Raw genomic sequence first — 72089 nt, 5'->3', positions numbered from 1 at the left:
ATTAAAAAAAAAAGAAAGAAAAAAAAAAAACTGACGTAAACAAAGAAAGAAATGGCAATAAATCTTGGTTTCTTCATGCTATTTCTTTCTTTCTCTATATTCATTTTACCTGCCTTATCGTTCAAACCCTCTTCGAATGAAATCAATTCTTGGTGTAACAGAACTCCCTACCCGGAGCAATGCAAGTATTTTATGAGTCATGGTCCTCACCATTTTGCACACAAAAACAAGTCCGATTTCAAAAAGATGGCCATGCAAATAGCCATGGACAGAGCCCTTAAAGCCAAAAAATACACCAAAGGACTTGGTACAAAGTGTAGGAACGAACGAGAGAAGGTCGCTTGGAATGATTGCCTGAAGCTCTATGAGAGCACGATTCTCCAGCTCAACCAAACCCTCGACCCCAACATCAAATGTACTGATTTTGATGCACAAACTTGGCTCAGTACGGCCTTGACAAATCTTGAAACTTGTCGAGCTGGATTTATTGAGCTAGGTGCATCGGACCACATATTACCTCTCTTGTCAAATAATTACAACGCGCCAGAATTAATTCGTAACACTTTGGCACTCAATAATAATGGCTCCACACCAAAGCAAACTTACAAAGATGGTGTTCCAATTTGGGTTTCTCGTGGTGATCGAAAATTGTTGCAATCATCTTCGGATATAAGGCCAAATCTTGTGGTAGCTCAAGATGGTTCAGGAAATTTTAGGACAATTAAGGCTGCACTTGATGCTGCTGCTAAAAGGAGAGGAAATGGAAGGTTTGTAATTCATGTGAAACGTGGAGTTTATAGAGAAAATTTGGAGATTGGAAACCAAATGAAGAATATTATGCTAGTTGGTGATGGGTTAAGGTACACAATTATTACCGGTAGCCAAAGTGTAGGAGGAGGTTTCACCACATTCAGCTCTGCTACTGTTGGTAAGCTACTGCTATGTTTTAATTTGAACATCACTACTTTTTTGGTTCGAATGAGCATCACTACTCCCTTTGATACTTGCAATCGATTGTTTAAGGTTTTGTCACATCCTTTAAGCAAACTATTTGATAAGATGTTACCTTTATTTTAGATCAATTTTTTCAATTAAAGCCACAAAGAAAAAAGATCAGAATGAGAAATTATCTCCCTTAATAAAACGCGACATATATTGTCTTCAAAGTGGTTACTACAGAGCATATTACTATGGCAAATTGTGCTTTTTCAATTTCATATAGTCATGCTCGTTTTGATAGGATTTTTACAACTTTCCATATATTGACTAGGTCATTCATATTCCATCATAACAATACAATCAACAACCGAAGGATCGTACATTTCTAACATTAACTTACATGTAGTCTGCAACTATTTTGCAGAAATTGCTTCATTACCTTCTTTTGCAACATATTAACTTACTGTAAAATAACTTCTATACCATTAAATCACTTAAAATAGTTATATGTTCCATGATAAGTTAGATTAATTTACAAAAAATAAAGCAAGTAACCTGCTAAAATTGTTGCAGTTACACTATTGTATATCAACTAAATCCCTGTCAAACTTACCTTTCTTTTATTACTTGCAGTTGTAACTGGGGAAGGATTTATTGCTCGAGGCATTACATTCCGTAACACTGCAGGTCCACAAAATCACCAAGCAGTAGCACTACGCTCTGGATCCGACCTTTCAGTTTTCTACCGCTGTGGATTTGAAGGGTATCAAGACACTCTTTACGTCCATTCACAACGACAATTCTACAAAGAATGTTACATCTACGGCACAGTAGACTTTATTTTTGGTAACGCCGCGGTGGTTCTCCAGAATTGCATGATATATGCTAGGAGACCTATGAATAAGCAAAAAATTACTATAACAGCACAAGGTCGAATGGATCCCAACCAAAATACCGGAATTTCAATCCACAATTCGCGAGTAATGGCTGCATCAGACCTTAAGCCAGTGTTAGGTTCATTCAAGACATATTTGGGAAGACCATGGAAACAATATTCACGAACTGTATTTATTCAAAATTATATGGACTCGTTGGTGGATCCGGCTGGTTGGCTAGAGTGGGATGGCAATTTTGCTCTAAATACTTTGTACTATGGGGAATATAAAAATACTGGCCCAGGATCATCTACTAATAGAAGAGTAAAGTGGCGTGGTTATCGTGTGATTACAAGATCAAGTGAAGCATCAAAATTTAATGTGGAGAATTTTATAGCTGGTCAATCATGGTTGCCATCCACCAGTATTCCATTCATGGCTGGCCTCTAAGATTAAAAAGAATAATATACTTATTACTTTTGCATTTCTTTTTCTTCATTGCTATTGTTTTGTTCTTTATTCTTGAATGATGCTCAGCAAATTGAGTTCTTCAATAAGTTACTGATTGTGTTATGTATATATGTAAAAGTTAATGCATCAATTTGAAGTTCTTATAAACAAATTCTATTGCCAAAAACAGGGGTTTGAGCAATTAATTCATGTCTTACATCTTGTTTCTTAATTCTATCTATATCGGTCTTTGCACCATTTACTATTACAAAGTTCCAAAAAGTTTTAGTGTTGTACTATCATCTAGCGTGCAGAGTCAAGTGGTTTACAACTGATGGTTGTCTGAATGAAATTTCTAGATGGGGAAAATACTTTAAAGTGCATAAAATGGGACACTTATTGAACCATATTAGACTATTAGTAGGCGTTTGGCCATAAGATTTGGGGTCTCAATTTCTAAGTTTTGATTTGAAATGAACGTTTATTTATGAAATCTGCACAAAACTTCAATTTTAATTTCAAATCATGAGTTCCAATTCTAAATTCTCCAAAAGTAGGATTTCAAATTCCAAGTTGTGACTTCAAATTTTAAATGTAAAACTTGAGACATAAAATTATATTTTGTAAAAAAAGACCCATCACTTTAAAATTTGCAATAAAGACCCATGCTCGATGTGAAGAAATTGTCCATACCATCATGTGGAAGGATTATGTTAAAGAACAGCTATTACTACTATTGTTGATTTTTTGTACCAGTGGATCATTGTAAAAATTATATGTATTTGAAAGTTTGTAATAATATGTAATTGCAAACATTTATTTATAAAAGAAACATGGAGATATGCGATTTATTAATGCGGTGTCTTAGGATATTCCGATACAACGTTTATAAACTATGATTTGTTCATATGGTAAGATTTTACAAGAGTTGGGAAGTTTGTGATAGTTTTCACAAATTATGGGATTTTCATATTTATGAGAATTCCAAATTGCATGTTCAAACAAAATATCGACTTCAAACCAACCTAATTTCAAATCATTAATTTCAAATCATGTCCGAACAGACCCGAAGTTACATTCAAACTCTTGAACTTGTTCTTGGGTCACTAGCTTGTATACTTGGAGAAATTACGCTTCTCTGTTGTTGAGTCTTCACTTTTTGTTTGAACTTTCAGTGTAGATCGAACTGTCAGTGAAGAATTCAATAGGCAAATTTTGATAAACATAAGAGTGTTCAACAGATCAAAACCCAAAATAAAATGTCTAAATAAAAAAACTGCACCAGGTTTAGGGTGGCGGTCGAAGTATTTGGCCTAGAGATGTCAAATTTGGCCCAAAAGGTGATGGCCCGCCAAAATTTTATGGGTCGGTACAAGATAATTTCATATTGGGTTGATTTTAGCCTAACCCAATATAGCCCATTTTAAAGTGATCTCCAACTTAGCCCAATACTAACCCAGCTCTAGCTCGTTTATAAGATTTACTTAAATTTGGGTTTATTGCTTGAGATTTACTTCTTTTTTTTTTTTAAGTATACACTTTTCTTGTATCATGTATCTTAGAAGTTTGTGGTATGATTAATATGAAGGGAAATATTTTTCACGAAAAATGTTTTTCTCGAAAATATTTACCACAGAAAATGTTTTCCTCCAAAATATTTTTCACGAAAAATCCGCAAAAATATTTTTCTAGAAAATAGACCCTTCAAAAAAACTGGATCAAGTTGGGCGGGTCATGACCCAGCCTATTTTTAGCCCTTTTCAGCCCAAGTAACTCTTGGGCCAATGTTATCTCAACCTATTTATTACCTCAGCCCATTTTGATTGGGCCAATTTCAGCCCAACCAGTCCATTTGACACCCCTAATTTGGCCTAATAGAAATAAAGAGAGATACACACATTTAAATACATGCTTATGAGTTACTCCCTCCGTCTCAAATTATATGGCACAGTTCGGATTTCGAGAGTCGAATAATTTAATTTTGATCGTGAATTCGGGCATGGAATCTTCAAGTGTTTTGAAATAAAAAATAAATATTTGGAAAATACGTAAAAGTATTACAAGTCACAATGATTGACAATTTAAAATATTTAAAAAAATTATATGAAAAATTTACAATCAAACAAAGACTTGTTTGAATCTTAAAATCCGAAAGGTGCCACGTAAATTTAAATAGAGGAAGTATGACTCATCATTGTGAATGTGCAACTAAAAAGGAGCATGAAATATTGACGGCCCGAGGCTTAGACAGTCGGACTTGTTAAGGGTACTAGCAATACATGTCTATTCATTTTAATTAGCCAGTCTTTAAGGTTTGTATTTTGAAAATAACTTTTAAAAATCTTATAATTGTTATTATATATAGCAACATATACAAAATGTATTTTATGTACCATCACTTTAGTTATAATTAAAAAATGGGGTTGATGGCATTAAGTCTTTGAGATGGAAAGAGTCGGACTTTTTTCTCATTATCATGACAATAAAAGTTGTTCATCGATGTAAAAGAAAATTAGTAAGAATATGAGGGAAAATTAATATTTTGATTCTAAATTTTTTCTTTTAAATTCTTTAATATTTTATATGTATATGCGACAAGTTGATATCCATTTCAATTAAGTAAGCTGTTCGATCCAAACATAAGAACCATTGTTGTATATATTGAATTTTTTAAAAGCAAAACTAATAAAATATTTTTATTAAATTAATTAAAAAATATATTATAATTTTTTATGTTAACAAGAATAGATAAAACAAATTGTTACAAAGAAATCAAAATTAGAAAGATATATGTTATATCATTAATCACCAAATTTTAATTCGAAATAAAAATATAAAGAAAACAATAACGAGACGAAAGGAGATTAAATAAGTAAAGTATTGACAATAAAGGAAAACGGGGATAAAAGTCACTCCCTCCCTTCACTTTTACTTGTCGACGTTAACATATCAAGAAAAAAAATTCTTCTTTTTATTTTACCCTTCACATTAATTATTCATTTTCAAATCATTTTCTGAGGCTATTGAGACTATACACCAATAAATATGGATATTATGATACAATATAGTATACTTTATTTATTAATTCTCAAAGAACGTGAAAAGTCAAAAGTGAACTAGTTATGTGTAGGAGAATTATAATAACTTTTGGTACAAATTTGCATTGCTATTGTTCGTCATCTCTTCACGTTTAAAGTATTGACAAAGAAGAAAAACGGAGATAAAAAGGAACGTGAAAAGTCAAAAGTGAACAAGTTATGTGTAGGAGAATTATAATAACTTTTGGTACAAATTTGCATTGCTATTGTTCGTCATCTCTTCACGTTTAAAGTATTGACAAAGAAGAAAAACGGAGATAAAAGTCACTCCCTCTGTTTATTTTTACTTGTCCACGTTAACATATCAAGAGAAAGAAACTAATATGGTAATTATTAATTAGTATGAAACTTCAATTATGTTGATTGTGTATAAAGATAACGACTATGCATATATTATAGGCATATATGTTTGTATACGTGTCATCCTTTTTCTTGTATTCCTTTATTTACCATGGCGACTATCAAGCTAGGTAACGCAAGAAGAGTGAGGAGAATCATGCAGAAGGGACTGGCCATTAATTTCCATAGAATTAATGAGTAAATATTTGTGTGTTCTTATTATTAATTTTACCCTTTAATTACTCATTTTCAAATTATTTTCGAAGGCTATTGAGACTTACACCAATAAATATGAATATTATGGTAAAATATATCTCTGTCCCATATTACTTGTCACTTTCCCTTTTGCACGCCCGCTAAAAAATCAGAAGTAAAAGATATATTTTACTATCTTACCCCTATCTCTCTCCAATAAATAAATTCTAATTAAAATTGACTATTTTCAAGAACATTTATTACTAAGGGTAAGATGAGAAATATTTAATTAATTTTATCTTAGTTTTGTAAATGAACAACTAATTTAGACATATATTTTTAGTAATGTGGCCAAGTAATATGGGACGGAGAGGATAAGATGTAAAACATTTAATTAATTTTATTTTTGTTCTGTAAATGAACAAGTAATTTGGACATATATTTTTAGTAATATTGAGTACTTCATTTATGAGCAAGTAAAAGTGCACGGACGAAATAAATATATGTCGGACAATTAAAATTGAAATGCATACTTGTACATGAGCAGAGAATAAATATTCAGTAACAAAAATAGTTTAGTAATGTGGCCAAGTAATATGGAATGGAGGGAGTACTTCATATAGTAATTCTTAAAGAACTTGAAAAGTCAAAAGTCAACAAGTATAAGTGCACGGAGGAAATAAATGTGTCGGAGAATTAAATTTGAAGTGCATACGTGTATACATGAGAAGAGATAAATATTCAGTACTATGACATATGACCACGTGGGATAAAAAAGTAGTTGGTTAAAATGTACAATTTATATAGCTTGTGGTACAAATTTCTATTGTTGTGTTAGTCCTCTCTTCACACTTAGATATATTAGAAATAGAAAAGAAGAAAAATATAGAATAGAAAAATAGACATATATTTTTAGTAATGTGGCCAAGTAATATGGACGAAGGGAGTACTTCATTTTTATTAATTATTAAAGTACGTGAAAAGTCAAGTATAGTAATGTGGCCAAATAATATAGGACGAAGAGAGTACTTCATTTATTAATTCTTAAAGAACGTGAAAAGTCAAGTAATGTGGCCAAGAAATATGGGACGGAAGGAGTACTTCATTTATTAATTCTTAAATAACGTGAAAAGTCAAAAGTGAACAAGTAAAAGTGCACGGAGAAAATAAATATGTATCGGATAATTAAAATTAAAGTGCATACATGTATACATGGGAAGAAAATAAATATTCAGTAAAAATGTGAAAAGAAAAGTGAACAAGTAAAAGTGCACGGAGGAAATAAATATGTGTCGGGGAATTAAATTTGAAGTACACACATGTATACATGAGAAGAGAATAAATATCCAGTACTATGGCATATATCCATGTGGGATTTATTAATTCTTAAAGAATGTGAAAAGTCAAAAGTGAACAAATTAAAGTGCACGGAGGAAATAAATTTGTGTAGGAGAATTAAAATTGAACTGCATATGTCTATACATGAGAAGAGAATAAATATTCAGCTAGAACACGAAAAGTCAAAAGTGAACAAGTAAAAGTGCACGGAGGAAATAAATGTGTCGGAGAATTAAATTTGAAGTATATATGTCTATATATGAGAAGAGAATAAATATTAAGTACTATGACATATGTCTATGTGGGATATAAAAATAGTTAGGTACAGGGCGAATTTATGCATAAATTTTGGATCATGTGAACACATGGTGATCACTCGACTAAACTCGATATATTATGTGTATAATTCTGAAAATATACCTAATATTAACTAAAAGAACACATGGTCAAAATAGGCTGAGTGGAGCACTGGGTAGAGGTTATGTTTACATTCTCAAGGTCACGGGTTCAATCCCCAGCTCCTGCACGTTTTTACTATTATTTTCTAAAGTTGCCTTTTGACCCTCTTTTTTATATTATTAACCAAGTAAAAAACGTGTTTTTATTTTATATTGCATCATATGACTTTTCTTTCATTTATTTCTAATTATACCAAGTCCCAAAAAGCAAAAAAGTTAACAATCCCCGAGATTCCAATTCAGCCAAAACATCAATCACAATGCCAACAACAACAATACCAACAATGTCATATCAAACTAGAATCAAATCCACCTTTAGATCTCTCTCAAAACAGCCCACAATGACAATATCAACTCAATAAACATATCGTAGTTATAACGTCATTTCCACCATTCTAATCCGTCAAAACTCTTGGTAATCAACTTAATAACATAGACAAGGATCATATACATACCTCGTGTCGTCAATAAAAACCAACAACGACCTCGTCTTGACTAGTACGCCAATCCTCTATAAATGGAAGAAAACATAAATTTTCTACTCTTGATTTCTTAAATTTTTGCTGCCGAGAGCTTTCACAAAAGAATAATCAAAAGTAACACGTAGCTGAACATTTTTTTTTACTCTTCTAAATGATTTTTCCCAAGGTAGCAAGTTGCTGAACATTTTTGATCTTCAAATATGAATTATCCCTGTGGGAATGGTTGCTGCCAACGGATGAAGTAGAATATTTTCCGTACTTTTCCCCCCCCAAAAAAAAATGATAAGACCATCTAATAAATTTCATGTGCCTCACTAAAGGCTATAGGCGGTGGGAGTATATAGCTTTTAGGATAAAATTGAACCTTTTTAAAAGAAGAAGTTAGGCCAAAACCCACTGAAATACTAGTAAGTTTAGTCACATAAAAGTACAAAAATATATACGTATAGTCATATGCACCTAATAATTATAGGCGGTGGAACAATATAAAATATTACTTTCTACGCAAAATTTATAAAATTGTATCTGACTACTTATCAATACCTATATAATTTTACCAAATTCTAATTTTTCCAATTCAGTATCAAGAGTAAAATTTTATTACTAAAAATCGTCAAAACGGGAAAAGATAACTTTTCTTATGAGAAAGTGATTTCTATTCCTATATTAAATAAAATATCATTTAAAAACTATTTCATGTCATAGATACAATTTAAAGCTTATCCAAAAAGTAGTAATTATAACAACTATATAAAATCATATTATAAAATCCTTATCAATCTAACTTAATAAGAAAATACATATCATATCGGTTCCGAGGGTTCAAACTTACGGGATCTTACATAACACTTGTTTTAAACCATCACTATCTTACAAATGTCCTCAATCATCTGAGTTCATCTCGGTTTATTTACGACACTTGCTAACGTAAAAAAAAAAAAAATACGGGATGTTACATCCTTCCTCCCTTAGGAACATTCGTCCTCGAATGTTTAAGCATATATCATGCAACATATCAGATGTAGAACTTCATACAAGGGCAAACATAGGTGCTTGTTTAAAACTCGCCTTAGGTGTTAGAAGTTCTATCTTGGGTCAAGTCTTCTTCTTGATCGTCATCCAGCATAATTCATCAGATTAGTATCATTCGATGTATATGGAAAGGTGGAAGTCTCTTTAATACCAGAATCATGTAGAACCTTTCGTCGTAACCGGTTGAACGAGTCCGACTCTCAAGGTAACCTCCATCTAATCCCTCCCTCAAGTAGTGTGGATGAGGGTTTATATCAACTTAACTCTTTATACTCTCACACCCTTTGAACATCATTATGACTCATTATTCGTCTTAAAAAAAAAAAAAAAAAAAAAAAAAAGCGATGAGCCTCATAATAACTCTAGAATTTCCTATATCTTAGACTTTTCTTGCACTATTGTTATAAATCCTTTGTCATGATCATCACCTTGATTAACCCTTGCGGTAGTAATTTCATAACAATATAACTAATTCAACACGAATACACCATGGTCCATTTCTGACTTCAAGTGTCATCATACTCGGATTCCTTTTCAACTCCTTATGGTCGTTCCAATATTCCCCTTTTAACATTCATGGTTTTCCTTGGATTATATCTTCCGTCACTATCTTTATTAATTAAGTCATGTTCTCGTTATGGTGTCTGACCATACCCGTTATGCTAGTACATTTCTGTGGACCTGTTCTTCTTTTCTTTTTTTATTTCTTTTTTATTTCCTCCTTATCAAAATACTCCCATCTTTTCCTCATTAATGAGGCACGTTGTTGACCTAATACCTTATTGTCCCGTCTTCCCCCTTTAGGGCTATAGTTCGTTGTTCACGCTTCTCGTTTTCCTATCCTTTGCAATTTCATGTTCTGGATAGCTTACCGTTGGTCTGAAGCAACTTTCCCTTCTCTGAGGCGATTTACTGGAGTTCCAGTATACGTAAAGGGTCCTGTCTTCTTCTAGTCTACTAGTCCCCAACGAGTTTGACCCTTGCGTACAAGAAATCTTTATAATTTCTTTCGTGACATCCTTCCGCTAACCATCTTGCATTCCCTTTTAGCGCTTGTGCTTGCACAGAAATCTAAAGTCGCAACACATCCGTTGAGTCTAGATAAATTCAATCTTATTTGACATAAATCTCTCCATCGTACTCCTCCTTACCACTCTGTCAGTAAATAGAGCACGTGGTTTACGCTCTAATATTTTATCGTGTTGTTTCCCCTTTGGGAGAATGGCCCCCACCTGAGTTCAAGGGTTTCACTCCATAGAGTCAAACTGTTGCCTCAACGTCATTTCGTAATTCGTTAAAATTCTGATAATGCATAACTCGACTTTCTTTGTACCACAGTTAATACCGCTTTTCTATCATATGCCCATCCTGTAATTCCGTCTCATAATCTACCTTGTCGTTTTACAACTGCCATGTTGGGCTTTCCGCCCCACTCCCATTCAACGGCCCATATCTTGTATTATCTCATCCTTACGTCTCCGCTTGCCACATTGTCTCGGAATGTCGAAGTTAATTCTTTGATTGTCGTCTGATTGCTACAACCATTAAACCATGAGGGACTTGCCTTTATCCTAATGCTTTTTTTTTTCCACGACCTCATTAAGCCCCATAGATTGTCTTACGTGTTAGTCATTTTCATCGATATAGCCCGTAACCAATCTATGTTCCCTGTACTGCATCATCCACAAGGTTGCCATCTCTTGACTTACCTTTTCTCAATAACCTTTCCTTGGAACATTGCCACATAACTCACCGAGGATACGATTCTATTCGTTCTTTGTCTTGACATACATGTAAAGTCAGTCCACCGATCATTTACGGTCAGACCTTTTTTCTTCTTTTGTCTCGCTTCTCATCCTTTTTCTCAAATTATTTCGTTCATAGTACAATAGTCATAAGCATATTCCAGAATACCATTGCCTTCTCTTTAGTAAAACTATAACATAAGTTCACCTTTGTCATAGGATCATTGTCCCCTTCTATCTTAATATTTTAGTAACAGGTAGTATGTGTCCCTTTTGGAATCCTTTTGAGATATGTTGTGCATAAAGTCACTCTTTATGCATAGGATAATTTACTCAATAAATAATCCCATATCCTTCGTCATAATCTAATTAGTCACACATTACTTATAATACGATTTAAAATTCCAATCATTTCATAACATCTATTAACATTCTCGCTTAGTACTGGGTTATCCACAGAGTTTGATTCTCTCTCGTACTCTGTTTATCGGGTCACTGCTCTAATGGACATTACTTTTATTTACCTCACTTCTACCTTTCCTGCTCTGTCTGCAACATGTTTTTCTTTTTATCTTATCACACATATTGGAAATTCGTCACTTATCGTTCTTTTGTTTCGTTGATCAACCTTATCTCATTTTTCATTATCATAGTCTAAATCTCTTCCTTTCTGCATCTCTCACTTTCCTATATCAATAATAACAAACTCCTATCGTGTACCCATTCAGGTAAGTTCCAGGATAAATAACTTGAACTATAACACAGAACGCAACTGCAGTCATAAGATCAACCAACTAACTACTAGGCAAGGAGCTTTAGTAAACATATTCCTTTTGATCTATTACCTTGAGGTATCGCTAAGGTCAATAGGGATGGCTCATAGTGACTTAAAAGTTTCCCTGCTATAATCATTGGGAATGTAACTTAATAATCTGGATTAGTATCACATACGTAAGCCTATCCATATATATCAAGTCCATTTCATAACTTAATCTTCCAAAAACATATAAGGGTTAACCAAATTCTTCTAACTTGTGAAATTCTTCTGGGATATTCATCTCTTGAACTTTATTTGGTACCTAAAACCTCTTTCTACCCGAAGTACATCGTTTTTCCTTCGCATGTTTCTTATTCTAGCTTGATCTAATTGTCGGTCCTTCTAGCTTAACACACCTTACTACTTCTACCCCGCAATTGACTGCTAACTTCATCTCTAATCACTCGCTACTATGCCCTTTCTTCCTTCTCGTCATAATTCTACTTTTAGATTTCCACAATTCCTCTTAAATCCTCGGGAAATTTTGGCAGAGTTTCCTCTATAATTGTAACAATCCCAAACCTGACATTGCCCAAAAGATATATCTCATGCCTTAGAAGGCCACATATAGAAACACATATGATATAAAACTCAACCACACAGGGCTGATTACTATAAACGAATGTAAAACAATAAGACTCGTCTCAAAATTCGTATCTGCGTACTCCCTCTAGAATTTTATCTTTGCTTTCTAAACGTTTCATCAATCAACTCTCTTCATGGAGGTTTATATACCCGTAAATCATATTTTTCCCCTTACCTTCCTTTTCTTTGACACCTTATAAGCAAATCTATATTTACTACTACAATTAGCACTCATATTACATAACTGACCTGTAGCATTCCAAAATGATTGTACAATAAGCTTTACCTCCTTATATAAGCACTAATGTCCCGAAAATTCAATAACGGAAACCCTTACCTTGGCCTTATTCGAGAACTCTGATCCGGTACAAATCGGTCCAGTGGTATCTGGGGAAGTTCTTCTTCTAGTTGCTCTTCCACAGGTTGTTCTGTGGCACCCACACCTTCTACAAAGGTACTAATTAGACTAACTCTCCCAGACTTACTACTGTTCTCATTTGACCCTCGTTTTGCAGAATGCAAATGGGCATCTTCTAATACTTGTCCCTCCTGAATCTGAGATAGATCTATCTCTATGGAGGACATAACATCCGATGGATCTGTCTCAATAGAGGGCACATTCTCCGAGGGGTCTATATCATACGAATGGCTGACTTTAGAAGCCTCTGGACCATCAGTCTTCTTTCCCATAGAAGCCATCTCACCGCTATAACAACAATCAAGGTTAGGACTAGAAATCTCATACCCTACAACTTGGCTTTATCGCATGATCTAGAATAGAAAGAAAGTAACCATCCTAAATGTCCTGCAACCTCCTGTTTATAAGTGTGGCGCGCAACACACCCATAAACAAGACTCTACCAGACACTGCTTGTAGACAACCCTAGGACAGAACTGTTATATCCCGTATTTTGTACATTGGGATGTTCCGAGCTAATTGCGAAAAGTTAAGGACAAGGCTATTTTCTAACTTTGTCTTAAGACACAAGTTGCTCATAATTTTATTGGATGAAAATATTGAGGAAAATTAAGGGCTAAAAGTTGGAATAAATATTTCATGAAATAGCCAAAAATGGCCAAGTGGCCGTGGGGTCATGTGGGTCCTACACATGGTTGGCCAATTGCTTCAAGCCATGAAATGGTACATGTGTTCACCTTATATTTGTAGGGGCCTTATATATATATAGACCAAGGATGACAAAGCAAGACACAATCATTCATCTTTTCAACCTTAGAAAATTCAAGAAACTTGGAGAAAAACCAAGAGAGCCATTCGGCCATGGCAATAACCGAACAAGACCATGGAAAAATTGATCAAAAAAAATATTTTTCTCAAGCATTTCAACTCCTTAGAAGGTGCATAACAACGTGGAGTAGTCGTTGGAGTAGAAAGAACAAGTATTAATTCAAGCACTAACCTTAGCCAAGTTGAAGAACTAAGTGGAAAAGGTAAGGTTCAATCTTCTCTTTCATATGTTATGAATGATTTGTACATGTTATAGTGTGCAAAAAGGGATGAAAATCATGAAATTTATGTATGTGATGTGTGGCCGTATAGGGGCTGTTTTGGTAGGGTAAGATGAACAAATTTTACTTGGTATTTTGGTTGTTGTTGTTATGGATGATGTGATAAAATGAAGGTATTGGATGGTACAAGTTGGAGTTGAAACCGTAGGTGAGCTAATGTAGAAGTTAGTGCATTGGTAATATAGTTTCTTGCATTTACATGAATGATATTGTAACATGTGGATTGTTAGTATAGTTTATGAATTTGGAAGGAAGAGAATGTGTTGTTGTTGTTCTTGTCGGGTTGGAGAGGTTTCGGGTGGAGTGATGTTTAGTTGGATTGTTTTGATTATTGCGCGGATTGTTTGAAATGTTCTTAAATCTTGTTGGAATTGATCCCGGGTGAGTACTTGAACATGTGAGCGTTGACGTTGGCTTGAATGTATGTAGTTGAATTGAATATAATTGGAATGTTGTCGAATTATGTAGAAAAGGGTTACTAATGTTAGAATGCGTTATGAGTTGATTGTTGATGTTGCTAATATGATTGTTGGTATTGTTGTTGATGATTTGGCCGAGTTGAATCTCGGGGTTGTTGAATTTACAGGGAAAATCTTTGCCCAAATTTCTGTAAATAAAGTGCTAGTTTGGAATTGAGTTCCTAAGTGCTTATGGCTAATGTTAGTACTTAATGATGATGTTGTTGTAGATCTTGGGAAGCCCGAGACTTAGGTTTGGATTAGCTTAGGAAGCGGACGAGGTATGTAAAGCCTAACCTTTCCTTCTTTTGGCATGTCTTAGTTGTAAGTAGGCTATGATACGAGCCTCGGGGTAACTCTATTCTTACGATCTGAGCATGTCTACAATTCTTATTTACCTCTTAATGTTCGCATTCTTAATATAGTCGAGCTAGGGTCTTTATGTCTTTCGCATGAATGGATTTCAAAGGTTGCATAAAAAGTTTTGTTTCTAAAGGGTGTTATGTTGAATAATGTCCCTAACTTTCCTAGAAGGGCTCGGATCGCTTCGATATGTTCGTAAAAAAGGTCCTATGATGAAAATGTCCGTAACTTTTATATATGGTCTCGGATTGCCATGATATGTTCGTAGAGAATTCTATAATGAATAACGCCCGTAACTTTCATAGGCGGGCTCGGATTGGCTTGATACATGTTTATGATCCCTGTAACGTTATGTGACATATTTCGTAATGATACTTCAAGAGTCCTAAGTGTGACCATTATTCATGTGCTCGAGCGTTGATTTGTCTACTTATCTATCGAGTCTGAAATGATGATTTGTGTGCATATGGTTTCTCACTACTCTGCTCGTGCGAGCTGTTATTACTTCTTTCACTGCGTCCCGGGCTAGGGCATGTATTCGTGCAACTCCACTGCATTATTCACCGCGTCCCTCACTAGAGGGCCGGGGCACGTTATTCACCGCGTCCCTCACTAGAGGGCCGGGGCATGTTATATGATATGATGATGGCGCCAGCCCACAGGATGGGCCGAGTATGATATACATGATAGAGACAGGATCTCCTTTACCGAGTCCCTCATTAGAGGGCCGGGACACGCTATTCACCGAGTCCCTCACTAGAGGGCCGGGTACGGTATATATATATATATATATATATGATGGCATGATGACATGATGACATGATGATATGATGATTTTACTTACCGCGTCCCTCACTAGAGGGCCGGGGCACGTTATATATACATGATATGATGATTTTATCTACCGAGTCCCTCACGAGAGGGCCGGGACACGTTGTGTATATGCATATGTACTACATGATACTGACATGCATGATTTATGTTTCAGAGGCAAGCCTTATGATTTTCTATACTCCTTATTTCAGTAAGATCTTGTTTACTGTATTCCATGCTTTACATGCTCAGTACATATTCCGTACTGACCCCCTTTCTTCGGGGGCTACGTTTCATGCCACGCAGGTGTTTACAGATGAGTAAGAGGATACTAGCAGAAGATGTTCCAGCTGGATTGGCGAGCTCCATTTCCTTCCGGAGTGCTGCCGAGTCAGAGTATTTATGTTATGATATCTTGTTTTATGTTAGAGACTTTGCAGACAGAGTCACGTATGTAACATGTCAGCTTTGTAAGCGGCTCTATAAGACGATGTGTCATTATGTATTTCGTTACAGATTTCATATGTTTACAGATTTTACCTGATTTGAGAAAGACGAATAGTTTGTTGTTCTTGAAAAACTTTCTTTATGCATTCCTTTCATGACTTAAGGGCCCAGTAAGATTATGTGTATCACGAGGATCAGCGGGTTCGCTCGGCCCTAAGTCAGGGTCGGGTGCCCATCATACCCTATCAAGTTAGGGTGTGACAAGAACTGCTCTGATACCACTTTTGTCACGACCCAAACTGAAAGGCCATGACGGGCACCTGACCGTACTAGTCAAGTACCAACTGACATATATCTGCGATAACAATATAAGCATAGGTGGGCCAATAAGGCCGTCATATGACTTCCAATAAACTCATAGAAATATGCATGTATCAATTGTCCTAAAAGACCCATGTGTGACAATACTGGACATACTGTATGAGCCGGTAAGGCTATCATAATCATCTGTAATGACATATGAAATCTCAAACCTGGACCTCATCTGACTATACATAATTTTCTACAAACCTCTATTGGAAACATAACATACGTGGCTGGGACAGGGCCTCACCATACCCATAAACATATGCATGTACATATCTATATGTACATAAGACCATGCTGACTGCTGGCATCTCCGGAACAAACGGAGTGCATCGACTTCATCCGCTGAGCTGACATCCTAATAGATGGATCACCAACCAATATCTCGGACACGCGGGCATGAAACGTAGCCCCCCGAACAATAGGGGAGTCAGTACGGATAATGTACTGAGTATGTAAAGCATAAGAGTAATATATACATAAGAATCATGAAGAGAATCTGAAACTCATAAGCTCAACCGGGTCGTACGAATGCATATGTATGACTGAATATCTGAACATATCTGTATAACTCTGCTTAGCTGAAGATGCCTCTGAGGGCGTATGATATGCATAGGTCATAATATAACTGTTAGTGCTGTGGAACGTACAGCCCGATCCATATACCATATGTTAGTGCCGAGGAACGTACGGCCCGATCCATATATCATATAATAATGCCGAGAAACGTACGGCCCGATCCACATATCATCATCATCATCACTGCGCACCAGCTGATCAGGTGGTAATGCGTATATAACGCCTATCCCTTTCCCCATACCCCTTATACATATAATATACGTGTATATAACGCCTTCTGGTCAAGGGTCAATATGCATATGTATAATAAATGCAATGCATAAGCATAATGAGTAACTAGAACTCTCGGAGTGACATAAGGTCGTACTACCTCCAATAGACATCTTTTGAGCTAACATCATCAATGTATGAAATCTCAGGACCCAAGAACAGAAGGAACAATCATAAAAAGGGTATAGGATCATCAAAGACTAAAGCACTCCTAATGCTTCTAAGAGTAGAGTAATATGGAAGCTTGCTCATTCATTTGTTCGTTCATATCATAAGGATCATGCCAAAATGAAAGAAGGGACAACCTTAACATATCTTATCCACTCCAAGCTAACCACAAATCCGATCCCGGGCTTCCCAATCTACAACAACATTATTGATATCAAGTATTAACTATAGTACACTCAGAATCCAAAGTTTAAGCTAGCACGCTACTTAACAAAATTTGGGTAGCATTTCCCCTGAAAACTTAACAATCCCTGAGATTCCAATTTAGCCAAAACATCAATCACAATACCAACAACAACAATACCAACAATTTCATATCAAACTAGAATTAAATCCACCTTTATCTCACTCTCAAAACATCCCATAATTACAATATCAACTCAGTAAACATATCGTAGTTATAACGTCATTTCCACCATTCTAATCCGTCAAAACTCTTGGTAATCAATTTAATAGTATAGACAAGGATCATATACATACCTCGTGTCGTCAAAAAAACCAACAACGACCTCGTCTCGACTAGTACGCCAATCCTCTATAAATGGAAGAAAACATAAATTTTCTACTCTTGATTTCTTACATTTTTGCTGCCGAGAGCTTTCACAGAAGAATCATCTAAAGTAACACGTAGCTGAACATATTTTTTACTCTTTAACAATGATTTTTCCCAAAGTAGCAAGTTCTTTGAACATTTTTGATCTTCAAATGTGAATTATCCCTGTGGGAATGGTTGCTGCCAACGGATGAAGTAGAATATTTTCTACACTTTTCCCCAAAAAAAAAAATGATAAGACCATCTAATAAATTTCATGTGCCTCACTAAAGGCTATAGGCGGTGGGAGTATATAGCTTTTAGGATAAAATTGAACTTTTTTTTTTCAAAAGAAGAAGTTAGGCCAAAAAAATCCACTGAAATACTAGTAAGTTCTGTCACATAAAAGTACAAAAATATATACGTATATTCATATGCACCTAATAATTATAGGCGGTGGAACAATATAAAATATTACTTTCTACGCAAAATTTATAAAATTGTATCTGACTACTTATCAATACCTATATAATTTTACCAAATTCTAATTTTTCCAATTTAGTATCAAGAGTAAAATTTTTGTACTAAAAATCGTCAAAACGGGAAAAGATAACTTTTGTTATGAGAAAGTGATTTCTATTCCTATATTAAATAAAATATCATTTAAAAACTGCTTCATGTCATAGATACAATTTAAAGCTTATCCAAAACGTAGTAATTATAACAACTATATAAAATCATATTATAAAATCCTTATCAATCTAACTTAAAAGAAAATACTTATCGTATCAGTTCCGAGGGTTCAAACTTACGGTATCTTACATAACACTTGTTTTAAACCATCACTATCTTACAAATGTCCTCAATCATCTGAGTTCATCTCGGTTTACTTACGACACATGCTAACGTAAAAAAAAAAAAAATACGGGATGTTACAGTTCCAACGTAACTTAAGTAAATAATTCAAAAGAAAGGGAAAATATAAGTCTATAACCTCATTCACAACGAAATTTTACTTTAATAACATTACTCGTTATATGCCAAGTTTGTTAATGACTCATTCTTTCCAATATTAAGAGGTGTAGTTTCAAAAATTAGAATAACAACACGGTTATGCTAAATGAATAAAATAATTATAAAAAAAAAACGAGCAATTACATGGAACCCCAAGAAGTAAATGTTGGGAATGAGAAGAAAGGAAATGAAAAATAAATAATATAAAAAGAAAAACACATTTTATAAAATAAAAATAAAAAAGAAATTAAAATAATAGAAATAAAAAATAAATTAAAAATCAAAATAATAGAAATTAAAAATAAATTAAAATAAACAAACTAAAAAGTAATCCTGTAATTACACCCAATTCTCCACCCCCCCCCCCCGCCTCCCTTCTTGACCTCTCAATTTCACCCAATTCCCACCTAACTGTGTGATTACTTGGTCAAACAAACAGGCCAAACTATGTAATTTCACCCAATTCCAATTACCTAGGTGGCTTTCCAAACAGGCCCTTATGACTTGTTGTAGACCACACGTTTCAAAAGTCTTTCTTTCTTTAATAAACTCCGTGCTTAGTCAAATTATATCACATAAATTGAGACGGAGGGAGTACTGTTGTATCTTTCCAATTTCCTTAATTGTGCACATGCGTGAAAAAAAAAATAGAAGAAGATGAAGCAGAGGAGGAACATCAACAACCACCTCCTTATATATCAAATGGATTGTATCTGTTTATGAGATTTTAAACAAAAACTTCAACTTTAATTTGAAATTTTGATTTTAAATCTTAAATTCACCTAAAAGGTAGAATTTTAATTCAAGATCCATAATTTCAATTTTTTAAAAATTTAAAAACTTGACCCATAATTTTAAAGATTGGGGGGAATAACTTAAATATACAACTCACACATCTAGTTTGCATCCAATGCTTGGCCGTATAACTATGTTTTGTATAGTTATACGGCCAAGCATCTAGTTTGCAGTCGGTGTAGCCCATTATATCATCGGTGATATATAGATAATGTATTGGTTCTGTATAATTATATATAAACGTCACATATACTCTGTATATATAATGTATATGACTTGTATAATCATGTATAAACACACGAAACCAACTCAATTGTAGTGTATAGATAATATATCTTTCTGTATAGCATATATAAGTTGCTCAACTTCTTTTGTAACTTTTTCATTTGCTTGATGCCTTTTCATTCCGGGTTTTGAAATTTTTCGGAAGCAGGGTAGAATCATGATTTCAAGTTCATGTCCAAACACCTAGCGACAGTTAACTGTCAATTCTATTGCTACAAATATAATTCTGAACTACTACAACTAGACGACGCCAAAAGGAGATTAAACAGTGGCTTGTTTTACTTAAAGTCTCAAATTAATCTTCTTAATTGCTCTTTGCCTTTTCGTGCTGCTTGCGTCTGCCTTATGACATTTTACACTTAGTGAATAGAAGCAAATTAACTGAAGGAGATGATTAATTTTAATCATTTGACTGCCCACTATTTTAACCCTCATTTGCCATTGCTTCTTATCATATTATTAGAGTCATAATTTTGAAGGGGACTTGTTAACCAAAATGCAATTATAGTATATCCTGTCGTATAATTATATGTGTTATTAGGTAAAGACTTAGCTTTTTCCTATAAATGACGACAAAAAGTGAATAAAATCACGGTAATAATTAATATTGGTCAGTGTCCCCCAAAAAACTTTTCTTAACCCAACGTGTGCTTGTGAAAAGAGATTAATAATACAATTGTTTGACAAGCCTTCATGGGATATATGTTAATGGTATATTATGAACAATAAATTTAGTGCATCTTTACGCTTTCTTGAACTCATAGCAGATTGTATTTCAAGCCATGATCTTCGATCCAATGTTCGTGAAGTCATAGCATATACTCTGTTCCTCGTGAATTCATTTCTAATTTATTTCCTTTTTAATGTCTTTTTCTTAAGCTCGATGGTATTTCATAAGAAGAACGGTAGTAATTGACCTCTTCCCAAATAAAAAATTTGTGAATAAAATAATTTGAACTTAAAACAATTACGTATTAACTGAAATCTTCTACGGAATACGCGTGACTAGGGGTGTCACCTAGGTGAATTGAGCTAAGTTTAGACGGATCAAAATTGATTGAATTAATAATTCATTAACCCGTCTATACGTGGAAGAATCACATTTTTATGTGGCAAACATTTATATCACCCTTATGTTTGAACTTGATTCTTGATTCTTTCTTGCAGCTTGCTGAAAAAAATCAAAAGTCAAACACTGTCTAAGAAAAGTCAACACGGTTGTAGATTATTTACCATACAGATACTAATTCAGAGAGGCGTGATATTTTCACTGGTTTTTCTCTGTTTTTGGGAATTGAGAACCTTGGTTTCACGGGATCTGACTTCTGAGAATACAATATTTAAGCTCACACCTCTGAAAATTGTAGCAAGAATGTCGGCCACTAAGACAATTAAACATTCCTTTTGCAAAATTTGTGTTTTGCCACTCTTAAAGTACATCAAAATATGCCTAAATTTGGATAGAAATGTTGTCATGATTCTGAGACTATATGGATCCCTAAAACATATGACTATCAACCGGTTAACGAAAATCACTAAATGTTGCTAACATACAAAGGATTTAAATTATATTGTTCGTGCATGTAATATACATTGATGTTTTTATTGATATAATTTGACTCTTTCTTTTTGTTGGTAATTAACTTAGCTTTATTAATTGCCAAAATGTGAACATTACAATGCCACAACTAGACTTAACACAGCCTGCTGTCTCAAAACAACAAAAACACAGAACCAAAACCTGCTAAGGGGAGGACACTAGAACATGTTAAATATTATTCTACTCGGTTTGTACCTATAATTTAAACTCGAAGGGCTCGTTTGGTACAAGGGATAAAAATAAATAATCCCAGGATTATATTTGAGATGAAGTTATCCCATGTTTGATTGGGATAAAATCGCGATATAACTAATTTTAGGATCTTGGAATAACTTGTTTACGACCTAACGACTCCTAAGAGAAAAAGAATGCATACTTCCCAATATTACCAGTAGACAATATTGTATTCATGTACACTTTCCTTAACTTACGTAGTAAGCATGTATTGCTGGTAGCACACACTTGTCCAATGTTTCTAGAGATCATTACATCCCCATCTCATGTCCTCAGCTACTGTATAGTTGTTTTTGTAGTTAAAAAAAAAAAACTGCATGTTTTTCGCTTTTTTGTGCTAAAATGTAATAATGCAAATCCATAATATCTCTTAACTTCTTTGAACATTATCAAAATACAAATCCAATCAGTAGTGTAACGGAGCTTTTTACCTTTTCTGAAAAGAGATTTCTTTCGTTTCTACTTTTTTACTATGAATTTCTAATCGTCCTTTTCTTTTATCTAGAGGCAAATTAAGAATCAAATTCAATGAGTTCAGAACATGTGCGATTTTATACATGCAATATGTATAGTCGAAATCAAAAGTATATGTAGTAGTATGTAGTGTTAATTATTATTTAGGGAAAAGGGTCAAAAATACCCCTCTACTTTGGAAAAAGGGCTAAAAATATCCTCCGAACTTATTTTGGGTCAAAAATACCCCTCCCATCCTTAAAGTTTTCAAATATCCCTGTCTTGACGGAAATTATCCCCCAAAATAACCCGAAATCGGTTTTTAAACCTTGCTCCATCATTTAAACCCGACCCAACTAAATAATAACCCATAAGATCCCCTTATTCCCCCAATATGTAGATTTGAAGTTTGAGGGAATTGGGGGAATAAGGGGATCTTATGGGTTATTATTTAGTTGGGTCGGGTTTAAATGATGGAGCGGGTTTAAAAATAATTTTGGGTTATTTTGGGAGATAATTTCCGTCAAGAAGCAGTACATTTGAAAACTTTAAGGATGAGAGGGGTATTTTTGACCCAAAATAAGTTCGGAGGATATTTTTAACCCTTTTTCTAAAGTAGAGGGATATTTTTGACCCTTTTCCCTATTATTTATTGTAAACATCATCTTCATTTGCTATTTAAATCAAATCAAACAAGTATATAACATTGTCTTAACATTGTCTTTTATCATCTCAAATATGTATACTTAACTACAATAAATTGATGAAATTTCACGTAAATACTCTGTGTGAGTAAGTTCCTTTTTTCCGGCCATTACATTACCAATGCACTTTAATTAGTAATTGCAAGTTGTTATTTTCTTTAGATTACCATATCAGACTTCTAAACTATAGGTCAACATAACTTAATGATATAAAAAATGTGTATATTATCATTGCATAAAACTTAAACCCTTTTCAAAATATTGATTCGTAACCCGTTATCACAAAGTTAACTAAGTTAATAGTGTAAAACAATTTCACATGTTAGTGTATACTTCCTCCGTTTCAATTTGTTTGTCTTAGTTTGACTCGGCATGAAATTTAAGAAAATAAAAAAGATTTTTGAATCTTGTGATTTTAAACTAAAAATATATGCAATGTACCAAAATGCCCTTTTAGTCTTATGGTCGTAAATATGTCATATGGGATGTTGGATGTAAAGAGTTATTACTAAATATAAAAAGTGACATTCTTTTTTAAACAGACACAGAAAAGACACAAAAAAGGAAGTAGTATGAACAAAGCCGAGGCAGTAATAACTACTACCTCCGTCCCGATTTATATGATACACTTTTATTTTTAGTCAGTCTAAAAAGAATGACATCTTTTTATATTTAGTAACAATTCAACTTTAAATTTACATATTTACCATTGATGAAATGATTTATATCAATAGAAATTTCTACGATTTGCTTTAGACCACAAATTTTTAAAATCTTTCTTTATTTCTTAAATTTTGTGTCCGATCAAACACTTTCATATAAAATGTCGGAGTATATCTCTTTTATTTTTATTTTTTCCTTTTAGTTTCTTCCCCTCCGCGTACGTGGGGAAGTAGGCCATAATGATGTGAAGTAGAAGTAGGGCCCAAGTAAGTATTATACCTACCGCAATACCATTGGTTGCCGTTCATTTCAGCCATCTACGACGGGTCCATGTCATCAATAACGGAGTTCTCACCAAACCAAAACGGAGACAATGATTTCACTTCGCGTCATCTGGGCCCTACCAGCCTTCAATCTCAGCCCCACATCTACTTCCTTTGCAGACCCTGTGAAGTACACATCTAATATCATCAAACGTTAAACGAGTCGGAAATAAAATCAAAAGTAAAATGAAATTGATTCACCGAAGGGTTGTTCACGGTTTTGGTTAAAATCAAAATTAAATCGAAAATTTAACCAAGCCAAATAAAAAATCCGATATTTGATTTGGTTTGGTTTGATTTGATTTTAGATTTTAAAAACTGATAATATTTGCTTTGGTTATGGTTCTATTAATAAATAACCGAACCAAACCGATAAATTATATACATAAATTTTATAATTATTTATATGTATAATATTAGTTTTTCATAAATAATTATAAATATTTTATACATTTTAATCATTAATTTGATTTTTAGTCTATTTAATTCACATGATTGTTTAAGGAGAAAAGAACAACTCTGTAGTCGAGACCCTAGCCTTGGGGATAGGGTCTGAAGTTTGGGATCATTACACAAAGTTTTTTTAATAAAATGAGAGAAGAGGGCAAAATGCAAGTACTGCCCAAAGTTTGCGATCATTACACAAAGTTTTTTTATTTCATATCTTTTAATTTTAATTTTAGGTAGTCTTTATGTTTAATTTATAATATGTATGTTTGTAACAAAAACTAAAAGCTCCTACGCTCTACTTTATTTTCAGGTATGTGTATTAAGATGACAAAAATGGTGCAGCCACTACTAAGTTAGTTTTTAGCTCTATATGTAATAGTTTAGCAACTTTGGATAACTTGAGTACTACACTATCACTAATAGTGAAAATATTTCTATGATGTATATTCCACCTTAAACTATAAATAAAATTTATCGTTTGAACCAAAAAAAGACATGTCTTTTTCAACTTTTTAATGTTTTACTGATAAGTCTCATGGCTGCTAGTCATAAACCGAAAAATTGAACTAAACCGACAATAACCAATTCGGTGGTTATTATTTTATTTGGTTTGGTTGTGGTGTTAGACATTTAGAAACCGACTAAATTGGTTTGGTTATGGTTTTAATCAATAACCGACCCAAACCGAACCATGAACACCTCTAGATATACTCCCTCCGTCCCAATTTATATGACATAATTCGAATTTCGAGAATCAAACTTTTTTATTTTGATAGTGAATTCGGACATACACGTTTTAAGTTTTTTGAAAAATTACATATTTAAAAGCTACATAAAAAGTATTACTCCCTCTATTCCAATTTAAGTGTCTTACTTTTCTTTTTGATATGTTTCAAAAATAGTGTCTCGTTTTATATTTAATAAGTTGACAATTCAAACCTCCTAAATGTTAAGTTTAAAACCACAAGATTCAAAATATATTTTAGTACATTACACACATTTTTAATTTAGGACTATAAGATTCAAAAGTCTTTATTCCTTAAACTTTGAGTCTAGTCAAACTAAGACATGACACTTAAATTGGGATGGAGGGAGTATAAGTCATAATAATTAATAATTTAAAATATTGAAAGAACATATGAATAAATCGCGGTATAATTTTTTCATGTTTGACTCTCAAAAAGTGAACTACATCATATAAATTGGGACAAAAGGAGTAAACTAAATTCGGTAGACAATATGTTGAGTCGAATTCAAGTGAAATGTTTACATGTGTGTTTGGTTGAGTCGAATTAATTTTTTGAAAACTTCAGGTCGTACATATTGTGTTTTACAAAAAGAACAATTATTTTCTTGAACACGTGTTCGATATAGGAAACAAAATAATAGTTATTATTTACTAATGGAGGAATTAAAACTTAAAAGGTTCAAATATTTGATATTTGTTTATATTTGGGCTTTATTTATCTTCAATTCATGAAAATCTACATCACTATCTTGTGTCTCAAATTCCCTTTCACTAATTGTTTTGTCATTGTAGGAAAATTAATCTGATTTGACTTATATACAGGGGCGGATCTATGTACAAGGTTGGGGATGCCACGACACCCGGACATCTCAATTGAAACTCTGTATATATATGTATAAATGTATGAAAAATAGTATAAATATAACCCGTACCACCCGTAGTAACAATGCAACTCATGGTGCTAGTGGCCAAGAGTTAAGTTTTGCATTCCTTGTACGCGAGTTCGAATCCCATCTGCTGCATTTCTTATAACTATTTTAGCGTGCTGTGCAGGACATTGTAATCTAGTAGACGGACACCAGCAAGCTAAAATTGCTTCCTGGCTTGCTGGTTAGAAGCTCAATGTGTCTTATAGTGGTCAGTTTTCTTCTTCTTTTTTTTTTTTTTTAAAAAAAACAAATATTCAAGTGAACTTCTATTGTTAAAAATTTGAAATTAAGTAGAATAGAGCTCTCATCCTCTTCGAACTAAAGACTAAAATACACCAACAATCAAGGATCTCCCTGTTTACAAAATTAATGATAAAGTTTACTTATTGCTTTTTAAATGTTGATACCGTCTATGACTCTATGTTACTCGGACTCTTCAAAAATATCGACAAGTGCTTGTTGGACGTCGGAACAACATAGGATACCGTTGTTGTAAGCTACTGCTCAAAGCGGGTGTGGCACCCGGAACTTCCAAATCCTGGATCCACCTCTGCTTATATATAGTGAAAGTCACATAGAAATGGGTGAAAATCATTTTCATCCCCCAGTTTTGCTTAAAAAATTAAATTCCCTTCTCAACATTGAACAATAGTCATTCCTCCCCCCTTTATCCTATGCAATGTCTATTTCGTCCTTGTTATTTTCAACCCTCTATTTATATAATACATTTAATATAAAAAAATTAACTTAGGTATTCATAAATTCTTGTTTAAATTCATTAACATTATACGTGGAATAACACTTTTATGAATTTGTCACAAAATCTAGTGCTATTTTTTATGATTGTTATCTCATTTTTTTTTTTTTTTTTGTAACTGAAAATTTTATTACCCAAGTATAGTAATATTTATAAATTATTTCAACATATGTATTAAGTATGTGTATATGTATGTACAAGCATGTCTATGTATAATTAGATCTTCCGTCTCTCTTATCCTCTATTGTCCATAAAAATAAACAAGTTTTGGTTGTCATTAATGGAATATTTCTTAAATTATAATTTAAAATTCATTTACAACATAAATAAATAATTTTTAAGAATTTGTCTCTATTGTATTAATTTTTGTTGTTGTATTAGCTGCATTAGCTATTATTGCCTGATATTTTTAGTTGTAGAAATAGATATTAGAGTTTTGATTGTTATAAATAAAATTAATTATTTTATTCTGGTAATTTGTTTCATTATAAATCATTATTAACTTATATACTCAATTAATATTTTTCAATTTTTTTTTCACCCAGAAGGTAATATTTATTTTTTATAGGAAATTTGTTACATAGATAAAAAAAAAATGAAGAATATCATGATTTTAAAAAAGTAAGAAAAAGAAGACGAAGAAGAAGAAGAAGACAAAAGTTGATAATGTAAGGGTAAAATAGGAATTTTAAAAAGTCAATTAGAATAAAGGGGGAAGAATGTCTATTGTTCAAAGTTGAGGGAGGAGTTTAATTGTTAACCCTATAGAAATATACTAACCTTTTCAATTGTTTGGAATATGTTTGGACCTTTTAAATCTTAGATTGTTAAGTGCAAAAGTTTATGCCCCATTCCAAACGCGCAATCCTTTGTAGGAAAGAAATAGATCCACTTGTGATTCGACATTAATAGGTCTTTCCAATAGGTGTTGACGATGTACACACACAGCTTCTTTTTTCATTTTTGTATAAATAAAACCAGAATAAGCAAGTGAAATGAAATGCCTATATAAACTTGTCTCTTTGCTTGTAGTATGTCAAGTTGTCAACAGGGGAAAGGAAAAAGCACTCTGGTAGTCTGGTATATGGTGCATTGGTGTACAATATTACTTGCTGTTTGCAAAAATTAATCACTTTTTTAGACATTAGTCTATAAATTTGAAACTAATTCCTATTCTCCCTCTTATTATCTCCATTGTACATTTGTTGAGATTGAAAGACAAAACTATAATTAGGTAACATGATATAGCAAAAGGTAAATTAAAATGTTACTACAAAATGAATTGGCATAATTGGATACAGAAAAAAGTTCACCCCCATAGGACCACCGCACGTCATCTATGTTGCACTCTTTTGATCACATGTACTTTTTTTTTTTTTCGTTTGTTTCCAGAATTTCTGAAAATTTTAATTGTATTGTTCACCATAAATTAAATTTCACAGAAACAATAGTAATTTTGAAATAAAACTAAATGGAACAAATTCATTGATTAATATGTGAGTACAATTCTAAGTATTTCTAATTTTTTTCTCTAAGTTGTGACAGTCGATCTGGACAAAAATAGCGTACTTCTTAAAGATTCAACTCGTCTATTTGTCTTGTTCAGCTAGACAGTCAATTTACTTTTAGCCGCTTGTCAATTTGCAAGTAATCTAATTTAATTACTTGCACCGGATGTTTATACCTATCATTTAATTATAGTTAGGTGATAAATTTGAATATGAAACTATGTCTTGTATTCATTGATCATTAGCTCTACGCGGGTAAATTTTGTACCTATGGTCACCCTTCACTACCATATTACTCACTATTAATGCTTAAAATTCTTCTATTCTTTCAACTAATTAGTCTCATTTCCTTCACTACTGTCCTTCTCAGACTCGCTTTGATATGCTTTTGTCTTCAGGGTTTATCGGAAATTAAACAATCTCTCTACCTTCACAAGGTAGGGATAAGATCTACGTACATACCACCCTCTCCAGATCTACTAGTGGAATTATAATGTTATTGAATTTTGCTAAGTGTCCCACATCACTCACCCAAGGGATGGATGGTCTCTTTATATGGCTTCAGCAATCCTTTTCTCTTTGAGCTAGCTTTTGGAGTTAAATTAGACTCAAGATCCCCTGGCCACAAATGAAAAATGTTTCTTTAATTTTTTCAGCGCAGTTCTTCACCAGGATCCGATATTTTCGCTCAGGATCTGTCAATAACTTAAATATCGGGTAAATTCATTTGTATATCTTTTATATTTTTACAGAAATTACCAGACATTTTATCTATTGAAAACACGTCAATAGCCATCGGAGAGTTATTTATCTAAAAATTTAATGTTCTATATTTCTTGTATCGAAGGGACGACTCGTCAGAAAATCAATTCCGCACGAAAAGATTTCGACGAATAGCCACGGAAAACTATTTTTTAATTAAAAAATTGGAGTATATTTTTTGTCCTATAAGGTAAATCTGGATTATTTTCTAAATTTTTTTGAAAAACAGATTATTTTCTAAATTAAATACTCTATTACCTATATAAAATGATGACATCAATAATTAAAATTCAGAGAAGTTAGGTTGACTTTCCTGCTGCATATCAATGCTCGCCATGGTAGTTCATTGTTTTTAAACTACCATGGTGAGCATTGATATGCAGCTAAGGGGGGCGAAGTGACTGAAAATTACTTGTCTTCGATCTACCATTTGACAAGGTTGCACGAAAATATGTAGCTAGGTAGCAACAAAAAATAAATCAAGAATTATTAGTAGGCAACATATAAACGCTGTATAATGATGAGAGTGGGTAGTGGTGCAGGAAACGTATTGGTCACGGACACTACTCTTCAATCATGTTGGGACACAACACATACTCATATATTTCTTTACAAACATTGGTCAGATTAATTAGTGAAGATAAGAAAAATATCACATACTATTGTACGATGGACTCAAAAGTTGAAAAAAGATATATAGTGCAGTGAATTGAAGCCCTATATCCATGAAATAATAGAGATCAGTGAATGAATCGGTAGCTTGTTGGTTCCAAGTAGCTAAAATTTCAGTAATGGGAAAGAAAAGGTAGGGACTAGCTAGGACAAAGCATATTGTTGGCCACTGTTTGAGCAATTTCTTACCTCTTTTAGACGAGCAACGGTCCAAGATCCTTAAATTCCTTCAAGGACACTGTTCCATTACGTCACCAAATAACAACAAGATGCTTAAATTATTTATTGCATATTCATTTTGGATTTCAGTTATATAAACTGAGAATGTAAAACCTTTTTTTTTTTCTACATTGATAGTGTAGTCTAACCAACTATATTGAATAGTTATATTAAGTGCTATTAATGGACATCTGGAAAATATGGAATTCTATGAAAAATATTACTAATTTGTAACCTGATAAAAATGATAACAAATTATCACATGTTAAATTATATTAGTGTAAAAGATTTTAATATTACCAGCGTATATAGCTTAATCCACTAATTATTATCTATCATAGAAATTTATCTTAATTTTAAGTGAAATGGTTGTGTAAAGAGTTTAAGTTATACACATTATCTGTGTAAGAAATTAAACTTTTATACCATCATATCACATTTACCTGTTGTAGCAGGTACCCTATATTATTTAAGATTACAAATATCATATTAAAAATAAATGATGTAATATAATGTTTGGATGACCTGAAAGAACTTAAACTCATTTATTTTTAATGGATACCCGTTATATTCAATCTAATATATAAGCTGATTGGTCTGCGCCGTTACTGTTTTTGACGCCCCGTTACCCTCCTTTCATTTTCATCTTTTTTCTTATGTAACATCCAAAAAGACTTAGACCTAATTATTAAAAGAAAACATTCTCTTTATCAGTCATGTCTATAAGCTTTAACTAAAAACAAAAACAGACTTAAAAGTAGAGAATTAAGAAGAGAGTCACAATCAATGGCTGGTGAGTGGAGGTGGCAGTTGCCCACACGATGCTTCTGTCTCTCTCTATTTACCAATTTTGCGCCACCTTTTATCGCGCCCTAAAGCTTTCCCAGCAATTTAGCTAATATTAATATATATTATATGATGGTAAAAGAAAGAGACAATGAAAGCATATGATCAAATAAATAAAATAAATCAAAAGTGTAGCTAGCTAGTTACTAAACAGAGATCCTTCATCATTAGGGTTTATTTGTTTGGTGGGGGTGGCTTTATAGTATATATAACCCTATTTCTTCATCCTTCTTCCATTCTCTCTGCCCCCTTTTTTTTCTTTTTTCTTGAGTTCATTTGTCTCATTTCCTACTGTTATTCTTTCCTCGGGATTTGGTCCAAAAGACAGCCAAACTCGAAATCCCAGTTTGTTCTTGTGGGAGTTATAAGGATTCCAAATCCCGAGGATATCAAAAAGTTTGATTTTTCAGTGTTTGTCTTTTTGCTGTCTCTCCACTTTTGTCTTTTTCTAAGTTCTTGGTACTGCAGTTGACCATTTTCTTCTTCTCGGAAGATCGCTGACTTTCGGGCTACAAATTCAAATTCCTCTTCAACACTTTGATTCTGTGCTGCTCAATATTGACTCTCCTCAGATCTGTCATTTGAAAATTAAGATTTGTTTCATTGAGAAGGTCTTGCTCGTTGCCTTGCTTTCTTTTTCTTTAAAACATATAGTATTACAATCGGAGGTAAATTCATAATTTAAATTTAATAAACTCAACTTATAAAACTTATTAGTACTAATTGATTATATTGTTAAAATTATCGATTCAGATCTAATATTTATTGAGTTTTTAGTAGGTTTTTATTTATAAGTGTATACTCTGTGCTATAAATTCCGAATCTAGATGATCCCATAACCCAAAGGTTACATCCATCTTGGATTATATATACTAATGCATCATATTACATACGATGATATTTCTAGTGAAATTTGTTTCCAAAAAAGTCTCTCTCTCTCTCTCTTTCTCTTGTATGTTGTGGGTTAATGTCTTCTTGTTTCATTTCATTTTTAAACCTATGGGATATAGGAATTGAATCCACGCATATTTTGTGGTTAACTCACGTCAATATTCTTACACATTATAAGTCTTAGTTGTGTGTGCGCGCGGGTTTAATTGTTTGTCTTAAGAGTCTTAATTATCGGTTTTTAAATTTTAACAAAAAATCTTTCTCAGGAACAAGTAGTTACCTCCGTTAATGAACTCATAAGTTCTAGCTAATTTATAAGTCCTCTAGGAAACGGGAAATGTGTATTTTTTTTTTTTTTTGTTCTTCAAATTATTACTTGTAAATCTGGAAATCCAGGTTACTCGTTCGTGGTTTATTTTTTATTTTATTCTTTGTCATAACCTGTTTTCTAAATTAACCAAACAAATAGTTAAATGGATCACTGAAGATCTTATTTTGTTGTTTTCTTTTGGTAAAAAAGAATATTGATCGTGCTATTTTCCTTTAGGAATTGCACAATCTCAACTTTATAGTACCATCTTAAAAATGAATTTTATTTTGTTATTCTTTTTCCATAACCTGTTAAGTTAATTAACCAAACAAATAGTTGAAGAATATTACGGTAAACTAAATCAGCACGTGATTCGAAATGCCTATATAAAGTGGCAAACCGCAACCTATAATTTCATGACTGGAGATATTGTATCATTCCACAAAAGTAGAAGCATCAATTAAATTATGCTTATCGTTTAAGGCAAGAGTGGACTCAATTTTAATTATCAAAAGGGTTTCTCCATTTTTTTTTAAAAAAAATCTATTTAGATCTACACACTTGTGTCAAATTTGTAGGAGTTTTATATTGCATTTCGAATTACTATGTAGGTCTTCGTTTTATTTTTTTCCTTTGGTTTTTTTGCGGCTTTCTCAAAATTTTTCCTCATCATTAACTTGTTGTCCTGTTCATTTGGATATTAATTTTCACTTGTTATTACAATTGCTGGAATTAATCGAATTTATTTGGCTAATTTTTTAATTGAGGAATATTCAAGTTCAACAAGAAATGGAGTCATCCTTTATTCATTGCATCTCATGATATACAAGAAAACGAGTCCCACATCATTTATTCGGAATATAGATATATGCAAATAAAATTAACTGAATTTTTATATGCTTAATTGATTGATCAAGTCTATTGGTGTTTCATGTAGTTCGCCCTTGTTGATCAGATGTGTAGCATCTTGATTTATAGTACTTGTTAATAAGATAATTAAGTAAATAAAGTACGATCGCTCTAACAGCTTAAGCAATTGATCGAACTTAAGAACACTGATTAAAAGTTTAGAAACTGGTCAGTTGCACCCCCTAGTGAAAATTTCATAGTATAATCTTGGTAATAAATATATAGTGATAGATTTACTGTTTACATTTTTATCTCATCTCCGGGCTTTGATCTAACTGAAATGCTAATACGTTTCATGAATATGCAGGTTACACATTTGAGTGAGAGATCATGAACTCCTTCTCACATGTTCCTCCAGGTTTCCGGTTTCACCCAACTGATGAAGAACTTGTCGATTATTACCTTAGGAAGAAAATCACCTCCAGAAGGATTGACCTTGATGTTATTAAAGACATCGATCTCTACAAAATTGAGCCATGGGATCTTCAAGGTACTTATTTACCCGTCAAGTAATGTCCCAGATGGACTTAACTCATAAATGCTGACAGTCTAAAAAATGTTTGCACTATCAATATATTTTAATCTCTTGTGGCAGGTCATTTGTCTTATTTCCATATTACTACTCTCTCCTTTCTAATTTGTGTCACATAGTTTGAATAGGCACGTAGTTTATCAAAGAAATAAAGATTTTTGAAACTTGTAATATTGAACATGCTATAACATTTGTATGACTATAAAAAATTCTTATTGACAGTAGAATAGGAAGTGAAAAAGTAGTTTGCAAATGAAGAAAGTGTCACATAAACAGAGGAACGGAGTAATAAGGAAATAATGTGACATAAATTGAAAAGAATGGAGTATATAATTTCATTTCTTATGAAATATCACCTGTCATTATCTTTTAGTAGACCTGATAGTGTTCTTCTTCATTAATTGTCTTGTATAGAAGTTATTAAGCGTATGCATGTTTGATAATCATAACCAAAATTCAATCTCATAAGGATGAAACTGTGAATAGAGTTATGCAGAATGGGGACAGAAGAACAGAGTGATTGGTACTTTTTCAGCCACAAAGACAAGAAATATCCAACAGGAACAAGAACAAATAGAGCAACAGCAGCAGGATTCTGGAAAGCAACAGGAAGGGACAAGGCTATATATTCTAAGCATGACTTGATTGGGATGAGGAAGACATTGGTGTATTATAAAGGGAGGGCTCCAAATGGACAAAAATCTGACTTTATTATGCATGAATATCGACTTGAGTCTGATCCAAATGGTGCTCCTCAGGCAAGTTATATTTTCTTGTTTCACTATGGTTGAGCACAAATTTTTTCCAATTAATGGAACCTAAGAATTGGAAATTACTTCATAAATGATGTAGGAGACTTCATCTTTTTTCCTGAGTAATATCTTAGTATATGCAAATACTTAAATCAATATTTGCAACCACGAATTTAGCCATCATTAATTATTTGCAAATACCGAACTTCATTTTGAAATATTGAAATACTGATTTGAGGAGAATTTCAAGTAAAATAATGATTTCTGCCTACAAATCTTCAGTTCTTTTTTTCCTAGGTGAAGCTCATGTGTAAACACAACTTTCATTTCAAATTGTACACTTCTTTTTCAACCTCAACCAAGTTTTGTCCAAATGCCTAGATTTTTGTGAAACAACTTCTTCATCAAATTAATGTTGTAGGGAACTAATTAATTTATGAATTTATTGCTTCTTCATTATATATAGGTGTTAATTAATTAATCGTCCTATCTTTTGTGTTATTAAAAGTATACAAAGATTCACTCATTAATATTATATCATACCAAGACAGGAAGAAGGATGGGTTATATGTAGAGTGTTCAAGAAGAAAATAGCAGCTGGCATGAGGATGGATACTAGTGAGCATGGTTCACCAATTTGGTATGATGATCAACTATCATTCATGCAAGACATGGACTCCCCCAAACCAAATTACATTAACCACTATCCTAATAATTACCCTAATTGCAAGAAGGAACTCGATAATTTGCACTACCAAATCCCACCTCATCATCAAAATCACCACCAATTTCTTCATCAACTTCCTCTTTTAGAAACTAATTCTAAACTTGTAGCAGCACCTCCTGGTACAATAAGTTGCAGCCCAATGCCAGTATTTGGCATTAATGTTAATCAATCATCAATGCTCACACAAGAACGTATCCCTCCTACGTTTGCAAATAATGAGCAAGTTGCAGATCAACTGACCGATTGGCGAGTACTCGATAAATTTGTAGCTTCTCAACTTAGCCAAGAAGATGAAAATAATAACTACTCATCAAATGCAACAACCACATTTCAGGCCACGGGCGATGATGGGAATATGAACAAGCAAGAAATGGCCCCGGAAAATACCTCTACAGCATCTTCAAGTTCTCAAATTGATCTGTGGAAGTGAAGTGAAATTAAATCCACCTAATAATAAGTTACTGCTCAACAATATCATAGGAGGAATTAAGTACAGTATCCTTATTGATTGAAAAATATCTGAAGATATATGTGTACATTATAAAATGTATAGAAATTGTACGACATTATTTCTAATTGTATTAACTTAAGATGATGATTAACTGATCATAGTGATGAAGCTATAGGTCTATTATATATGGTGCTGCATGGAGTTATAATTGGCAGCATGCATTGACATTGTGTAAAGCATATGGCTAAATATCTTTGTTATGGTCATAGCCATTGCTTTGTTTATGTAGTATAACCAGCCGACTATTTCCGGCTGTTTAAATTGCTATTAAATCATATTCAAGTAATAATAATATCTACTCTCCTTTTCAATTTATATACTAAGGTTGTAATATTTATTACATTGTCAGCATTATTTAACCAGTAATTATAGCAGGTTGCATGTCTTATTTTTTTTTAAGTTATCGATTTTATTTAGTGTGAGTTGTTACTGTAATTATCATTCAAGCTACGTGATAATGTAAAAAAATATCTCATATAATTTGTGTAAGTGTATAGCAGTGACGGAACCATGTATAAGAAAGCTTTTACTCTAATGGAAAAAGTGGTTCGAAAATGGTAGATGTGAAATCTTTTAAATTTGCCCCGGTGGATTTGGTTCAAAAATGGCATAAGAAAGCTTTTACTCTAATGGAAAAAGTGGTTCGAAAATGGTAGATGTGGAATCTTTTACATTTGCCCCGGTGGATTTGTTTTTCAGTTAATAAATGTCTCAAACCTTGGGTTATTAATTGATGGAATACTGAGCAATCCGATTTTTTTAGAATAATATTCAAGAATCTTCTAGAAAGTTTTATAGAATTAGAGGAACTCCTCTTCTTGGACGATTAATCCACTTGTATATTCTGGTATGTCACTAGTGTACAGGGGCATAGTTGTGTATGCCATTAGATCAGTTATATAGGCTAAATGTTACTCTCTTTCTCAATTTATATGGCATCGTTCGCATTTCGAGAATTAAATTTTTTAATTTTTGGATTTGAAATCTTTAAAGTTTTTTGAAATAAAATTTACATATTTGGAAACTACATTAAAAAAATACTATAAGTCTGATAGTATATTTAAAAGGCATATGAAAAGATCGCGGTCAAAGAAAAAATCCGTTTGACTCTCAAAATTCAAAAGAAGTCCCATGAATTGGGACGGAGCTAGGGAGTATTTCTTATACGTACATATATATTTAATAATCTTTAAACATCCTAACAAAATTCCTAACTTCGTGTGTATAGAAGTTAAATTCTTATTTAGACCGAGTATTCGTCCTGATAAAAGCTACTGCAAGAGGCCGCTGCTAAAATAAAGAAAGATCGTTATAAATCAGGGACGAAGAGCGAACACTTAAACTCTAGTCCAAAAATACTTGCATTATTGGAAAGGACTAATTAATTCTTTGGACAATTATGAGCATGAATTTAAGAATCATCGAGAGGTGTGGTAGGATGATCAAGGTCCTTTCACCTTTAAAGCTTTATCGAGAGGTTTCAAGTCCAATACTTGTAAATGAAAAACCTTTAGTGGGCCTACCTAATGCGAATTCAGATTAGTTGGTTTAGTAAAATCTTGATACAAATGCTTAAAGCAACAAAAAAAAAATGCATGAGTAGTCAAAATAAAGAAGAGTTATAATTAATTGTCCTTCAATGGTCTTATCTGAAGTGAATTCAAATTAATTGAGTCGATAAATTTTAGATACAGAGGCTTAAAGCAAAAAAAAAAAAGGCGAGGAATCAGATAAGAAAGAGTTTCTATTTGTTCTTGATTGGAAACTAAATATTACAAGTACACATAACTAATATTTATCATTACAAGAGAAAGTGCCCTTAGGAGTAACAAGGGAGGAACCCGTAGGCATGATGTTAAACTAAGTTAATACTACTATAGTACGCTAATAATAGCTAGTAATAAAATGACCAATGGATTTGTGACAACCCATTATGGACAAAACATTTCCTAAAGAAAATATAGATTTCTTATGTAACAAAATTGCTATTCCTGACAAAAGTATACTACTATTACGTTCCTTTGGAGTTAAGACTTGTCCCATTGCTGGTTGAAATAGCTTTGCGTAAAAACTTTTTCATTCTTCATAGAAAAGAAAAAAACCCTAAGAAGCAATCTAACCCTAGTCAGAGTACTTATATACCCCTAGACCACTTAGCGTGGGTGGGGTTCTGTCAATCAGAGGCGGATGTAGAGTACCGTTACTTATGGCCGTTCATCCAAACCCAATACTAGTTTTGACTCAAATCTTGTATAGGCGTTAAAGATTCACTAAACCAGTGTAATTGATTTTAAACTCAATAAATCAAATGGCTAGTGCGTGGTAAAATTTCAAACTCGAAATCATAAAGTTTAAATCTTGAATTTTCCTCTACTGGCAAGATAAGAACGTAAATGTCTGCAAAATGATACTAATACTAATTGCTGATTCTAAATCTATTGCATGTTAAATTCTATATACTTAAGCTTAAAGCTTGGGCTAAGTAAGCAATTTCAGTTGCATGCAAGTCTTTGGAACACGAGCAGATTAAGTGACAAAGATAAACACCGAATTCAAATTAATAGGAGTAGGTAGTTGATTAGATTTTGAGTTCTTTGAAACAAGTTCAAACGTAATAGTATCTATATACATTCAGGGTCTTAAAGAGTATCCATGGCACTCAAAGACGGAGCCAGGATTTGAAACTTGCCGATTCTAAAGTCTTTTTAAGTTATTGAGTTCTATATTAATTAATTTGTACATATTCAATGAATTTCTTAAGATAATTACAAAATTTGAACCAAATTAAGTGCTACTTGCTTACTTCTAATGCATGCAAAAACATGCTCTGAAGAATCCATGGAAGAAGATGAAAGAGATAAATAAGGGGAATAATACTTACAGAAACAATATCTAGCTTCTCATACAGTAATTCTGCAAAGTTGCTGAAGAACTTGAAAGTAACCATGAGAATAAATGAAATTAAGAGAGTCGATTGTCACAATATTTTCTTATAAATACAGTGAAAACATATGTAGTGTCCAAGTTATTTGGATATGGCATTAGTCTGCTAGAGATAATGGTCTTTTTCAAGAAAATGGAATTTCTTTTTTTCCAGAAACATACTCATTTACTATGTTTTCTTTACTCATTGACCACAATCTTTGGAACTTTAGAAAGCAAGGAGTACAGGAATAATTTTGTTAACAGAATGATATCCTATAGGACAAAAAATATATTTTCAAAGTCAATGAGTTTGAAAAGGGGTCACATAAATCAAAAACCAAAATAGGTATACGCATGGCATGAAGATGTGATGAGCACCTGGGAATTATGATTGAGGTTTCCAAGTAATGTTTTGGAGTGTGAATGAAGTTAACATCATAAAAGGAGGAACTCCCATGTGACTGCTATTATGCTCTTCTTTCCACTCACTAAATTAAAATACCAAAAAACTTTTCTTCCATTATATATTGCATTAATATTTATTCCCTGCGTGTCTATTTACGTGTCGTACATTTTTTTTTTTTCTAGTATGTTTCTTTAACACTGACATCCACATGTTATGTTTAAAACCACTTTTTTTTTTTAAATTACAGTTAAGACACACGTGTCTCTAACTTATGCTCTCTAGTTTCCCCATTTGATATACACTCGTCCCACCATAGAGACGATGGTCGGGCTTGTTTCGGTGTGTTTGGATCGGCCGCCTAATCAGTCAACTGGGGCGACTACTTCCCCCGAAGAAATTTTACAAAAAAACCACATACTTGTATGCCCTAGCTAAATCGAAAATTTCAAGCTCTAGACATTTGCTAGAATCAGCAAAAGCTCGGAAACGACACACAATAGAATTTCAACGATAATCTTTAAAGCCGGCATTGTAGTGGAATAATGCAAGTGATGGATTTCTAAAACTAGACCTGAAATCGAATACCGTAAAAAAACATTCCACTCAAAAGATCGACATGAATAAAAGACTTCATTTTTTGGTGTATTTTTTGTTCGAAATTAACCAACAGACTTTCGTCGTTTTCCTTTAAATATTTGAAAAAAAGTTCATAGTTTGATGCATTTTCACATGAGATTAACCGGTGGACATCCATCGATCTTCTTTAAAAAATATAAAGAATAATGATATTTATTTCCCAATAAGCTCTGTTGGTTATCTTAATGTAACGATCCACCGGTCGTTTTGAGTATTAGGACCCTTTTTTATCTCAAAAATTTGAAAAGAAGTTCATAGTTTTTGTGCATGTTTTTCGTAGCTTCAACATGTGATTTATGATTTGCGGGAACAGGCGGCATGGGTTTCGAGGAACCGGATGCACTACGGCAAAGAAAACCAAAACCTAGAGGTTTCGGAATCGGAAACACGGGCTGCTAGTGGGGGCCGCCTATTCTCCCTCTTCTTCTGCTTTACAACCGGAATACGGAACCTTAGAATTCACCCTACCTGTCAATGAAAAAATAGGATTTAAGAGGAGCTGAAAGCCACTTGATTCTAAGGAGAGGACCACTAGCTAGTGGATCAGAAAGATTTGTATGGAATGTCCTACTCTTGCTTGAACTTTCCGATCAACCAGTCCCCTATTCTAAGGACAACCGTGCTAGGTAGGCCCAGGGATCATTAATTAGTCAAATGAGCCCATCTATCTGGCCTATCATTTGTTGGTCGATCAATTTGGCTGTTCCTACATCTCCTGTCTCTCTATGGGCCCTTTTTATGCTAGTTTGCTGCTAGGAGTCCTTAGAGTTGAATTAATAATCAATAGAAGTCTAAATAGAAGTTGATTGACCTGGTTCTTCAATAAAATAAGAATTTACGACAGTCAACATTTGGAGTTAAGGGGCTCGGAATCGAGGTTTGTAAGTTCCTATAGGTTGGTTGTTTTGGGACTTAGTTGGATAGTTTGGACGGGTCCCGAAGGGCTCAAAAGTTATTCGGATGCGTAATTTGAAAACTGACTTTGAAAATAAGAGTTGACCGCGTTCAAATATTTGATTAAAGGAGTCTGGATTCATGATCTAAAAGTTCCAACAAGTTCATTTGATGATTTTGTACTTGTCTACAAGTTTTGGTTAGATTCCGATTGTTTTAGACGGATTTTGATCGCGTTGCGATTGTATTTGATGTTTGGACGTCATTTTAACCGTAAACGGTACCACACGAAGCAAATGAGTTACTAACTGTGGTTTGATTGAACCATTAAATCCGAATCATGATTTTAGAACTATAGCAACAAAAATCGTTGAATTCTAAGATAGCATGAGAGAGTTATGACCATTTTGGCACAAAATATTATTTCTGATTTTTCTGGTGCAGAGGTTGTTCTCCGTGATAGCGAAAAGGAAAAATATGTTGGGTATCAGTTACTCTTCACGATAGCGAAGAAGAAAATCTAGACATTATTTAAAAGACCGAATTACGGGAATTTCAATTATTTTTGGATTTGGGGAGTTTGAATTTAAGTTATTTTGATCAAGATTTTTACTACAAGCTCGAGTTAAGTGATTATATTTTGAATCTACGATTATTTCATGTATATAACCTTGAATTTAGCATTTGAATATGAAATCAAAGATGGAATTTAAAAAAAAAAATTGTCCTAAAATTAAGAGGATGATTTTGAGTAATTTGAAGGTTGATTCAAAGTCGTTTTGGGTTGAAATTTTAGATATGAATTCTGTAAGGAATGGGTAACCCAATTTTGAAATAAAATTTTTATTTTGACCCTGAGGATCGGATTTGACTCTTTTAATTGACTTTTTAGTCGGATTTTTATATTGTAATATGGGTATCACTGGACTTGTTTAACATCGTAAAATCTTTTTTTCATATATTGATCTCGTTTGGTGAATTTGAACGCGGTAGAGCTTCCGAATGACTTAAAAATTCACTTTGATTGAGGTAAGTTAAGAATTGACTTCTAATAGGAAAATGTTTTCCTAATTAAGTAACATGAAATAGATTGAGGGTAAGGGGGTACCGTGTACATATGGTAACGACCACTTATGCAGGCACCAGGTGACATATCGGGTTTATGTGACTTATGTGTCTTAATTGCTTGATTAATTGTTACATTATGAGAAATGACATGCTAAATGAGACGTGTATGAATATTGATGCTATGTTATGTCTGTTAGAGCTACAAGCATGCAGGTTAACATGTTTAGCTAAAAGTCATAGTTTAGCTAAAAATCATACTTTTGATATATCATGCTTGATTTGTCATTATAATTAAATATGAAAAATGATATGAGATAAGCACGCAGAGACCGTCTGTGCTAGATATGAGTGCACGTTGAGATTATTCGTGCTGAGTTGATATGCACGTTGAGACCGTCTGTAATGAGTGTTTGATATGTATGTTGATATAGTTCTTACGACACGTGGAGATTGTTCGTGCTGCTTATGGACAACACGGTTGTCCCCCATGGATCGTTAGGTCAAGCAAATCCCATCTGGTCCAGGCGTACGTAGAATGTCGAGGCACTGGTCTGAGATTGACTTGGTTGATTCTATGCATATCATCTATATATGTTGATTTCGTGCATTTTACATGCTGATGGATTGGATCTGTGCTTAGCATCTATATACGCTGATTATGTGTAATCTATATGTTGTTGGGTTAGATCTATACATACCTAGGGGCGGATCTAGGGCTCGGGGAGGCTGTTCAACCGAACATCCTCGGCAAAAAGTTACACTGTTATGTAAGGTATTTTTTTGTATATTTTATGTACATACATAGATTTTGAACAAAATGAACACAAGAAAAGATGTTGATTCAGTGGTTTAGGGGGTTCAAAATTCACCTAGAGGTTCCAAGTTCAAATCCCATGCATTGCATTTTTATTTTTAAATCCCCACAGTCAAAATCCTGAATCCGCCACTATGCATATCATCTATATATGTTGAATCTGTGAATTCTATGGAACTCGATTTTAAGTGTTGAGCTGAATTTGTGCATAACATCCCTACATGTTGATTCTCATATATTTCCTCTTGTTCGGATAACATTATTCTGTATTCTGTCTTGATCTTATCAGTTGTTGAGATCTGAGTAATACAGATCAACGTTAAGTTTTCTAAGGTCTATGATACTGGATACATGTTTTTTTTTTTTTTTTTGAAAAAAAAAACTCATGCTACGCTTGATACACTCTTATGTGTAGATTTTAACGTAAGAAATAGAAGACCATGGGGAGGATTCTAGGGAGTTGTACTTGGAGTTTCGGAGGGAATTGCTGACCAATCTGCAGCACCAAATTCTGATTCTGCTTCTTTTTTTTTTTTTTTTTTTTAAAAAAAAGGGTAAATGTCTTTCTATTCCTAGACGGTGGCTTGTTTACAAGTGTAGTATTAATTTCAGTTTTAGGTGCCCTTGATGTCTTTGGGACATCTTGTACTTTCGTGTATTGATAAATTCAGACTTAAGCCTTATTGTCACTATTCTTATATGTTTTCCATATATCTGTTAGTAAGGAACTAATTGCTAAAACTGAAATTGATTTATCTATTGAATTGGGTGTAAGTGCCATCACGACTTAAAATTTTTTGAATCGTGACAAATTAGTATCGTAGTCTTAGGTTCACCAATTTTATGAGCCTTGAGCAATATCTAACAGTCTTGTGAATCGGTGACATCTGTACTTTCCTAAGAAGCTATTGATATCTAGAAAAAAATTATCGTGTGCAATTAATTCAGCTTGAGCTCTAAATCTCATTGTTTCACTCTCTCACCAATGGTGAGGACACGTTCTCAGATTTGCATACCAGCGACTTTAGATGACGGTACGAGATGTTTTACCGTGATGAGGGAGCATGCCACCTAAAGGACATGTGGCCACATTTAGTAGTGTCGTCATATTCTAGAAATCTTGAATTCGCTAACATCAAGTAACGGGTAAGTACCTCATTATTTTTCAGAGAACTGTAGGCCCAAGGGAAAGCATTTAACTGCGTGGCTTCAAACAAACTGACGATTATATAAAGAAATCTCCATTAAACATCAGACTCTACTAGTCTAAACTTAGAGATATTGATAAGAAATAATGTTCACCAAAATCACTTCAAACAAGCATCCAAGTCGGTTTCCTTGGAAACCTTTTTCCCAACAAAATCCTCTAATAAAGAATTCGAATTTGGCATACCACAATCAACAGGCTTCACCAGATATTATTCAGTGCCGGTTATATGCTGGTAGAACTATCGAACAAAGTAAAATTGGCAATATCTACCATGTGTGCCAAATGAATATGCTCTTTTATTTTGCAAAAGAAAAAAGGAATTACTATAGAATTTGTATCTAACAGCAGGATGCCTAAGTTATTTATATGTACAAAAAAGTGAAACTTATATATATCAGATATAATAATGCAGTAACAGGCTTGGCATCGACATATTTGGAAACCTCACACATGTACACTACCAGAGCTTCAGTTTTGACCTGCCTCAGTGAAAGACATACCACAACGGTATCACAAAGAAAGGTATGTATAATCACATGTGCAGAAGATTATTCACAGTAACAGTTACCGAGTGTGTTCTCTGTAAATCCTGCAAATTCAGAGTTATCAACTTTTAATTGCATTTTGGAAAGAAGCACCAATACATGAATGTAAAATCAAAGACAGATAACGAATAGCTCATGGATGAAGCAAAGTTATAACTCATTAGTCCATAAAATTACTAGCTACAAGTGTATACTACTATGTTTGAAACAGCAGTACATTGCAGCAAGGCAAACTTAGGCCCCTTTCTATTTATAGCCATCAGGATGGACGAGTTAGAACATTAATATTACGAGATATTCTAGCTTCTTTTTCCTTTTAGGTTGGGGAGTGGAGGATGGGGGATGGGGAAGGGAAATAGCGCAAGGCATTCAAGGAATGTCAACCAAGATGGTCAGTTAACGTTCAGTAATATCTATCTGGGGTGTAAATTTGCCACCATCCGCACAACAGATAACAACAATTCTTGAAAAAATGGACTTGTTGCTACTTCGCACCAGAACATAACTTTGACCACCCTCTTTTACTTGGTATAAAGGGAAGAATATAAATGACTAGAACATATCACGGGGAATAATTAGGACGAAGATCAGAGAACAATGAATTTCCTCATTAACCCTGCCCTACCATTTATCTGAGAGAACACCGGCCATTCATTTTGCTTTTTCATCTCCCTCAGATTCCACAATTAATACTAACTCTACTTGTAGATGCACAACTACCCCTCCCCCCGCCCTCCTCCTTCCAGGTGCAAGTCCCTTTTACTGGTTTTTGGACTTCACAGCGAAAGTAAAATGGCTGTATAGAATTAATAAACAACATTCATATTTCATGGGAGAAAGCCTCTAAAAGTCAAAAGTAACCATACCTCAAAAATTATTTCATAAGGTATGTGCGGCAGCACTTCTCTAACAGTTTCAACCATTGTATGTATGTTCGGAATGTTGCTGTTTGCAGCACGTGAGGTTGTCCTCAAGTGTAACCCTCCAGCACCTGCGACGTGCCTCACAGAACCTGCAGGAGGGATTGTTGAACTGGAAGTACCAGCCTGGGAGGCACGCATAGACCAAATGTTCCAGGCTGCATCTTCCAGAGCAGTTTGTGCATATGTTTCTCCAACAGCTGCGAGATGCCTCATCACTGTCTGAACCCGACCCAATCCCGCTGACCTGATGCCTGTAGATGGACCAGCACCATCTAAACCCAACCAACCTGAATCAATTCCCGAACCCCTGTAGACAGGAAGAGCAAAATTAGTGACCTCTCTCTGTTTCAAGATGATCAGAAATTACTGCAACAGATGACAACTGATAAGCAACAGAGTATCAAGAGGATGAGAGAGAAAATGGCCCGTTGCAGTGTATATATTTTAGTTTATTTCTACTTATCCTTAAACACTTCCTGAGATTCTCCACAGCACAAGCTTCTCTTCAGCTTTACATCAATTAAGACAATATCATTTGCAAAATAGCTTTGTCCTATGGGACTTCATCTGGCATATTATTGGCTAGCTCATACATAACTAAGGTAAACAAGTAAAGGCTCAACGCAAATCCTTGAAGAAATCACATAGTTACGGAAAAATCCTTTATATCACCACCTCTTCTCACACTTGTGAAGGCTCCTTCATAAATATCCAAAATCACATTTATATATATATGAATTCATTTCTTCTCGAATGACTTTTCTTGACACTCTTATCAAATATTTTCTCTATATCAGTTATCCTTGTTACATTTCAAAACTTCTACATATATCAGATAGAGCAGCAAAAGGCACATTATGATATTCCACAGCAGATGCTGATTTTAGCTGAAACCAATAGTGGCACATGGGTGAGAAGCAATCAGCGACAATGTTATAAGAAAACAGACCTCCAATCACTACTTTCAAGAGGATTGTGCGTTTGATTGCGGGAAACTTCATTTGGAAGGGCATGACCAGGAAGATTCAACTGATCAAGTCCCATACTCATCTCGCGAGCAAGCAGCTCATCACCCCGAACATCAGCGGTTTGAGGATTTACCTCATTCTCGCTTCTTCCTATAAACAACGGCTTCCGGCAAGTGGGACATGAATAATTTTCAGTTAAACCTTGATCCAACCTGTAATTATTTCCCATGTTTGTCTATGAATTTGTCCTAAGATTGCAATTTGCACAACCCAGTAAATATTTCAAGCAATGAATAAGCCATACCAAGATCTCAAGCATGCAAGATGGAAAAGATGATTACAAGATAGTTTTTTCGCCTTTGCCATTGGTTCCTGTCATTTTCCAGCATATCAAAGGCTTATCTATTCAAAGCAAAAAGAATAAAACAAAAAAGAAAATGGAATAAGAACAAGGAAGCTATAAAAAGGGGGAGGGAGATACCCTGCAAATAGCGCATTCATCATCATAAGTTTGTAGCTCTTCCAAAGTTGCATCAGGAAGTGCACCATGAAGAGTTCCCAATGCTATTCTCAGTTTAATAAACCCTTTGACACGTTTTACTATAGCACTCAATAAAGCCTGTTCAAGATGAACTAATTTTAGTAACAGCGCATGGACATACTAAACATTAGACAGAAGAGAACAACAGAGATTTTTGAAAAATTATGAGATTACATTAATTCATACAGATAAATATTTACACGGATATTTAGGAAAAGAACTGCATCCACAAGGTGAAATGCCATGCCATGAAGCCACCAAATGTGCACATAATGCGCTAGGGCCATCAATAGAGTCATCATGTCCAGGAGAAAACCCATATTCCGGATAAGCATGCCTTTCCATTCTCCAAATGAGCCTGCATGAGGTTTTTAAGAGTAAGATAGAGGAACGGAGATGACTGAAGCAATAAAGAGAATCATTATATCTTATTTGAGTAAATATCCTATATAAATCAATCGTGCATGAACAAGGTAAGCGGAAGGCGATTAAGAAGTGTTTTCGACCAGAGACTTAGCATGAAACCACCCACAGAACAGAAGCAGAAAGGAAACATCTTACGCAACCTTTCAACTGAATATACATTCAGACAAGCTCAGGATTAGTAAAGGATGCACATATATATCCTTAACATATTTTAAATTGCCATATATCCAGTGGCGGATCCAGGATTTTCATTCAAGGTGTTCGTAAAAAAAAAAAAAAAAAAAAAAAAAAGCTAAATATACACTGTAATTTTTTACCGAGGGTGTTCAAAAGTTAATATATGCACATAAACACAGAAAATTTACCCTATATATACACTGTAATTTTTTGTCGAGGGTGTTCGGGTGAACACCCTCAACAACACGTAGATCCGCCCCTGCATATATCCTTCGTTAGCTATGAGTAAGGTGTGTTTGATTATAAAATCTCAAAGGCAGAACATTGAATCACAAAATCCAATTCAGTAAGGCACAGTGCAACAACAACAACATACCCAGTGTGGTCCCACAAGTGGGGTTTGAGGAGGGTAAGATGTACGCAGACCTTATCCCTACCTTTTGGGGTAGAGAGGCTGTTTCCAATATACCCTCGGCTCGAAAGAAAAGACAGTGATGTGACAACAAATATCAAGGTAAAAAGCATGGTATCAAGAGAAATATGGCAACAAAAATAGCACGATACAAAGCAAATGAGGTAACAGGTAAGCTCTCCAATAAATCAACATAAGCTCATTAATTAATCAACCAGAACACCTAAAGCAAAAGTTACCAGCATAAAACTTACCTGCAGCAGATATGTCAAAGAGCTTCGACATTCTGCTATTTGAAATATCATTTGCCGAGTCACTGATATATATGTCCAGCAACTGGAATCCATGAACAAGAATAGCCTGCAGAGAAGGATTGGCACACAAAATGCGATTGTCAACATGTTTTTTATTATGCATCACAAGGAAAAAAAAAAAAAAAAAGTATACCCTTCTTATGTACAGTACCTGAAGCGTCTCAAATGCTATGCTAAGAGGCTCAAAGAACAATAACAAAAACAGGGATGAACTTATTGTTGTATATACGACCAGGCACGCCCTCATCCTGGAAGGACACAAAGAAAAGCGTAGTTAGAAAAGTCTTAAAAAGACCAGCTAATGTGCTTAAAGCACTTTAGATGTCCCCCACCAAAAGAAGCTGAAAATCTGGTTCCAGTACACAGAATCAAACACTCAAACATCTACATTGTTTTAAGTAAAGACCTTTGATGCTTTCTACAAGGGACCCTTATGGACCATGTCCCAGGGCTTTGGTCCAGTGGTAAGAGTACAACGCATGATGCGTGGGTAGGCACACGTCATGGGTTTGAAACATAGCCGCAGATAAAAGCCTAGTATTTAAGAGAACAGTAGAGCCGCCCACTACCCACCGAGTTCCGAACTGTGTATCACTGGCTCTTGAGAATTTCTCGGTATCACTGGCTCTTGAGAATTTCTCGGTTATCAAAAGAAGGGACCTTATGGAACAAGGTCTCTTATTGTTCGATCATTCACTCAAACACACCTAAATTTTTAGAATATATACTCCAAACTTTAAAAGAACAGAAAGGGCTCCTAGGAAAGGAACAAGATGCAAGACACCACCAATTCCAGGCCTCCCAACAAGGATGAAGGTTTTGAAAGGGAAGCAGAGAGCTGAGGGCAATGGATTCTCTCAGGGCTAGGTGTAGAAAATCCATCTCTCATGATGGGCTTAGGGTGATAATAGGTACCCCACTAAGAGGCTTAACTCTCCATGCAGACAATAGGAACCCATTACCATACAAGCTGTCTGTAATTGCTGCTCTGATACCAATGATTTTTTTTGTGGACTTCTTCACGAGTTAAGCAATTGTTTTAGTTCTAATAGCCTTAATGATAACTATAGGAAGAATTCTAATTCTTTATTGTTGATAGTTCTTGATATAACCACTTCTCGACTAAGTTCGTCTAGTTTTTCATCACTCTTTTGTATATATTCAAATAATTTTTCTACATTATCTAGTTCTAAGCTCGTAATATATTTAATACATTTCGTATTTTCCTTCTAATTGGATCAATATTAATCATTTTTCAAGGTTATAGTTCCCTCAGAAGTATGAATTTAAGAAACAATTTCTATTTATCAAAATATTAGAGATCCTTGAGTTAACTTATTTAACCTTTTCTGCCACTTCGCTTCCTCTACTATCTAGGCAACTTTCTCGAATGCGCAACTTGTGCCCCGCAAATCCTCAACTTTCACTTATTGTTCTCACTCTTTTGGCTTTAAAGGATCAACGCATAATGGCTGGGTCTCTAGAAAATTTCAGATACTAGTAATTATCTGATAAAGATAGGTTCTACTAGTCAATTACGTGGAATCGTAGAAAAGGAAAAAGAAGATCAAGTTCCAAGATTTTCATAAGAATGGGTACTTCTCATAAGAGCGCTAGGCATCAAGTATTATATAAACCTCTAAAAGAAGAAGCCGATGCGAAAAAGTTTGGTTATACAACTTGACTGAGAAAATGGTGACAATAAGTTGTAAGGATAAGAATGAGCCTAGATAGCAAATGTACGATATCTAAGAAGCTTATCAGAAAAGATAAGGGGAAGCTTGAGAAGATATCTGGTCACTCTGAAAAAGCTATGTGAACTATTTGCTGACGAAGGAATATCACATCATTGTCAATATTGCCTTAAAAAGAAGGAAAATCATAAGACGACGATGATATGGAATTCGATATTATTTTGTAAAAGAAGACGCGCGTAAAAGAAGATTTCAAATCAAGAATTTTCCTCTTGCCAGAAAGAAGAACCGAAGAGACTCGCCATTAAAAGAAGAAACCTTGTCTCAGAATCAAGTCTTATAATGAAAGTTGAGAAGAGGGAATAAACATCAAATGAAGAAATGTCTTACAAGTGTAAAGCAGGAATCTTGTCAAAAGAAAAAGATTAATTATGGTAGAATTCTCCATTTGGAAAAGTGAGAGATCTAATTCCTATATAAGGATAGGAAATGAAGGAGAACACAACTCAAGCTACCTTGTCAGAGTACTGTGTGTATCCTTCCTCCAATATGTTCTAAATCTTTTGTATAGTTCCTAAGAATTGATGAAAAAAAAGAACTAGTCAAATCACTTATTCTTGATTCAGCCTCATCGCTCGTCGGTTCCAGTGTTATCAAAAGCGAAAAGCGCAAAAAAGCTCTAAGTTTAGCTGGGGCTGTAAGCGCAAAGCGCAAATAAAGCGTGGGCTTTAGTGAAAAAAAGCGCAATGGTGCAAAATTACAAATATATGTATGTTTAGTCAAAGACTAATAATAGTAAGCATGAATAACAAATATATGGACAAAGAAATTGTAAAAACATTACGATAAAGTGAAATATCAATCATCTAGTGTCACCTCTTCAAGAGAGGCTCAATGGCAAGGAAAAGTATGTCTTAGAGCCTTGATGACGACATTGAAGCGCACATAAAGCGAGGCAAAGCGCTCAACAAGTTTTGAGCCTCGCTTCAGGGCTTAAGCGCACCTTTGACAACACTGGTCGGTTCTCCTTTTCATTCTCATTCTCGGCTTTGTGGCAGATCTTTGTGCCATCTTTTGGGCTGCTTCTCCCTTTCATTCTCCAGTTTGCAGCAGTCTCTCTGATGACAGAATATATGGTATCAACCAACTCAAGAATGATTTGGTCACCTTCGCAAAAGATTCTTTCAATCTCGAAATGACTCTATTGAAGGTCAGACCTTGACCCGATAAAGGCAATACTTGTGATTGAGGTTGTAGAAGGAGCTGCGCGACTGAATCTGGTAAAGAATATTCTTCCGTATTCTCGAGTCAAAGAACCATGTTTTGTTTGATTAGTCCGGATGGATACTACAGCTACACCAAATTTGTAACATGCTGACACCAGTCGTCAGCAGTAAGCAGATAAACCCTATAATCCAACTCGCACCATTCGGAGAATATTATTTTTGACCCCCTCAATGGCCATTAATATCACAAAGGCTGTAATAGAACACCCAAGGACATCTTCACCATTATCCCAACCAGGTAGGTTTAAGTTAAAACACTCATGAAAGGGAAGACCTCATGCCATGAAATTTGCCCAAAGCAACAACAACAACAACATACCCAGTTGGATCCCACAATGTGGGGTCTGGGGAGGGTAAAGTGTACGCAGACAGATTAAAGCTGTCAGACTTATATCTGTGGAGACATAATTGCTGCCAACACAGCAATAGTTCAAAGATGAAGAAAGACAACACACGTACAATACCTTCAACATCCATAAAACTAAATATGGTCTTCAAATAAAAATGACTGCTATTATGTAATGCACAACAAACAGATTTAGGTCTAGGAAGTACCAGAGTAAGTTGGCTGAGAAAACCAGCAATAAGGCAGAATACACACGGAAGTATGTCCAGGGAGTAGCTGAAGGAGAGGCATTCAATCGTTCAAGTCGATCCCTAGCTAAAGCTTGAAACATCTGTATATATGTAGATCTTGTCCAAGGTTAGACAACTCAAAAGCCCAATATCCATAGCTTAGAATACACAACAGTAGATACCTTTAAAAAGCAAAGAACAGCTAGCCACGTTGACCACAGGCCTGCTTGATATAGCGTCGGTGGAACTACCAATGGAAGAAAAGTTCCCTGGAAGTAGTTATCAGTTGACAGAAATACTAAAACACTTCTAATATCACTATCAGAGGAAAGCATAATGCGTTAATGACTTCATTGACCACATCAGTGTAAGGTTTACACACGTAGATGACAACATGAATGTAGACTGTAAAACTAGCAAATGATAAACATGGAGCTATAAGTCTCAAACAGAGTTTGAAATGTTCTAGATCATTGCAGAAAAGTGATTCAGAAATCAGAACTACTGCAGTTGCTCCTCAGTGAAAGAACACGGCAACAAGACATATCCAATCTGATCAAGCCAACAGTTTGAAACAATTCAAAGCCTAAATGTTGTATTAAAAGAGCTTATAAAAGCTTAAACTTCATATATCGAAAAAAAATCCTCAAACTTAAGCTTTCTTAATAAGAAAGATTGTGTATCATCGGATTCCTAAAAAAAAAAAAAAAAAATGTTATCATACGGACACCTTGTCAAGCATCTGCCAGAGCTCGCTTATTCCAAAATTTGCTAAATTGGGTTCACATATATTATTATACTAATAAAAAGTGGAAAAAATTTAAAAGGTGAAGTAAAAGAAATATAAATCATAATCAGTAGCAAATTTCTAAGGAGGAGTAATTAATTATTCAAAGGCAACCCCAAGCAGGTGGGGCAAAGTTTGTCAATCAAACAACTAAACCAGAATTTGATAACAGGACTTTTGTTTTTGCACACACCAACCCAACAGATCAACTATGAACATTGCAATTGCAAGCCTTAGGGACTTCCATCTGACCCAGTAGCTAAAATTTCTTTTTTCATATAACACATGGAAGTCGCTGGAAACGATCGCTTCCATTAGGTCAAAGGATAGTTTATCCTCTACCGTTACCAAATAAACTATGTGAACACATAAGTCAGCAAATTTTGCATTCACGAAGATTAACTAACAAAAGCCATCATGAGTAGATAAAGAGTCAAGACCAAACAACTTGACATCTCTGATACTGCAGTATACCTGCTCTAAAGAGGTGCATATTCACACAACAACCAATAGACCAGATACCTTGAGGAATATAACACTTTAAAAAGTTCTTAACAAGTAAAATCAAATTGAAACAATGCCAACACCATATGTTGCATAATTTTCGTCAACATCGGTCACAGAGTTAAAGAGTTTGAGTCAAAACAATAGTCCTCAATAGGGAAAAGAAAAGAAAAAAAAGTCATCAAGGTTCTATATACCACCTACTATTCATGTATGATGTAAATAAGATATTTACCTTGGAAATAACATAATTGATAAGGCGCTCAGCCAGCTTCCGGATTTCTGACGAGTGCAAATCTCCAAAGAATATTGTCTGCAGAAAGTTGTGAAAAGAATTTGTGTTGTAAAAGGTACTCCATACTATTTGAAAATGATTGAGGTACACAAAGAGATACCTAATTTTCCCATGAACTTTCACTAGAAGCACTAAGAAGTCCTATTTTTAATGTTCACGCCAATAATCAGAGACATTCAAGCCATTGCATGCACGAATATCCAAGAAACCGAAAGAAGAAATTAAAGATTTGTTAGACATTCAATAAGGCTGAAAGAGTGTCCATTTGGAAGTAATCAAGCAAATATTCCACCTCCCCATATTTTTATCTAATTTCTAATCCGTCCCTGAAAATGTTTTTTCTTCAATGACAAGGTCAACATTTTCTTAATATATGAAAACATTATACTGTTTTCAACTTGATGTGATATCTTTACACCTTTTTCACATCTTGAAACCAGTATTTTAATATATTTTGACCACCACAACAACATACCCAGTGTAATCCCACAAGTGGGCTCTGGGGAGGTAGGATGTGCGCAGACCTTACCTCAGTGTTGTGAAAGGCGAGCGCCTTCTCGCCAAAGGCAAGAGGTGTGGCGAGGCGTGGCTCTGTCGCCTTTTAGGGCTGTGGCAAGGTCACCTTCAAAAGGCGCGCCTTTGCGCCGAGGCGAGGCGCTAGTGAAGGCGAGGCGACAGTGGGTTTTAAAAAAAAAAAAAAAAAAAAAAAAAAAAAAAAGCAATTAAAAGAAGTTGAACACTTAAATGAAACTTATTATCAAAAGCAAAACAGCGGCTAGGGTTTTTTTTTTCCCCTCCTCCTCTCTTCTCCTTCAAGCTTTTCAGGTACGCTCTCTCTTTCTCCTTCTTCTTTCTTCCTCCTCTGTTTTCGACTTCCGCTTTTCTTCAGTTCTTCTTCTTTCTTCTTCTTTTTTTTCCGGCGACGAATCCTCTGTTTCCGGCAACTTCTGCATTTTTTTTTCCTCCTTCTATTCTCTTCTTCTTTTTCTGTACGTGTCCCTGTTTTTTCTCCTCTGTTTTTTTCTTTTTCTATTTTCTCCTCTTTTTTCTATTGAAGATCTTGAATTTGAATAGACTTTTAGTATTGCAATATTGCTTGAATTTTAGTATTGCTTGTCTTGTCACTTATGAATTATTGAGTCATTCAAGTTCTAGACTTTTAGTATCTACTATCTACTTTTAATTTTTGAATTGAAATATTTGCCAATATGTTATTTGCTAGTCAGATTTTGATTATTTATATATGCAATTAAATATTTTAATTTTTTGGCATTTATTGGCGCCGCACTTCAAAAAGCTTGTCGCCTTTTGTCACCGCGCGCCGTCCAAAACACTGCCTTACCTCTACCTTTGTGGGGATATTTTGACCACATTCAAATATATTGTACATAATCATTCAAACATTTTCTCCTAATCTCTGTAAAAAATCAACCAGATCAATTTAAGATCAGACTAAGGGGTACTTGTATTCTTTCCCAAAACTAATAACCACATACTTCCTATCTGGATTATACTATAACGAGTCCAAAACACATCCCAAAGAAAAAATACTAAAATCCTAGAACAATAGCTTATCCAACCAATATTGAAAATAAATACAGAGAGAACAATTAATGTTTTGGTGCAAGCCTAAATGAATTATCATCTATTCTTACATATACTGTGACGCAGTATGTGGATCCTGATTTTTCAAAGAGTTGTACTAATGTTATTTGTGGAGATATCTCTATTGATGTCCCAATGCTAATGCCTAAAAGTTTCAACATATGCATGAGTTGCAAACATTCTAACATGGAGATAAAGCCTTTGTATTACAAAAGGAACAAGGGCCGTTGGGCTCATGAAGCAAGAGAGGAGCCTCGTGACAATAGAGCCCGATGGTTTAGGCATTCTTAGCAGGAACATCGAGAGGTTCTCAAGGAGTGTTGGTTTTAGTCCGCTATAGATGGGTGAATCATAAACGGCACAGGCCCTCAGGGGAGGGTAGAGAAGCTAGAAGGGGGTTACTGTTAATCAAATTGCCATCAAAGGACAAAGCGAATAGAGCAAGGGTAGATAGTAGAATGACAGAGCAGACTTACAGTAAACTGGTAAGGAAAGTAATGGCCTACGGGGTGCAGTACGAAATGTTTGAAGAAAAGAAGACATGGGCAAGACTAGTAGGTTCACTTCATGTCTATGGTATCCCACACAATGTGGAGATGTTAGCAATCCGCTGGGGGTATGGTCAAGATTAATGAGGCAACAATTACCGGATCTAAGAAGATATCAGCAAGATTTTTTGTTTGTGGTGGATGAAAGAATCATCCTTCCATTCATAGTCGACTCACTTCTCTATGATATTCTATCAAACTTAAAAAGATAACGGAAGGAGGAAGATGAGGAGAACAAGCTGGGAGGAGCAATGGTTGAAAAAGTCAGTATGAGGCATGTGAAGACGAGAATTGCCAACTTTAGTTTCAAATTGAGGGGCAGGGAATTCTACTCAAACTCGAGAACTGAAATTTGGAGTAAAATGGCCAAAAGAAAACAGAGAGAAAAGCCGGAGCCAAGACTTGTGGGTTTTTGCATGAATAACCCAAAAATTCTATAGTGGGCCCAAGAAGAGAATATAACCTAGTCTGAAGAGGAGAGAAGAATAAACAAAAGCAAACAATAGAAACTCAACTAGATTTTATCCCCTGGAGCCCAATAGCACTATGACATAAGCTTGGCCCTCACAAAGGAGCTAGGACAGCACAGGAGCTCAAACATAAAGTCTCATCAAGGGCAGAAGAAAACCAGCGCAGAGCAAAAAAGAAAATAGAAGTTCCCATTATCGAGTCAAACTGCGCACGCTGTTGCCCTAGCAACTGGTAACACAACAAATAAGTCTCACAGACCAGTAGATCGCAAGTTTTTCTAAGAGCCCGTTTGGATTGCTTATAAGTTGCTGAAAACAGCTTATAAGCTGTTTTCAGCTTTTTTGAGTGTTTGGCTGGCCAGCTTAAAGCCATTTTGTGCTTAAAATAAGCCCAAAAAAATAATTGGGCCCGTTTGGCTTAGCTTATCTAAAGCAGCTTATAAGTTGAAAACAGCTTATAAGCCAAAAAAGGTAAGTTGGGTAACTTATTTCTATGGAGTGTACCAAGGTTTCTCCACATATGTATGAAAAAATCAGAAAATTTATCGTCGTGATTTTTGTTGAGAAATTGATCAAAGTAGGATTCTCATTTTTGTTTGATCGCACTATCTCCTCTCAAATTTAGTTAGAAATCATCTTTACCACAGTTATCTCTAGCCCTCTTTATCAAAAAAATAAATAACCTCTACCCCTCTTCTCTCTCCATCGTGCTAGCTGATATATTTCTTTCTTTCCTTCCCACATCCCTTACTTCCGGGTAGAAGTCATCTATCTAAGGCTTTACCTCAAGATTCATTAATATCCTACTTAGGTTCTCAGTTCTCTCCTTGTTCTCTTATACCTTTCAAAAGCTTCTCCATCTTCTGCTGTTGGTAACTTCTTCCACTACTCTCTTTTTTTTTAAGTAATTCTTCGCATCTCCTACTCCAACGCCATGATTGTTGTCGTTGAGGTCTTTAGAATTTTAGACACACCTAGAACTTCATTTGCTACTTTCTCAATGCAACTTATCATTTCCTTCCACGGAATATTTGTGAAACATCTAGGTCCCATTCTCCCTCCATCAAAAGCTTGTCCTTCGATATTACTTGGTTTGAGCCTTTTAGTATCAACTACCATGCTCCACTTTTCCGCTTCATGTCCAGGGCTGCCAGTTTGTATAATCTGTTAGGGTTTATTCTGGCATAACCTTGCAGTCCTTACATGTTACCTTATCACTTTTCCTATTTTGATTAAAGGGCAGCCCAGTGCACTGAGCTCCCGCTATGCGTGGATCCGGGATGGGCCGGACCACAAGGGTCTATTGTACGCAGCCTTACCCTCCATTTCTATAAGGGGCTGTTGCCACGGCTCAAACCCGTGACCTCCTGGTCACATGGCAGCAACTTTTCCTATTTTGATTAGATGAAAAAAAAAATTAAAAAAAAAAAAAGGAGAAGTGACAGGGTCACATGTAACTGTACGCAGTAAGGACTGCAACGTTATGCCAGGGTGAACGTAATCTATTTGGCTAGGATTACTTTTACATTATAATAGAACAAGTAATATTTCCTGATTTACCCATAGCTTTAAAAGAAGAACTTAATGATGTGTACGTAATATCCCAGCCCATGATAACAATATCAGCTATCACCATTCAACTCAATGTGCAAAGAATAAGTACCTTAAGAAACAAAACCAGCAGGATAAATACGTTAACTGCAAAATTGGCTCCCAGAGCAATTGTTGTCTGCGAACCTAAAAGGTTCTCAAATACACGTCTTTCATTCCCAAAGTTGATAATACTCTCCCCAATCAGTCCATCTGATTTTAGTTTCTCGACTGAAATTCCCATCCAACACTGAAGTCCAACATAGCTCAGAACAGTGCAGACCGCTGAAACTGACAAGTAGCTTACGCCCATGGCAAATATATTTATTTCTTTCAGAGCAAACGGAATCCAAGATTTTCATTAGAACGAGTAAGCATGATCATTCGCCCTCAAAATTGCTTGCTGCAACTTAGTATACCGCAAGCAGTCCCTCTAATTCTGATAGGTAGTGGAACTTAAAGCAGAAATCTACATCAAAAGCAAAGAAATCCAAGATTATTTCCTCAATAAAACAACAGAAAGGGGAAGAAACATCGTCATGTATCAACAAATAGAGTGACAGGCTGACAGCACGCTCAGTATCGGAGTTGTTAAAGCCTATAGTTCACCCTCACAAGTATCTTGCCTACTCTCTCCTATTCATGTTTCCTTTGGGGATAGTATTGAAAAAGCTGATTGGTACTCCCCACCTTATGTTATCCAAAAGAGTACTTATTAAGCATCTGAATGAAACAAGTTTATCAGGAGCAGAACGGATATTGAGGATTCATATGCCTTCCGAACTATTATGAGACTAATAGCCTGTTTGGCCAAGCTTTGGGGAGGCCAAAAGTGCTTATTTTTTCCAAAAAATACTTTTTTTTTTAAAAGTGAGGTGTTTGGTCAAACTTTGGGGAGAAAATAAATGTTTCTGGGGAGTAGCAGAAGTTGTTTTTCAGAAGCTAAAAAAGTCGCTTTTCCCCACAAGCACTTGTAAAAACTTGGTCAAACACTAATTGCTGCTCAACAGTGCTTTTTAAATTAGTTGGCCAAACACAAACTGTTTCTCACCAAAAGTACTTTTTTGAAAAGCACTTTCCAAAATAAGTTGATTTAGAAGCTTGGTCAAACAGGCTATAAAGCTTAGTTTTTTTCCTGGGAGCTATTTAAAATATTTTGACTGTTGAATCCACTTAATCGATCTAACAATTCATGGATTCCACTGAGAATATACCAAACTTCACCCATCTGATGGAATGCCCAGCTAAAAAAGTGATCCTCATTTAACAACAGCTACTAAGCATATACATATGATTCTTCACACGCCAAACAAAGTACTCCCTCCGTTTCAATTCGTTTGTCTAGTTTTGACTTGGCACAGAGTTTAAGATAGTAAAGAAAGACTTTTGAATCTTGTGATCTTGAACTAAAGTTATGTCGAATGTACCAAAATTCCAGCCATATGTAAAGTTGGAACTAAAGAGTTGCCAAAAAAGGAAAGGGACATTCTTTTTAAAACAAACTAAAAGGGAAAGTAAGATAAACAAATTGAAACAGGCAGGCCAACAAACTCCAATTGAGGAAACAATTCTTGTATTTAGAAGAAAAGTCAACAATTCAATTAGCAAAACCCTAGAACTAGCAAAGACATAAAAAGAGGCTAAATCTTTTGTGCATCAAAATAAGAATTTGAAAGAGAAAAAACCAAACAATTAAATTCAGCACACAAAGATCTAACTAAAGGATTGAGTGATGAACAACTGAATTAGTATATATCTTATCTATGTAAAATAAATGTAAAAAAGGCATAGACATTGACACGAAAATCGAGAGAATAGCGAACCTGTAAAAAAAATCTCAGACAAATATGAAAGCAGAAACAGTTTAGTCTGAGATCTTCAGCTTCATGTCAATCGATCAGTCTTTTGCAAGAAATTGAAGTCTCACAGAATAGAAACACTATAACTTTAGGTAATTTAGAATTGCCTTTGGAGATTATATTATATTCTTACTATATGGTTTTTTTGTTACATTTTACTTTATCGAGAGTCGTTTAAATATACGACTCCTTGTCCTAGTAGGCGTTTGGACATAATCCCTCCCGTTGATAATAAATGGTGTTTTTAACTTATACATACAGTTTAAGAAATTAATTTTCTAGAAAATTATAAGTATTTTTATTAACTTACCCTTAATTAAATTTTACCTTTGTCTAAGTTGACATTTGAATTAATTGCTTAAAAAAAAAACTACTTAATGATTATTGATTATATAAATAAGAATAAAACCAATTTTTTCTTGAAATGCTAAAGCACCATATATTTTGAAATAAATGAAAAGTCTAAAAAAATCATTTATTTTGAAACGGAGGAAATAAAAATCAAATATTTTTCACTTTATTTGAAATTTTTGAAGTTAGAGTGAGTTGTCGTTAGTTATATTTTTTGAAAAAAATAATATTTTGTTGTTTGAATGTACTGAAAATGAAAACAGAATTTTAGGTATTTTTGTATTTGAAGTTTTTATGGCCAAACATTGATTTTCAAATAAATTGAAAAAATATTTCAAAAAAATAAATATTTCTCATGGCCAAATATGCGACTTTCTTGGAGATATATTATCCTGTTTATTTTATTGTGTACATTATATACTATTACTTTATAGAGAGTCGTTTAAATATACGTACTCCTTGTCCCAGTATTTCTCTAATTATTATTCCATTATTTTGTCCTTTTCTTGATTATTTTTTCCTCTGTCCTTTTCTTAATAGGCTGTTCAGAATCGGGTGCTCAAGTGTTTTCACCTTTCTTTTTTTTTTTTTTTTTTAGTGCAGTGAAAAAAAAAAAGTAAATACTTCCTCCATTTCAAAATAAGTATCGATTTAGCTCATTTCATGCTCATTAAGAAAAATAATAAACATAAGGTATAACTTGCTATGCTAGCTCTATTTATTAGATGTATTTTGAGAATTGAGTACAGTTAAGAAAAAGTAGCTCTTTCACATAAGGGTATAATTGTTTTCACGCTCATTAATAAAAAATAATACAAAAATTTATTGTAAACGGTACAGGTTACAAACTGTTGCACCCTTTCTTTTAATTGAAATAAATTTTCCTGAGTATTTTGATTTAAAGGTTAAACTCGTTATGGTCCCTATGAAAATTAATGTCACAATGTGATCCTATGAGATGTTTGGATTTCTCAATATGGTCCCTTAAATGTTCTAAACTGTCACAAATGTGATCTTTTTGGATATTTAAATTTTTCAACATGATCTGTGAAATGTTCGCATTTACTCTGGACGGATACTTTATCATCACTATATATAAGTGAGGATAACAAAGTTTTGTAGTTTTCATGAGATAGTTTTTTATGAGTTTAATAAAGAAAATAGTTGGTACTAAGTATTCGAAATCAGTTAAGATTTGTTTTTTATGAATAAGTCTTTGTTTCGAAAAACATATATGCTAATTCTAAGTTTTGGTTTGAACTTTCTTCTTAAGCATGCAAAAGTTATTTTTATTATTTTTAGGATGTACTAGCATTTGTACACGCGCGATGCGCAACAAGTATCAAATGAAACTAATCGTAAAACATTATTAACTTATTTTTTTATAAAATAAATTTTTTGTCATCGAGCATTGATATATTTAAAATCAATAAATTTGTGAAAAATAAATATAACTATTAATATAGTAAATTTAACGTCATCGATAATATATACTTAAACAGAAAGTTTATATTGAAAATCTAAATAGAGACTTAACATCATATCACGATTGCCATTACTTTAGACATTTTTATATGGAAACCAAAAAAACATATTCTTATCATATCCCATCGACATATTTAAAAGGGTTTTTTCCTCTTTTTCTTTTTCTAATTTGATTCTATGAGACTCGATATCTATTTACCAGACTTTTCAACTATTCCGCTGCATCCTAAGATGGGCATGAGGAAATGAGTACCAAATCAATGCTAGAGAATGCATATTTAGTTTAAAATCTGGCTTCAAAAATGTTCCGCAAACAATAAATACTTATCCGCATCAAATGTTTACACCAGTTTCATAGGCTATTTCAATCCAAAAGAAATCTTTAAAGCTTGACATTAGATCTCTCTTCCACGTGAAAGCAAGAGTATACTATTGTAAGGGAGCAACCAATTTGAGTTGTAGGCCTCATTGCATAATAATATAGAAAAATAAATTCCCATAAATTTTTCAAACATACACAGAGGTATACTGAACTAAACAGTGACTAAGAGGTGCTCCATTGTCCAAGAATAAAAACACAATAACTCTCGCAAAGGATCCTGTTGAAAGCCATATGTCTTCACAGATAGTATTGTTCTCCCAAGACAGAGAAATCCCAAGACAAAGAACTTGGATGACTGCAAATGAATCCTGTCAAAAAACTTGCATCATATTCTAAAGGCCTATAAACACAACGAATCTCGAGCAGAAAATATAGATAAAATACATCATCTAAAAACTATTTTATCAATTTCTGATTACTTTTGTCTATACAGTTGTACACTAGGCATAGGAGATGTCTACTGACTCAATCAGATTCCTGAAGAAGAAAGGAAACAAATTTCCCTATCATCCATTAAGAAAACTTCATATAAACATGGAAAAGGGGTTATATGTGCAGTGATGGAAGTGTTTTTGAAACGTGGAGAGCAAACCTCGAATGACCATTTTAATAGATAAAGAATCTAAAAGGGATAAAAATAGTAAAGGTTGCAATAGTGATGGGTATGAGATATAAAGCACTTGAAATACACCCCGGACAATGCAACTCACCTCTCCCGTTAGTCATATTTCGTAAACTGCACCCAACAAATGACGAAACACTTGAAATACATATGAAAACATAGGCATAAAAGATTGACACTAACCCAAACCTAATACTCCCATAATTTTTTTCCCTTTCCAGGTTCTTGACCTCTTATTATAAGTAAGTGTAAAGGTTTGAGTTATAAACGTCATAAGAGAACAGAAAAGCAATTGTTTTAATTAGAAGAATAGAAAGAACACTTGGTGCTGAACACTAAGAGTACGGGTAAGGAACCTGTGAGCCAAAATCCATTATCTTCAACTAGAGAGTTTCCAGTTGCTAAATTTTCAAACAAAGCAATTCAGGCGTGGTAATGCTACTTTTCTTTAGATCTGGGTAGGTTAGCAATTGTCAAACTCATTATGTGCTATTTTTATTTACTTTTTAATATCATAATTTCTTTGATTGTCGTTTCTTATACATAATTACATAAACAGTTACTTTAGGCACATTACCAATGTTCCCTAAAGGAGGACTTCCAGCATCCTCAGCGTCATATGCGCTCTGAATTAGTCCTTTTCCCTTCTACCCAAGACTTATTTGAAGGAGCTCCTATTCTTTCTCCATTTCAGCTTCAGCTTTATCTTTAATCTCATGATCGAACTCCATAAGATGTTGCAAACCATGAACCTGCAGGGGAGACGAACTACAGTTATCTCATTGTAAGACAACTATTAAGACATGAAATTTTCTTCTCCTATTTTGTCTACTTCAACATCAATCTAAATCTTGCAGTTGATCGGTCGTCTGAATTGGTGCATATTATTATACTACTGGACAAACATTCTTAGGGCCTACACAACTTTGGTAGAAATATCATAGTTCATCCACAAGATATTACTTAGGCACTACGTTTAGAATAAATTGCAATTCAATCGGGGGAAAATGCAACAACAACATTTACCATGCATGGAAGACATTCTGAATTAAACATGTCTAGTATTACCTATTCTGATTCATCAAGCTAATATTCACCCTTCTCCAAAACTTTCAACTCAAGTTTTCATCAACCCATTATTTTTTTAAAAATGAAACCCAACTCTAAAATTTATAATAAGAAGCAAGACACGTCTAAAATTAGTACTAAGGGGCCAGACACATCTAATTAACCATAAAGAAGATAAAAATCACATAAGATATCATCTAAAATGACTACTTATGAAAAGAAAAAAGTGGCACACCTGATTAGTCGTTCCTATAGATACCATCAATATCTTTAACTTAATGGAGAATGGAATATCTGGTATATTGATCTGAAACTTGTTACAGCCGCACAACACAAACCATCAAGTTGCATTACATCTTTGTGGTTGGATTTGCTGATGAAACTAATTTTATGTAGTCATATCCTACAGTAGCAATTTGATTTTATTATTAAAGCTAATGATGATAAATCAATAAAACCTTGAAGAGAAGTGTACTCAATTTCAAATTCAAACCATTAACAATTTCTGTTTCTCCAAGTGATGGGTTAAGCCTTTCTTTTTAGTGGAAGTTCGTGGATTTATCGTGTAAAATAGTAAAGTAGGATCATTTTAAGCAGATAATCTATATTTAAATGAATTTCTAATTTCTCACCATTATGGCCTCCTCAATTGTAAATGAATTTGTCGTCAAGCTCGTTTATAATCTCTATTTTAATGAACTCCTAATTTCTCGCCGTTGTGGGTCATTCATGGCCAGGGACCATATGGAAATGCCCAACAAAAACCATGAAGACTTAGGCTCAAGCTTGGTGAGCCATAAATATAAAAATGTAGTGGTAATTGAATTGAAAACACAAGTACCACGATGAAAATCTTCAGAAGTTATACAATACGATTATTTAGACTTGGTAGATCTACTCAACACGGAAAGAAATGTATCACATGTATCTATGTAGTAAGCATCATCTATCTCTATCATAACTCATTAGCCTTCAACGACTGATTAAATCATCAACTGATCTGGAACCAACTGAACAGAAGTATAATGATAAATAAACTAATAAAACGTCTATTCTTCCAGAATCAGAGACACACTTGTAATATTGTAACGACCCGTTTGGTCATTTTAGGCATTTTACTCGTTTTCTCTAAAATACCCTTCCCGTAATCTTTTTGTCGTATTTATGACTTGCGGGGATGGTTGGCACGATACTGGAGGCGAATTGGACGAGTCTTGGTTGGTTTTAAGGATTTTAGAGTTTTCTAAGTTAAATAAGTGAAAAAGAGTTGACTTTTGAGAAATTGCATCTGAAATCGAATTCTGATAGTTCTGCTAGGCCCGGAAGGTGATTTTTGACTTAGTTGAGCCTTTGACTTGGGTCCCGAGGCGTCCGTTTGGGTTTGGATCGTTGGTCGGAAATGTTGGTTTTGGTTTGGTTGGAGTTGACTTGGGTCAACCCCGGGTCAAGGTGACCTCTTTCGGGAAATTCGAGTGCGCGAGCGAGTTCGTAGCGGGTTTTATGATAAGTTTGCATGTTTGGTTTGTTCAAGAGATTTCGGACGAGTTTCGAGGGTTGGATCAAACTTAGTGAAAAATCTGATTTTTCTGGTTCCGGTGCAACCGCACCTGCGCGCCCGCTTCTGCGGAATTTCGAAAAGTTAGTGGCTTCCGCTTCAGCTGATTATTTTCTGCAAAATCGAGGTCGCACCTGCGAGCCTCGCCCTCGCTTCCTCGGAAATTGTGAAAACAGAACACCTTAATTCTTTTTCCCAAATTCGAACCTCATTCACTCTAAACACATTTTAAGACCTAGGGAGCTGGGCATAGGTCGATTTTGAGGGTATTTTCAAGAATCTTCATTTAGGTAAGTTCCGTATCATCTTATTACAAGTATATCTTTAATTGGTTAGAAATTTCATGCTAGGAATCATGTTTTAGGATAGGGATTTTATGGGTTATGAACCCTAAGTCAAAAATGGAGTTTCTCTTATTAATCATGGTTTGTTTTGGGAAAATTTCTTGGTATTAGCTTGATAAATATTGGGTAAACTATTTCAAACACGATTTCCAACTTCAAACGGATTTTCAAAGGATTTGAGTTATGGGTTTTTGGCACAAGTTAGGTTTTGTGTAATTAATGAAGTTGGAGGCTCAATTGGGGTTAGAACTCCATGAAACTTGAGATTATGACTATCTAGACTATAGGTAGCATGTTTCTAACTTAAAATTTTGATTTTTCCTTTGCGGGTCCCCTATGGGTCATGGCTTTATGGCATAGCCCTTAGCATCTGTGTACGAGAGTGAAGAGTTGGCCTGTGTGGCATTGCATTTCATTACATTCATTCGTTCACTCATGACTGCTTATTGATGAATTACATACTCTTTCTGAAACTGTAACCGAAGATTGTTATGTGGCTGTACTTGATTGTCTTATCTGCCTTACTTGTTAATTTCTTCATCTTATATGCGTTATCTAATCGTTGTCGGCCTATGATGCCTACGAGTACTATTGTTGTACTCATACTACTCTTGCTACACTTTTTTATTGAGTCCAGAGTTTGATCCAGGATCCAGTTCGCGACCTCGAGACTGATATCGGGGCTTTCCATCAGGAGATTTTAGGGGGAGCCACTAGCCATACCTGCAGTCCTAGATCTCTTCTTGTGATTATCTTTCTATTTCTGATTCCACAGATAGTTTTCTATTTTCGTATTTTGAGACTTATATCCCAGTATTTCAGATCTTGTACGAGTTCAGACCAGGTTTGGGATTGTCACCGTTTTAGTACATCCGCTTTAGTATATTTCGGCCTTTACTTCCGCTTGTCTTTCTTTTAAGTGAATGTGATTAAGGGGATGGTTTGTCCACCGGAGGGGATAATGTGGGTGCCATCATAACTCGCAAAATGGGTCGTGACAAGTTAGTATCAGAGCCCTAGGTTTATTGGTCTCACGAGTACAAGAGCAATGTCTGGTAGAGTCTTGGAGATCAGTATGATGGGCTCCTTACCTATCTTCGAGAGGCTATAAGACACTTAGGGAACTTCCATTCTTTCACTCCTTTCATGCTACTTTATTCAAATTGGTATCTAGTTGGTTCAAATTGGTATCTAACTTCACTTTCTATTCTCTCACAGATGGTTAGGACACGTGCTAGAGTCGGTAGGGATGAGGTGCCACTATCAACTACCAGGGCTGTGTCACGAGGCTGTGGTAGAGGTAGGGGTCATGGGGTAGCACCGACGAGGGATAGAGCACCTATGGCTGGCCAGGACCTAGCTAGATTATTGTCGCCTAAGTCAGAGATAGAGCGCAGGACGAGCCCATGGACGAAGAGGAGGCGTGACTATCCTAGGCTCAGCCAAAGGTTATTGCTACTCCAATACTTCAAGATACGATGGTACGCATTTTGAGTCTTCTCGAGAGACTGACCCAGGTGAGCGTCCTTTCAGCTACGCCAGATGGGTCATAGACTAGAGCTGGAGCTCAAACTCCCCAGCAATTTCAGACCCCAGAGGCACAGCCTGCTGCTGCTGTGGCTCCCCGTATTGATGAGGTTCTGCAACCTAATTTTTCTCCTAGACTTGTTGTTAGTTCGGTTATGACTCATGAGGAGTAGGATTTGTTTGACAGGTTTACCAATATGAAGCCTCATAGTTTCTATGGTACCCCTGAAGAGGATGCCCATGAGTTCATCATTGATTGTCGTGAGAGGCTTCATAAGTTGGGTGTGATGGAGTCATATGGAGTTGACTATATTATTTTTCAGTTTCATGGGGATGCAAAGTTGTGGTGGAGATCTTATATTGATTGTCGACCATCTGGGTCACCTCTCTTGTCTTGGACTCGGTTTTATCAGATTTTGTTGGAAAAATATTTTCCTCAGACTTTGAGAGTCTAGAGGAGGGATGAGTTCATTGCTTTAGAGCAGAGAGGGTTATCGATTGTGGAGTACGACGTGGTTCGTAGCCTAGCAGAGGCGGTTACCAGTCTGGAGAGGTGGTCATTAGCCTGGCAGGGGCAACTCTCAGTTAGCGAGAGATGGATCTCAATCTGGCCATGGTGGCTATGGAGGTAAGGGCGGACCACCTCATTCCTATGCTTTTCCGGGCAGGCTAGAGGCAGAGGCTTCTGATGCAGTTATCATATGTACTACTTCGATTTGTCATCGGGCAGCTTCAAAATTATTTGATCTGGCTCTACTTTCTCGTATGTTTTTACATACTTCTCTACGTGTTTGGATATGATTTGTGATTTACTTAATATACCTGTTCGTGTCTTTACTCCTGTCAGAGATTCTGTGGTAGTAGATCAAGTCTATCGGTCTTGTATAGTTACATTCATGGGTTACGATACTTGGGTAGACTTCGTGATCCTCAGTATGGTGGATTTTGATATTATCTTGGGCGTGAATTGGTTATCTCCTGACCACGCGATTCTAGATTATCATGCCAAGACGGTCACGTTAGCCATGCCAGGCATTCTAATATTAGAGTGGAAGTATACTCCTAGCCCTGCTCCCAAGAAGATTATATGGTTCCTTCGGGCGAAAGAGTTGGTGGATAAAGGGTGTTTAGATTACTTGGCGTATATCCGATATACAAGTGTGGATATTCCTTTCCTAGAGTCGGTACCAGTAGTTAGTGAGTTTTTAGAGTTTTTCCCCACATATTTCCCTAGTATGTGTTCACCGCTTTAGAGCAGAGAGGGCTATCGATCGCGGAGTACGAGTCTAGGTTCCATACCTTGGCTCGATATGCAATGCAGTTAGGTTCTAAAGTACAAGCAGGACCCGCAGAGCTGTATGAGTCTAAGACTGTGATTTCAGGAGACCGCAGTAAGCTACTTGGCTGATCCGCAACACTCTTCTCTCTTTATCCTTTTATTATCTTGTCTTTCTTTTGTATCGGGGCAGTGTATTAGTGGATTTTAGACTTACACTGTATTCATAGTGGCTATTGTACACATGACACCAGTCTACGGTTGTATTTGAATTTCCGCACATAATATTTATTATAAAAGACTTAGGGCTCATTTGGTTGGAAACAACTTATCCCGGGATAACTAAACCCGGGACAAGTTATCCCGGGATTAGTTATTCCACCCTCAAGGTGGGATAAAAAAACACTCTAATCCCGGGATTAGTTATTTCGAGTTTTTTTCCAACCAAACGTGGGATAAGGCGGTACTAATTTTTATCCCAGGACTATTTTTCTCTATCCATCATACTAAACGAGCCCTTAGTATTTAGGTATTCGGGTTTTCTCTTTGTTTTTCCAATTTATTTAATTTATTTGAGTTGGTAAATGATTTACCTATTAGATGGGAACATAGGTGCCATCACGACTTGTTATTTTGGGTCATGACATACTCATAGGAAAATAATGAAGTGAGCTTGAAACATGCTTTGCCCAATGTTCCTTTCTTACCAAAGTCATATCTACATTGTGTTTGATAGCAAGCTTTAGAATGTTAGTGTGTGTTCGATTGGAGAGGGCCAACATGCATTATCCATAAAAAAAAATTGTGTCATATTCAAATGATTTATTTTCATAATATTAGTGTTTATTTTCATAATATCTAGCTATGCGTTCATGATTTCATGAGGATTTATGTTGGTACAGCAGTTGCTCACCATTCTTTGAGCCAGCTCCATCATGCTCTTCTTCCCTTCTGATGACGGAATCACTTGCACCATTGCATCAAAGACGTATTAATTTCAAGTAAATAAAATTCCTTCGTATTTGAGAAATAACTCTGGCTTATGTTTGAAAAGTATTGTTGAGCATGTTTTTGACGATGATAAATAATAAATGCTTGTTCTGAAGTTATGTTTTATTCATAGATTTTCGAGAAATAATAAGGATAAGAAAAAAAGGAATTTGGCAAAAAATTATTGACTAGAAAACTAAATTACCATGTGACTAATATGAATAATTATCCTATATTATTATTGAGTTTTCGTGGCAGAATATAGAAAAAATGAGTTAGAATTGAACAAAGAGTCAACAATATCCTAAGAGGAAAGGAAAAGAGTTTGGGTTGACTTCTACTTGATATCTCTATGAAACATGGACGCTAATAGATCTTATAAGCTAATACATCTATAAAACGTCTAGTCACGTTTTGAGAATCTTGAGGAATTTGGTTGAACTGACATGAAATTGTCACGAAGCTACTATGGGTTGGTAAAGTGACAAACAATTACAAAAGAACCAAGTCCTTATAATGTCTACTAAAAGAATTGGGTTGCAGAAGTTCTACACACCCAATGAAGGAAACATGTCCCTCGACCAAAAACCTATTCTCCTGACTGCTGGGCAGAAGCTGCGAATTTGATTCCTATTAATAGTGTAACGACCCATTCGGTCGTTTTGAGCATTAGGACCTTTGCCCTAAATGACCCTTCCTGTAGCTTTAAAATGAAGATTGTGACTCGTAGGGATGGGTGGTACGGTTCTCAAGGCAATCGGGTGTAGTATCACAGAAAAAAAATCTAAATTGAAAACATCAAGTCAAGACGACACCGGATCGATGTTTTGAGTCCGGGTAGGCTTAGTTTGGGCCAACCCGAAATTCAAACTGAAATCTAAATTCTTTGAATATTTGATTTAGATTTTTGGATTATGAATTTGGACTTTAGATTTTATTTTTATAATTTTTGGATTTCGGATTGGATATCAGATTAGTACTTCGAATTTTTTGATATCCAAAAATTCAAAAAATTTATACTTTATACTTAGGCCTACCCATAATATATGTTTCCATTACTAATTAGTCCAAAGGTCCAATTTATTAGTACCCTACGACCCTAACCAGTATATTTAAGTCTAATACAGAATTTTCTACCAAAATAAATATAATATAGCTTACTAACCTGGAGCTTACTTCACTACTTTAAGAATAAGTTAGCTTCCAATAAAACAAAGGGAATAATTTAGAACTAAAATATGTGACTTGATACCTTTTGGTTTAGTGGTAACAACTCTGCTAAATCCACATATTTGGTTTTACGTTATGCTAAGACATGTAACTTGGTAACTGTGACACATGAATTTCGTTCCTAATAAGCCTGCCTTAAAGGCTCAAAAGTAAAAAAAAAAAATTAAAAAAAAATTAAAATATCCGAAGAGATTAATCCGAAATAGAACGTTAAAAATCCAACCCGATCCGGCTTATTTGGATTGCAATATCTTCAATCCGAAAATCGAAAATTCAGACCAAAATTTTCATTTCCAACCTGACGGCCCGAACTCCCACCTCTAGTTTTGAGCGTTTCAGCAGGTTCGTAATATGTTTTATGTTCAATTAACATATTGGTTTGGGTCCGAAGGGTTCCAGATGAGCTCAGGCATCAAAGAGAAGATTGAATGGCATGAGAATTTTCTGGTTTCTCATGGAAGGCATCCTTCTTCATGATCATGAAGAAGGGATAATGTTCATGAAGAAAGGTGCGGGGGTTGATCTATGCATTTGCAGGTGGGATGTCACGTTCGCGATGAGAAAAGGGGCCTGGGTCTGATTCGAGTAGTGTTGGCCTCTGCATTCGTGAAGGGCAAGATTGTGTCGGGTCGGTGAATTCTCTTCGCGTTTGCGAAGAAGGGTCGTGTTTGAACAATGATTTAAATTTACAATCCGAGGGTCATTTCCTTCTTCCATATTTTGAGTTCTTTAGCTCGGTTTGAAGCGATTTCAAAGGAAAAACTCATTATTTGGCTCGGGGATAAGAATCTAATATCTAATTTGATGACTTCTATTTATTTCTTTGATTAATCAGAGTTTATTTCATGATTTGGTTTAGTAAAAATGTGGTTTCCAGTGCTAAAGTTGGAAAATAGTAAATCCTTGATTTGAGACTCGATGAGTTGATGAAATATAACAATTTTCTGAATTTACTCTTTAATAAGTTAAGGGTAAACTGGTTTTCTAATAAAATCACAATTTTGCCTTTAGGGGCTCGGGTTTGACTTTTGGATTGACTTTTTGGGGTCAGATTATTACTATAGCAATATTTGTTGTTTATAGAGATTGTTCGATAATTATCTGTGGCCGTTGCACTAAAGCAGATCTGATAGAGCTAGACATGACCGAATTCGATGTTATTATGGGTATGGATTGGCTAGCTTCTTGTTATGCTAACGTTGCGTTAATTTTGTCGGGAAGAAGGTAGTTCGCTTCCAATTCCCAGGGGAACCCGTTATAGAGTGGACATGCGTATACTCATGTACGTCGCATATTTGATAGATTGAGACCATTCTGAAGCACTTCAAAAAGGAAAGGATCATTTTTTATTCATTAGCTCGGCTTTGAGGTAAGTTAAGACTTTACAGACTCCATTTGGGGGACGTTTTTGATAGCTAATTAATAATAAGGTTTAAGGGTGAAAGAGGGGGTTTCGTATCCGTCATGTGACGGGCACTGATACAGGTATTAGTGTTATGTTATGGTAATAGTGAAATTGCATAATTATGGATTGTAATCCAATAATGCAAAAGTATATGGGTATTAGCCGATAGATAATATTCTTGATTGATTGTGTATATGTATACATCACTCCATTTAGTCTTATACTTGTGATGATAAACTTGTTAAACATGTTCAGATCATTGCTAGTTATAACTGTATTGCGTAAGATATTCATGCTCTTTATGATCGTTCATGCATATTCATTAATTATCCTGATGTGGTCTGATTGTACCTAGTTCTAGGTGGAGTGATGATTATTTCAGCCTTAAATAGTTGGTTGCCCGATGTAATCTAGGTTGACCTGGTTCCTGGTGGGTATATGGACCTCGTGAGTTCCCCATGGGCCATGACTCTGGTACATTCTCGTGGCATATGTGTGTATACCAGTTGCATAATGCATTACATTGTACTTTTCTTACCTAATTATTTGATTCTACTTGGTATTGACTTATCTTCTACCCTGCTTATCTTCTGAGTTCAGGTAAACCTGTTATTGCTATAATAAGAATTTTCTTTAATAAACTCGTCACTACTTCAGCATTGTTGGTCTATGAGATTTGTTGAGTACACGAGATTCCCGTACTCATACTACACTTGTTGCACTAGTTGTGGTAAAATTTTTATTTAACAGATTGTCCCTTGTTGCACTAGTCGTGGTAAAATTTTATTTAGAGTGCGAAAGCATTGTATGAGTCCTTTGGAACCTTATATGTTGGGTTACGTGCATGACTT

The 72089-nt window shown here is 34.7% G+C and overlaps 3 protein-coding genes across 4 annotated transcripts in view; 2 read left to right on the top strand and 1 right to left on the bottom strand.

The window, feature by feature from the left end:
- Positions 1-2441, top strand: part of LOC132054412 (probable pectinesterase/pectinesterase inhibitor 17) — a 2762-nt gene extending 321 nt beyond the window's left edge. Inside the window, exons 1-2 of the mRNA XM_059446425.1 lie at positions 1-928; positions 1573-2441. The exon at positions 1-928 is cut by the window's left edge and continues 321 nt beyond it. Coding sequence (XP_059302408.1) covers positions 52-928; positions 1573-2264 — 1569 coding nt within the window. The 5' untranslated portion in view covers positions 1-51 and the 3' untranslated portion in view covers positions 2265-2441. The remainder of the gene's footprint in view (positions 929-1572) is intronic.
- A 30844-nt stretch (positions 2442-33285) lies between these two features.
- Positions 33286-35655, top strand: LOC132051652 (NAC domain-containing protein 7-like). Of its 2 annotated transcripts, none has more exons than XM_059442813.1 (3): positions 33286-33498; positions 34027-34302; positions 34848-35655. In XM_059442813.1, exons 1-3 carry the CDS (start codon positions 33339-33341, stop codon positions 35447-35449), a joined length of 1038 nt encoding a protein of 345 aa, XP_059298796.1. In that variant the 5' UTR covers positions 33286-33338; the 3' UTR covers positions 35450-35655. The 2 variants fall into 2 exon arrangements, with proteins under 2 accessions (XP_059298796.1, XP_059298795.1); XM_059442812.1 differs by having other exon boundaries at positions 33287-33498; positions 34027-34298; positions 34844-35655.
- A 7985-nt stretch (positions 35656-43640) lies between these two features.
- LOC132051651 (E3 ubiquitin protein ligase RIN2-like) lies at positions 43641-59128 on the bottom strand. Its single transcript, XM_059442810.1, has 13 exons — positions 58968-59128; positions 57218-57613; positions 52872-52949; positions 51528-51614; positions 51325-51446; positions 47941-48037; positions 47730-47835; positions 46661-46818; positions 46401-46538; positions 46224-46291; positions 45901-46131; positions 44895-45258; positions 43641-44072 (listed from the first exon to the last, which is right to left on the bottom strand). The coding sequence occupies exons 2-13, from the start codon at positions 57455-57457 to the stop codon at positions 44016-44018; spliced, it is 1746 nt and encodes a 581-aa protein (XP_059298793.1). The 5' UTR covers positions 57458-57613; positions 58968-59128; the 3' UTR covers positions 43641-44015.
- Between the last annotated feature and the right edge of the window lie 12961 nt (positions 59129-72089).

The sequence above is a fragment of the Lycium ferocissimum genome, chromosome 4, assembly GCF_029784015.1.
Source record: "Lycium ferocissimum isolate CSIRO_LF1 chromosome 4, AGI_CSIRO_Lferr_CH_V1, whole genome shotgun sequence".
Classification (NCBI taxonomy): Eukaryota; Viridiplantae; Streptophyta; class Magnoliopsida; order Solanales; family Solanaceae; genus Lycium; species Lycium ferocissimum.
The sequence above is the reverse complement of the archived record's forward strand: the minus strand, read 5'-3'. Positions and strand labels throughout refer to the sequence as shown.

Bases quoted from the DNA above. Each gene is read 5' to 3' on its own strand.
- LOC132051652 (XM_059442813.1), top strand. From the start codon at position 33,339: ATGAACTCCTTCTCACATGTTCCTCCAGGTTTCCGGTTTCACCCAACT. The intron at 33,499-34,026 runs GTACTTATTTAC...AACTGTGAATAG, and splicing joins TGAGCCATGGGATCTTCAAG to AGTTATGCAGAATGGGGACA. The intron at 34,303-34,847 runs GTTATATTTTCT...CAAGACAGGAAG, and splicing joins AAATGGTGCTCCTCAGGCAA to AAGGATGGGTTATATGTAGA.
- LOC132051651 (XM_059442810.1), bottom strand. From the start codon at position 57,457: ATGGGCGTAAGCTACTTGTCAGTTTCAGCGGTCTGCACTGTTCTGAGC. The intron at 46,539-46,660 runs GTAAATATTTAT...CATCTTGAACAG, and splicing joins TTCTTTTCCTAAATATCCGT to GCTTTATTGAGTGCTATAGT. The intron at 45,259-45,900 runs GTCTGTTTTCTT...TCCTGTCTACAG, and splicing joins CTTGAAAGTAGTGATTGGAG to GGGTTCGGGAATTGATTCAG.